Below are 72,089 nucleotides of genomic sequence, written 5' to 3'. Positions count from 1 at the left end.
GAAAATGGAACAATTGTTCCATCAGACTATGATGTATAAATACGCTAAGACTTAACAGTTTTCTGTGATAATTGCACAAGATTTTATGATACATGATATTGCCAAGCTTTATTAACTGTCTACATAATTTCACTCTTTTAATTTCTTTTTGCCACTTGTGGATGCTGATTAGTAAATTATATGATGCAATCAGAGCTAGATTACAATAAGTACTCCACAGTAAGTGAGCTACAATCTGAACCAGGGGGATGGACAGCTCTCAAAGTGAAGAACCAAATCAGCCTATTATCAATCATCAGACAAAAACCTCCAGCCCTGCCCTGCATATTGGCTAAATTGCAGCAATTATAAGAAAGACTGAATGAATAACAAATATTTTCAGGAACATCACAGGCCTTTGTTTTGGTTCCCTCACTGCTGTTTAACCTCTTTATAGCAACGCAACTTTCTTCCATTGGTCTTTGTTTTATTCAGATTAAAATCCTTCTGGCTCAGATTCATTTAGTCCATCTTCTTTCAAGGATATCTAACCAACATGGTCAGACAGCTTAATAACAGTGTAGGATTTTTGTTTGAACAACCCGAAGCGGCTGGGAAATCTCTGATGTGGGGCGATTTCCTCTCATAATGTTCCCTAACAGTCTTGTAAATGAGGTGTCACGGCGGTTCGGCGGGTTCCTGAACCTTGTCAAATTGCTGACCAGTGCCGAAATAAAATATGTTTTTTCTTAATTGGCTTGCTGATATCTCATCAGATTAATTTCATGCTTCTAATGCATCTCCACTGACTATGAAAGTAATCATGGTTCTCCATTAGCTGGCAGATCTGCATATTGTGCACAACACTGGTCGCTCTGAAATGAGGATGACAGTGATGGTTGTAAGTATGTGCCTCTGCAGGAGTGTTAAAAAAAGTATTTGCTCCCTTTGGTTTTTATTTGGTTCCATCCATTGTCCTTGCAGGATCTGATGCATTGATCTCTATGGTCTTAGTGTGACAGTTACTTAAAGAGCAGAAAGCAATTTGTGAAAGTGGGAAATATTGAATCTGATTGTCTGGAGATTGTGTGTGGGGTACCTTGAGGGTCTTTACTGGGGCCAGTTTTGTTTAATTTGTACAAAAACAACATAAGCAAAGTGTCTAATAATGTATTAAAATTTGTCATTTGCAGACGACACAAATATTATATTCTCTGGTAAAAAACTTACAAAAATTTCTTTCCATAGTCACCTCAAAAATCAGTAAATCTAAGAAATGATTTAACAATAATAAATTATCGCAAAATTTGGACTAAAACCATGTTTTTTTGGGAATTGTTACAAAAATACCCAAATTTAAGTTCAGATAGACTGAAGGCTTAAGGACCAAATCGTTAGAACAGCCGGTAGGCAGCGGAATGACGACAGGGTCCAACCCGGTGAGGTGAGGTTAAATATAGACGGGATAATGAGGAAACCAGAGACAGCTGGAGACAATAAAGGAACCTAACATAACACAATGTGACCAAATTAATCAAAATACCAAAATACATGCACAGAACCCTGAGATCCTCACAAGGATCCACACCAGGAATGGTGCCAGTCTGTCACAGACTGATGGTTTTCTGGCGCACATAAATATTTCAAATTATTAAACAAAGTTGGATATTAAGGACAACCTGAGGAAAAAGAAATTTTAGTTTTCTATCATCCATTTCATTTATTATTTAAAGTAAAAAAATAATTTTCCCATACATTTAATGACCTGCTCTGATCAAAGATTTTCAATAACTAACAATTCTTTGACACTGCTGTTTAAGGTCATACCAGCACATGTCATTCACTTCTCTGCCAAAGAGGATCAAGTGCTTTAATGTTGGTATCGGATGAACTTTGACTGTTCCAACAATGTCCTCCAGCTTCCATTCTGTCATTACATCATATAGCAATATTATCTGGGTTTTCATTACAAATGTGCACAAAGCTTTGTCTATATTATAACCCTGTTTCCATGAAATAAGAAATAAAATAAAATCACTTGAGAATAAGCTTGTTCACAAAATAAATCATCAAAAAACATGGTGTGCCATCATCCTCCTACTTTCTGTTGTCAACTTAGCCTTTTTCAGCACTTGTAACATCCGGTTGTTGATCACCGATTACAGAACTTAAAGAATCTGCCAATGAAATCAGATTCATTGTCTGCAAACAGTTTAAGGGCAAACTTTTTGCAGACATCCACTGGTATGTTCTGGACTCTAGTCCATCTGGTATGGTCTGGACCATACCATATTTCATTGGCAGATTCTTTAAATCCTATCATTTTCAAGGTGGGGCAACTGTAGTTCAGATACATTCTTCCAGACGGTTGATAGGATTGAAATCTAAGGAAAATCATCTTTTCCCTCTTGGGGGCCGATATCCCACCCTGCTTGTCACTCCTGGGAACAAGGAGTGATGGCCTTTCTTTCTTGATATTTGTTTTTTGACCAACACCATCATTCACCTTTTCAGCAAAAACATATTGCCTACCAAAGCAAAAGACATTTGCCAGACCTTGGTTTACCTTTGTAAATAATCCAAGTTGGTGAATGTCACTGATTATTGCATAAGTTTCTGCTTTTCTTACCTATTGGAAGTAAAAAGTAGCCGGTATCTAGGGTTAGCAGAACTGTGACTCAGAATACTCTTAAACAATCTAATTGATCCTGACGGTTTCACCATAGTGGTGTTTACTCTCCGTCTCTGATCAGTTACAAAGATTGAATTACAATATTAAAAGGCTATTGTGTAAAAATTTATTTGTTATTTCAATAATTTGCCTCTAGGTAAGATCACACTGAAGCTTTTGCCCTTAAACTGTTTGCAGACTCCCTCCGTTATTTATTTAAATATTCCTTGAGGACTGAAAAATGGAGTTAATATTGACTGACAGAGGAGGCCGGATCATATACTTACCCATCTGGGAGGAAGAAAGACCTCAGCAGCTTGGATGCTGACAGTTGGAAATCGCTGTCCTAACACATGTTTGATGCCAGAGTGGGTTTGTGAGGAGGAATGCGGCGGTTCTGTAGGTGTCAGCCGTCTCCACGAACGTGTTTACATTTTTGCACGGATTTGCGAAGTGCGGAGGTCTGCCTGACAGGGAGTTTGATGGCTGTCAGGCATTTGTGTGATGGGCTGTGGGCAGACTGGTAAGATGTGACAGATTTAAATGTGTGAGCGTCTAATACAGACAAACGAGCCGTTCCATGGGCTAATTTGTGTTTTCTCTCATGGTACACATTGTTTCACTGTTCTGTATATATATATATATATATATATATATATATATATATATATATATATATATATCTGTCTATTAACAGATAGCTCTAGAGATAGACAGACATACAAACAGAAAATATAATTAATTACAAATACTGACATGGAAGTTAGCATGTCTTGCCAATAGTTGAAGGGCCATTGCTTTCCATGACCTTAGACAATAAATAATTAATAAAAGAAAATCATGATTAAACATGCATTGAAATGGTCTGCTGAAATAAGCAGTGAATTTGCTCCTTTTACTGAAAAGACTTGATGTGATGGAGGTCAGAGTGTAGAAGAAAAGAAGAGGAAGAGGAGGATGGAGAAAAAAAAGAAAGTAGGGAAACTGAATGTTTGTTAATTTCCCTTTCCTTACCAGAAATCCAGCAAACTATTTTGAGCAGCTTGTGGAAGACAACCCCAAATTCCTTCCCAACTGCATGACCTAAATCATTGAGTTTAAAACATACTTTGGTCTTGAATAAAGGTGGTGTATATATATATATATATATATATATATATATATATATATATATATATATATATATATATATATATATATATATATATATTTTTTTTTATATTAATTTATGGAAATATCAGTTTCAACAGCATTTATTTTGCTGGACCTGTAAGTTCCTCTGTAACCCTCTACATAAAGAAAGAATGCAGGTTCAGTTTCTGAATGTTTTTTTTTTCTTCAGTCTGTAACTTAACATCATCTGTGTCAAGACCAGTCGGGGGAAAAAAAATAAAAATCAGTTCTTGTCTCACACTCTTATTACGAGTCAACAAAACTCTCCCATTTTTTTTTCCTTTGTGGTTTTTCACATTGTTCCCACCTCTTTAAAACCAGACAGAGTCAGATTGATTGACTCAGCAGGTGAAGAGACAGGCTGCCAATGAGGATCAGTCGACACAAAGCCTGAACTGCACATCTTAAAACAAAACCCACACATGTTAACCCAATTACCTTGAACAGCCCCGGGTAGCAGTGTGTGAACTCGACTCAAAAGAGCCGAGGCTGATCTGTGACAGCTCTGTGATGCGTGACAAAAGATCATTTGAAAAGGCCCCCGACCAACAGACATCGCTTGAACAAATCAGCATTTATGAAGCCAGCCTCTCATCTTCTGTCCAAACTGTTCAACCCACCTGTTGGTGCAAAAATCCCACTTTTTAAAGTTACCACTTAGCTAGACCAATGTACCGCTAGACCAATGTATTGACTTGGCCAGCTATTTAGCTAAGTGGCATTTTTCAAAAATGGGAAAAATGTCTTGTTTGAAGTGAAATAATCAGCCAATGGAACGAGTATCAGTGCTTAGGATTACGGACTTAAAATAAACATCTGTATCCTGCTGAAAAGTTACTCGTAAGTTAGTCTTGACATATTTCAAATGTACCAAAATATTTTGCATTAGAAAGTAGATCAATATACTTTTTGTGTTTTTGCTATTTATCTTGAAACTTATTTTTGTGCCTTTTTGTCCATAAAAATTGTGTCTAGTGCATTCAAATCTTGCGTCTTTGTTCTATAAACATGTCAAAGCATTCTGCTGTTATCAGACATCTGCCAGGTATTTTCTGTCAGTATGGAAGGTCATGTCTGCGCTCCTCTCAGTTGGTGTTTTGCAGGTGGCCACAGTAAACAGTTTCCACAGCAGCTGATGTAATTTTAAGTGTGAAAAGGTGATTCTACAGCTTTTCCATGGTCCTACATAACTTCAAAAAACACTTTAAATAAACATCAACAGATCTGTATGTAATGCATTATCTCACACTCTCACCCACTTGACAACTTAAGTTTGGTAAAGGTTTCAAGTTTTTACTCCGACTGTCTTACTGACTGCACTCCTAATGTGAAATCTTTCCCCACCTTCCAAAAAGGCAGATTTGAGACTCTGATCTATTACACCTCCAGGCACTTGAATTTAAATGCTAATGCTTTTAGTCCAAGCCGGCAGACTGCAATCTTAACTGGCGGGCCGACTGACAGCAACAGCCTGATGCGAGTGTAGGATCAGCAGCTGAAGGTTTTGTTGCAAACAGAGGTATGAAGATATGGAGAGGGTTTTTTTTTTTATGTATGTGTATTCAGCAAAAAAGACTCCGACAACAGAGAACGATTAAACCAGGTAACATCAACACAACAAATTTCAACCAGGAGCTCCTGAGCAAAGCAACTCTCCAGGTTACATCAGAAAAAGCGAACACATAGCCACGCCGCCCTCCATCACCTCCTGCAAACATCAACAGTTGCAATTTTTTCTGTTTTGAGAGATTTAATTAAGCACTGTTGAAATTTAATGAGTAAGTTACTTCCAATACAGGACCATTAATTAAATAAATGTATGGACTTTAAATGTCTTCTTTCCTATTGAACAGTCCGTGAGTCAATTAAATTAAATTTTCTGTCTTTCTGATTGCTTGAATGCGAAGAGCTCAGGCGCAACACTGTCGTCTACTGGAGGTGGTGGAAGGCTTGGACATTTTCTAAGTCCAAACTTCTGACATATAAGGGAAGACTCCCTTTTCCTGAGATGTGTGGTTCCTGGTAGTTTCCAATGTCTACATCTTGTTTATTACTGACAAAATTACACTACAAACAAGTAGACATAAAACACAGCTAAATATTAAAAACATTTTGAATAACATTATTTTCACGCTGTGGTGTCAGAAGGGACAGTTTTAAGGAAAGCATTAGCTTTGGAGCTTTAGTACGGTAAATTACATTATTATTAGAGAAAGAAACTCACCATCGCCTATTAAACCTAAAACAGTTTCTTTACAGAATCAAACTATCCACCTTTGGGAAACTGTATCCTCATTTGAACAACCAAATTTCAAAGCTATGAGAAACAAAGGTGAAACTTTGTATCTTTTAAGGCTACACAATTTTCATTTTTCCACAGTACCTGCATTGACTCAGAGTGAACAAAATCTGACTTTTTGGTAGAATTATCACCTTGTGGAAGATAAGTGCACTATTTGTGACACCATGCTGGATGTTCTCTCAGCACCCTGTTAGACCTGCATGTGTGTTCCTGTGATAAGGAACCTCATTTGAGCTCCCATATTGCTGCTGATGTATAAACAGCAGTGCTATCTGACCACTGCTGCCGTTGATCTGCTAATGCATCAGCTGAAGGTCGGCGCTGCTGTTTGAGGGTTGCAGCTGTGCTGCAGGAGGATTTTGACTTATTTGATGAAAGTGCACCATCATGAAAGCTGACAGTGTGACAGACACCGAGCCAGAAACAGACAAAATTACTGCAACAAAGACATGCCAAGCATCGTTTCCTCACAATTATAAGCAGAAAAGTACAGCAGGTGAGAAACTAGAACATTTCAGAAGAAATTTAAACTTGGTCAAAATGTTGTTAAAGGGTTAATAAAGGAGTGATGTTGGTGATGATTTCCAGAAGGTTGAGTTTCAGACAAAGAATTAATTTCTTAAAGCGACAGAGTCCCAATTTCAAGGCATTATATTACCTTCCTGGAATAGTGGCATTTTTTGTCAAATGTTTTTTATCTATTTTTTTTTCTTTTGCCTGAAATGTCTTTTGGACAAAAATGTGGTGATTTTTTTTTTTTGCCAAATTCACTTTTGGCAAAATATTACTTAGGCCACTGTTTTAGGAAGATGACAATTTGATATATACAATTTTTATAACATCTGAAGGACATGTAACTTTATTGCTCTAAATATAAAATTGCACTGTGTGGCTGTAAAATACATAATACCATCCCTTTAATAGAGGATTGATGTCGTGATGACTTCCTGAATGCAGAGCCTCAGAAAGTGCAGGAGTTTCTTAAAGAGAGAGAAAGATAAATTTCCTTTAAGTCATATTTGATACATTTAAGTCATATTTGATACATTTAGGCTTTTCATAACTGAAAGTAATAAAGTTATTTGACTGTGCTTTAAAAATTTTCTCTGTGACTGGAAAACACATGCTGCCCCTTTAAAGCACAATAAACAGAGCGTGGGAGGCATGGATGTGAAATGGGAGTTGTGGATGAGGTGTGGGTAGAGAGGAAGAGGAAAGCAGATGAGGGCTTGAGTCAGCTCTTGTGATGGTACTGCAAGCCCACACGGCTGTGAAGCCACAACTGGAGGAGGTATTCCAGCTGTTGTGGGGTTCTTCACTTTAGTTTTTACGCTACCTTTAAAGAACAGCAATAACAGCACTCTGGTGCTCATGCTTACCAGCTGACACATCATTGTACACAGAAGATCAAGGTCTGGGTTTACTCGTTCTTATTTTGAGAAGAGTATTGCACTGACAGGTGCTAATACAAGTCTCTGGTTACAGAAATTTAGCAAAAAAAGAAAGTAAAAAAGGTACATTTTCAGCTAAATCTGTTTCAATAACTCAGTTTTCATCAACAGACAGCAAATGAAATGGCCTGAAGTGAGCAAACAGGAGATAAAAGTTTCATTAACAGAAAATATTTTGTTTTACTGATGCATGACCATGACAACATGGCAGTGTTTTTGCAATCAGCTGTTCACAACCTCAGAAGCTTCAAATATATCTGAACTTTGACTCCAAACTCCTGGAAGTGGTAGGAAGGTAATGTGTTTATTACTGTTTGAGATGCGATTTTTATTGCATTTCTTATTCATTGGAAACACCAATGGCAAAATTGTGCTGTTTTTTTTTGTTTTGTTTTTTTTTACATTAACGGAATACATTTTTCAGACATTTACAGTGGAGATGCAACCAGTGACTCCAACAGCATCATCACCCAGTTAGAAGATACATGGATGAAATGAGTTATGAAAACATGTCATTTTCATTTTGGATACTTTTTTAAATTTTTTTTTGACTGAGTATTTTATATCAAAGTAATAAAGATGACCCATTTGACCTGTTGAAAACATGTCATTTCTTTCCATCAAGACTTTAAAAATCATTTAATCATGACTTTAGGTCTGAACCTTTGGTAAAGAAGACGTTATTAGGCCTGTGTTTGTTTGGATTTGTAATTAAAAAGATCCAACATTATGACTTAAACAACTCAAATTATGTTATTTTTAACTGAACAGTTAGTTAGTGGACTTTACCACAAATATTCAGTTGGACAGACCTGGACCATGCTTTTTCTCATCCTCTTTGGGAGTGCAACAAAAAAGCTTTTTATATATATTTATATATATTTATACACAACTTTTGGACCTCTTATTATTCTAATTATATTTGCTAAAATGTAACAATCGGATGTCAACAAATAAGCAATTTCCATTTGGGGGATCAATAAAGTGTATTGATCCCCCTAGATTCTACGAGCAATTTATTTCACTTCAGTAACCTCATGCATATTCCGACTTGTGCAAGAAATTGTTTTAGAAAATGCAAATTTCGGGCTGATTCTATAATTTTTACATGAAATTTAAAAATCAGTAACTACACCACAGCTTACTTCTTGAGGTGTACTTCTTTTACGAATCTATAACATTCGGCTACGGAAGAAATTTTAAATAAAACATTGATGATCGGTGTTGTTTAATTGATAGTAGTATCTCCAGAGGAACTACAGATAAAAAAAGAGATAGATTCCAGACTTTTTTTTGTCAAAGTTTCTCAGGCCACACGAGCAGAAATCTTAGTCCGTCCCCCTGGACACCAGAGAGAAATTCAAGGACAATCAGCCAAGCCAACCATCTGCTTATTTTAAGACGGAGACGTTCCAAGTCAAACATTCAAGGCAGTCTGCATGCAGATAACTGGTGGCTGATGGTTGAATTAGGTGTAGACTCCAGCTCACTCAGCATCTGCAGCCTCAGGGCCTCAGTCCTGTTGTGGTGTTGGAGGCAACCAGGCGCATAATCCTGGCAAAGCTCTCTGTGGAACGGGAGGCACTTTTTTAATTTACAGCAAAAGAAGGACGGAGGCCCGATGAAGGACGGCCATTTATAAGGCTGCTGAGAGCGGCGGGGATTTGAAGGACGATTCCTGAGAGGAGACTGGCCTGCTGGCATCACGGAAAGAAGAGCAAAACAAGTGAATAAAATAATGAGAAAACTTGTAAGAAAGTGCCTAAAGGTGTTTGTGGATTAGAAGAGTCCTTGGAAGCAGCTTCTGCAACACAGATACAATTTTGAAAAAGTAGTCACACCCCTTAAATTTCACATGTTGTCACACTGGCACTGCAGCTGCACACATAAATTCTATGTTTTCAACCTATGCATATCAGTGTCCTTGTGTGATAAAGTATCCAAGTAGAGTATAATTGTGAAGTGAAATGAAAATAAGCATTTTTTAATTTTGATTCGCAATCAAAAAGTTTATATTTAAACATTTAAGGTTGTGTGTGTGCGTGTGTGGGGGTGTGTGTGTGTGGGGGGGCGTGGGGGTCTGTGCGTATGTGTGTGTGTGGCCTACCTCGTTACTTTTCATATATTAAAGTACAGAGTCTATACACCTGTGATGCCAATATCAGCCGATATGTAATATTACAGTTTAATGCGTATTGATTGTACTTTCATCTCCAAAATTATTCATTTACCTTGCTATATTTAGATTTAAAGTTATTTTAATGTCACTAAGAATTTTGTTTTTCATATGAAATGAGACAGACGTCTTTCAAAAAATGATGGAGCAATGCAGAAGGACTACACATTAAAAACAACATCTGTTTACAACATCTGTTTACAACATTACAACATTTCATTTCCCAAAGGGAAATGAAAAGTTGTAACTCATTATTTAGATTCTTCAAAGAGTTATTGAAGATGGTGATGGCTGTTGGCCGGATAAATCTCCTGAAGCAGTCTGTACTGCAGTGAGTTTGAAGAAACCTCTGACTGAAGATGCTCTGCCTTCCCTAGAGCGTCTTGTGAAGAAAATGGTTGTCCATGGATTTTTCTTATCCTATGAAAAATCCTTCTTTCACAATCACCTCCAGATGTTCCGCAGCAGAGCGTAATCCAACTTAACTTGATAAGCAATGTAGAAATCTTCATTCATTACAGCGATGAAAATAATTCTCCTCTACTGAGGATGTATGTGTCATGTTGCGTTCTGAGACTTTGAGGTTGGACAATCTTTTGGCCATCGCTCTAATTTTTAGGTTCCTCCTCCAACTTTCTCTTGGATTTTAGCTTTCTCTGCCTGTCTGTCCGTCTAAACAACATAAATCTTCCAGGAGTGTAAATACTTTTGGGCTTAACTCTACATGGTTTTTGTTTTTTGCTTCATTTTCCATGCCATTTTGTTCCAAGTCTAGTTCATTTAAGCACAAATACATTTTTTGTATTTCACAAATACTTGTGTGGAGGTAAAAACGTGTGCAGAACATCCAGTGTATTACAAACTTGAACCGGGTTTTTCATCACACGATGCTCCATGCTGCTGCTGTCATCCGGTCGGCATATGATGTGATCCCACACGGTTTTTGTGTTCAGGAATTTGTGAAAATTTTTCAACAGTTAACAAATCACCTTGAAACCATGCTTTCTAATTTGACATTATGCATACTGTTGACTACAAAATAAGCCTGATTGTTATCCAGCATTATTTGTCAAAACAAGGGCCTACCCAGTGATTTTGATTGTTTTTGTCTTTTCGGCTGTTCAGACCTCTTGCTGTTTACTGTTGTCCTGCTGTTCAAAGATGTCAGGATTAACTCAACTGTAAATTAAATTCTAGTTCCTGGAAAACTTTTTGTAGTTTTGTCTGAGCTTCCAAAATTGTCTGTCCCCGCCCACACTCACATGCCCTCACACACGCACGCGCCCGCACAAACACAGGCTTGCTAAAAAGAGGAGTGTATGCAGACTCATAATGACTTCAGAAGCACAAGTGCTCTCATGCAGCTCTTTACTCTTGTTAGTACGAGTGTGTGTGGGAGGGAAAACCTTTCGGTAACACTGCTTCTTGTCAAGAGGAGACACTTTGAAAACAGCGTGTGTGTGTGAAGAAGCTGGTTTGCGTGCGCCTCCTGATTCATGTGATTAGATGCACATCCAACGATGAAGGTTTCTATGTTGTGTCTGATGTGTGTTTTTATTTGAAAGTGTGAGTTTCTGGGTTTAAATGGCAGTGTGTGTTTGCAAATGTGTTTGAGTGGTTTGGTGTGACTTCGGTTTAATTGAAGGTTGTGTGAAGAAAGTGCTGGTTGAGTGGTACTATCAGCTAAAGGACTGACTCAAGACATCTGGAATTTATAACCATCACTCTGTTTGGCCCTTATAAATAAATTGATCATGGTGATAAAGTGACACAAAGATAACCCACACTGAGAAGAGAGGAGAGAAACAAGAAGGAAAATATTATTTAATCTGTTCATAGTTACACCACTGTTGGTCCTTGAAGTTATAATCATTTTAGAACTTTCTATTGTCTTGCAGAATCACTCCGGGGGTCATGAGAGTTTGTTTCTCTGCTCATATGTTTCATACATCTGGACATGACCTACGACCTTGTCCCATGAGGTATTTTGTGAGAGGTGCTGCTGGAGTGAGGGGTGTTTGGGTGCCTCTTAAAGACTGACTAATCCCTGACATCCCACAGAAAGATCAGTGTTCAGTCTCTTCCCAGTGCGACATGGACTCTTCACTTGTCATCCACACCGTTTGTGCTGCACATGAGTAAAATCCCACGATTGATTTGGGAACCTGATGATCTCATCTTAGCTTTACGCAAATTGTGCTGCTGGTTTGGTGCACACATTTGACTTCAGTCTTTTTTGGTAACCAACTTGTACTTTCCATTGATCAGAACTCGGTTTGGGCACGGCATGCGGTGCCCAAACCAACATTACGTTTGTCGAGCAACCCACACGCCACCTGGTGGTAGGAAACTGAACCGCACTCTCAGGAATGCCAAAGGAAAAACCCAAAATGTTTTTTTTTTTTTTTTTTTTTTCCATTGTTCATAACTTTGAACTCTTGGAGGCTCCGCCCACTCATATAAAACCTGGATGGGATCCCTTGTGTTGTTTTCACTTTCTGACTGAAGTGTCACTGATATTTTTTTTGTTTGTTTGTTTTATCATATTTTTTGAAACTATTTAATTATTTGTGTTATTGTTGCAATATTATTATTAATTAATTTTAATGTAATTACATCATGTGTATCAAGTATTTCATTTTTACTCACTAGTTTGTCACCACCTTCAGTTCTAACAGTATGTAGTCCTTATTTTCTTGTACAAGCACTTTGATTTGTCTTTGGCTGAAAGGTGCTATATAAATATAAACTGCCTTGCCTTCAGTTCTGTGTCAACTCAGTTAGACGGACTTCATGTTATTTTTCTTTTAAATAATATTTCTTTTGTTTCTTGAGAAGCATTCCTCTGTAAAACTGAGTAAAAATATCACCAATAGGATCATTAAAAATAACTGCATATTTAATTTTGTCAGATGGTGATGTTCTAGGTCAGGTCCATTAAAAATTAAATTTTCGAAAAATGTTACAACTAGGAAACTGCACCTTAGCGTCTTTACAATTCCAAAACATTATTTTGTCATATTTGAATACACAGGCTTGAGGAATATAACCCATTTTGTTCGACTTCTCAAGAATCACTGAAATGCAAAGAAGCAGTTTTGAGTTTGGTTTTGATATGAACGTCATTTCACTGGACTTGAAGTCTGAATTAGACGTTTCCTGATCCAATCCCAGGTAGCAGCTTGGTCAATCTGATAATTAAGGTTCTGTTAGGTGGTTGCTGCATTCATTGGGTCAGAAAATCAACAGCATTACATACCAAAACATGGTAAAAGACAAAGTGACCATTTACCATTCTCTCACCAGAAGTTGAACATAAAAGACGATCGTTTCAGTGTGTCTTACAGAATCTTCACAGGATGCAGGGTGCCTCAGTCAGACACACTTAGAGCTAAACGGTTGGGTTTAATAGAACTGATATGGAAAATAATAGAAAATTGGATTAAATAATATGTTTCATGCAAACATTAGAGAGATGATTACACTAATTTATTTTTAATCACCAGAGAAGAACCTCAGAAATAGCAACACACAAATAACATCGCAGGCATGGATAATAACCCAAATATCCTCTTAACAAAAACACGGGGTTTATCGTAATTTCCTAGATTATCTCTCTTATCCAATCTTAATCTTTAGCTAAGAAGGAGTTTTAGAGGCTTTTTTCCCCCATTTGTTGAAAGATATAATTCCATCAGCCTTTAGGTGTAAAAACACACAGACTGTCAAATGTGTCTTTTTGGGTCCATTTTGTTTCTTGGACACCGTCAGCCTCACCAAAAGCTTCAGCTTCTCTTGTGCAACGGCATTGCTATGGTCACCGAGAGCAACACTTTGGTTTTATTATTTAGTTTACAACCAAAATGACTCCTTTAAACGTGCAGAGCTGAAACAAATATAATGTACAGGGTTGTCTGATTCTTTCATTCCCTGCATGGAAAATGAGGGGAGAAAAACGTCTGAGGTTGATGTCGTTTTTCATGTAGTTTTTCCACACTTCTTCAGTTTGGCTCTATCTTTGTTCGGAAAGTGATGACATGGGAGAATTTTCTGCAGTGGTTTTACACTTAATCAGATTTTAAATCATTAGAGACAAATAGGATTGTTTTGTAATATTGTGCAATATGTAAAACCTTGTGATGAAGCTGTATTTTCTTTTATCCACTAATTGTCCTTATAATTTTTATGTCTTATGTGATTGTCGTTTCCTGTTGACGTCATCACCTCTAAAACTCAAAGTAAAGCCTGAAACAATCTGGTTTCTAACCACGAAATGTCTTGAATACGCATGCAAAGTTTACTTTAACAACCACGTTTTGTTAAGAAAGAACTGAGAAACTATAGAGGAACTATTGTCATTTTAAATGCAGCAATTGCTTAAGGTGCATCAGCATTGCAGTGGCAAGTCTTCGGCCAGAAAGCTCCACATCTTCAGGCGTGAAACTCTCCCAACCCCCAGAGGAGGAGGAGGATTCTTAATCACTCATGTGCAATTCAGGACAGCAACCTGTAAGAGGACAGATCCCAGAGGAGGCCACACTGCAAGTCCAGCTGGTGGAGAAAAGGCAGGAAGAGAGGGATGGGAAGCGGAAGAAGAGGCAAGAAAGTGAGCAGTTCATCTGCAGACTCCCATGAGCATTTCGAGACTAATGCCAGCTAATCCTTTTTTCTTCCCATGAGGTTAATTATTCACCAGGATCACTACATACCTCCTGAATGCGAGAGATACTTGGAATTACGTTTCAACGCAGCTCTTCGTTTGTCTTTGCAGAGAAAGAGGCAGCGGTAAAGTTGAAGTTAACCACTTTCCTCTCCACCACATTGAAATTCAAACATGTTTGTGTGCATATTTTGCAAGTGTGAAAGTGAAGAATGTTTACCGGTGAAGTTAAAAAAAAAAAAAAAATCAGTCCTGACATTTAAAGAGAAATAAAGTTTTAATGGCAGCAAGAGAAAAGCAGACCTTTACGCTTCCATCTCAGGAAATGTCACAGAGGTTGGTGAAAATATGATTTTGTAAACCTTTACAATGCTGTCACGCTTCCATTAGACGTTAATTACAGAGGAGTCTGTTGCAGTTTGTGGCGGGTTGCTGTCAGTAACGTGTGAAACAATCGCTGGAATGCTTCAGGATATTCGATCAGAAGTAGAGTGGCTCTCCAGAGTGTCCACGCCTCTGGTACAATGTGATGTGAAAATCACAAGGAATCTTTTCAAAACTTTTGCTACAAATCATAAAATATGTATCCTTTACCATTTAGGTAAAACACAAAGTAATCTGTTAGGTGGGAAATACAACAACAACAAAAAGAAAGCCATTCTGTAACTCCTAACATTTAGTTCTGAATGCTGAAAAAGTGGAGTGTTTTGAGAACTTTGACTTTAAAAAGTTCAGACTATAAAGACTGAGTCAGTCAGTGTGGATGTAATACTGAGATATAATCAGTTAGATGTGAAGCACTTTTACTTCTAAAATGGTTCACATGATTGGCATCCAGTGCATATAATGAGTATTCAATCCCTTGACAGTTTTACTCTTATTGTTTGTTTGTTTTACAAATCATTTGTGATTAACAATTAACTTTTTTTGACAAAGCAAATTACAACAAAATTTCAATATCAAAGTGAAACTGATTTCTACAAAATAATGACATTTTAGCAAGATGAGTCACAGAATAAATAATTACAAAAATAATCAGCACTTCAAAGCTATTGTATGAAACTTGCAAAAAAAAAAAACAGTTTTTACATGGTTGTTAAAACGTTTACAGTCAAAGGTAAAAGAGATAATCTTCCTTTTCCTGCTGCTAACTAGAGACAACCAATTAGAGACAGGAGGCGGGTCTTAGTGGTGTCAGTCAAGCTTGTGTACTCACTACTCACAGCTCCCACTTCCTCTCTGCTGCAATACAACTGCTTCCCGATAGTAAAGTCTGACACGAATACTAATATATCAAGCTAAACAGTTTTCCCCGAATAGTAAGTTGTTTCTCGCCATTAGCACAGGAAGGCATGTGATTGATTGACAGCACTAAAACCCTCCTCCTGGTTGTTGTTTCATGTCCAGAAAGCTCCATCAGACAAAAAAACGTTCTTCCTTTTAGCCATGGAGCCTCCTTTCTGAAGTTTGGCCAACTCGACTGGAACCTTAATCTGAGTTTTGTTCAGCGGTGGCGTTCTCACTGCCACTCTCCCGTAAAGCTTTGACTGCTGAATCCAGGCAGCAGTTCTTGTTTGCAGAGTAAATGACATCCAGTGGGAAAGTTTCAGTATTACAGGGGATTTTAAATACTGAGATGATTGGATGGTAATTCTTTTACAGAATCATTTACTGCCTTTGGATTTCAAAGCAACATATCTGAGACTGGAAAATGTGTTTATTTACCATTATGCACAGCAACTACTGATATAATTACATCTAAATATCTATCTTTTTGTGTCATTACATTAACAGTGTCTACTTCATGCAAGAAACTTTTCTTTTCCATTTTTTCTCTTAAATAATTGTAAAATATTTCAGGCTGAAAGGATTTCATATCTGCTTCATAATGTTAGACAAGAACATCTCTTGGAAATAGTTTTAAAGTAATTACAAACAGTAAATGCAGAATGTCATTATTACGACTGTAATTAAATCTTGCAAATAGCCAACAGCTCAACTCTTTGAACCGGTCTTTGCCATAGAAACGGCAAATAGAGAAATGTTTATTTAAAGCTTCTTTTTCAAAACTATTGAAACAGTACAGCTTTCTGTGGCAGCTGAGTATAGAGCTGCTTTATGTCACGATGTGGAAACTATCTTCATCTTATCTTCAACGTGAACAAAGGACTAGGTGTAGATTTAAAGAGAAACAAACAAGACTAAGTTAGTAAAGTATTTTTGTACTGAACTGAATTTAAATGAAGGTGCCATTAATGATGTTGGGACTGAACCCATATTTGGGAGAAAATATTAATGAAAGGAGTTAACAAGACAAAGATCCTGTTAATAAATGGAATAGTGCTGGAACTGAAGAGAAGTGAATCTTCAGGGTCCTTTAACATCAAAGAGCCATTGAAATGATCCATTGTACATTTTTTCTAAGAACAAGCAATGTCATCTGTATTAAAGTGTTTTTTTTTTTGTGTGTGTGTTTTTTTTAAATTGTTCTTATTGTTGAAGTTCACATGATTTTTTCAAAATCATGCAGACCATGCAGGTCCTTTACAAGTGTTTGTATTCATAACAATTTAGTCCTATTTGTACAATAAAAACAAGATGAAAGGAAACAGAAACAGTAGAGGCACACTTTAGTTAGAAACATTAACCAAAGAGCAACAGGAAACCAACAAGAAGGCAGAGCATAACAGCTAGGTAGCATAGCAGCTAGGTAGCATAGAAGCTCGGTAGCAAAGCAGTTAGGTAGCATAGCAGCTAGGTAGCATAACAGTTAGGTAGCATAGCAGCTAGGTAGCATAACAGCTAGGTAGCATAGCAGCTAGGTAGCATAGCAGCTAGGTGGCACAGCGATGCCATGACACATGACAAAAAAACACATTCAGGCCTTTCTTCTATTTTTAAGTATTTGCCGATTTAATTCCATTTTTAAATTAAACAGAATAATAAAAACTACTGAAGTTTGTCCAGAGCATTACAAACTGGTAAAATTGTTAAAACTAGCAGAGTTTTTGCTAGGAAGAGCTCTCGCTAACTGATAGCCGTTCAGGGGAAAGAACCGTTCGAAAGAGTTGATTGTTTTGTGAACGTCACATCGCTGCTTCAGAGAAAAGCAGAATAAAACCTAATAGTCAGCTTTTCTTTCTGAAACACACAGTTCAGCACCTTAAAGCATTTGCTTTGTCAATCTCACACTGCAGTCTTGGAGATCCATATAAATTATTTGTAGTTTAAGTCAAAGATACGCAGCACCTACATCCTGTGGCAGAATCTGAACAAAATGTACACTCGACGCAGCATCTTGTAGCTGCGATGATTAAACACAATAGCCACGCGCCCGCACACACACACACATGTCATCTACACACCACTCCACAGAGATTGCACTTCAAGGTACTCCTTGGTGCCAGATGTCAGCTATATGAGCGTGTGTCCTTGTGTCTGAGTGGCTGGGGGTGCTGTCAGGGAGACGCGGTGACGTCTCCAGCATGAGGATATGGAGATCTGTGCAGACATCAATTTGTCACTTTGAAACCAAGAGATAGGAGACGAGCAGGGAGGGGGAGCCCGAAAATGACAGGGAGTCGAAGAAGATGCTCTGTGAAAGATGTATGCCTCTCGCATTCAAATAGGAGTGTGTGAACATAACACACTGATTGTAAGCAAATACCCAGGTGGTCAGCCACACTGCCTCAAACACACACCTCATACTGAGTGTATTATTTATGGTTTAGAGTCTAAAAGATGTCAAGTCACTGCATTTTATGTGTTTGGAAAAGATTCGCTCCAGTTTATCACAGAACAAAAATAATAAATGGAAGTTTAAAATCTCCAAAACTGGAAGAAAAAATCAAAGACAACATACAACTGATTTTTCCCTTCAGTTTCCCCCAAAAAGCAGTGTAGCTGTAAACAACCAAAGGCCTTTTATTGTCTTGATTTGGAGATCAATAACAGTGTGAGATTTGAGTGCCGACATCCCACTTCTGAATTACATCACATGCGGCACAACTTGACAGCGAAAGGAGACGGGGGCCATGTTTGAAGGACTGCAATTTGGAAACACTAACAGCCAAGTTTCACTTTGAAGTGAAGAAAAAAAAAGACATGAGAGAGAGAGAAAAAAGTAAACATCTATATTCAAGTGAATGCCACAAAGGTGGGACCCTCTGTTACTCTCTTCTCACATGTAAGGATGGAAAACTGTTGGAGCCCATCACCACCTGTAGACACAAACACAGAGGACACATTTAAAAAGGTTTAACATTTTCTACTGATGTATTTGCATAATCCTCTCTGAACCAAACCAACAGGATACAGTCAGGCTTGAGTTGTTCAGCTGACGACTGCAAACCCAGTCTTGTTCATGAGCCAGACCAGCCATAAAGTTATGACTGGTAAAGAATACACTTCCATCGCTCTAGATCACAGATGTCTTGCACTTTCTGCCAAGAGTCCAGAAAAAAAAATGCACCTCTATCTCAGCTTCAACAAACTAAATCAAAGCTAATGAAATATAAAGTCCAATTAAGACATATGGAAGGCAGAGTATACAATAAGTTTGTAGAAAAAAGGACAAAGCTGTCCTCTTTACACATTAAGCCAAAAGACCAGGCACCTCTACAGATACAAGCATCTGGACCCTGGAAAAAGCATCCAGACAGCAGAAGACTCTTCAGACATTTGGTGTTACTGCAGGTCAGGTTCACAAAAGCTAAATCACAAAATGAGGCAGCTTTTAAATCCAGTTCTATTCTGGCTGCAGAGGCTGCAAAATCAGCTCAATCCTTCACTGAGGGAGAATTTTTCAAAAATTGCTTGCCAAATGTCCAGAAAAAAAAGGCAAGCATTTTTACATATGAGCCTGAGCCGAAAGCCCATTGCTGACCTTGTGCATCATCTTGTTGCCTATCTCCGACCACAGCTTGTTGGAAAGGGGAACATATTTTATTGCATACTCCCTTGCTGTGGATTAGAGCACTGACAGTCCTGATAGAGCCCAGCTGTTAGTTTTTATCTGTGGGGTAAACACAAGCCTTTAACAGAAGGGTTTTGGTCTTTACAATCAACGTGAAAGATTTCTTAAAGGTCCTGATGCGTAAATGAAATGGGTCGACCTGGAGGGAAACCTGTGAGACAGACAGCAGGCGGCGCGTCGCCCATGTGTGATCACAAGAGGAGATGGGTGGGAAGATCCAGAAGAACCAAGATGAAAAGATTACAGGTGAGTTCATCACACACCAAGAATCAGGTAGAGAAGGGAACACTTTTTGTGCTGCCAAACTTTGAAGATGAGGCCTTTTCTAACGAGTTTCTTTCCAAATATATATAGTAGTTTACTGAAAAAAATGATATACTTGGAGCTTACTTCACACAGTGATTTGCCCATTTTGAAGGCCAGAAAAGCAGCTTTCAACGACTTCCATTTGCAGTTGACATCAAAGACATCACCAGAGTTGATTCAGCTCCAAAGTGGTGACACCATGAGAGGAAAGTATGAGTCGGGTTAGACGATACAGAGTTTCCATGGCTCATCTCCGACACAACGCTCCATCTGCACACCCAACCTCTTCAAACACACTCTATGTTTGGCAGCACACACCTGAGTTAACAACTGTTCTCCTAGAAGAGGATTAACAGTAACATCACACTGGAGTCGTCTCACTGATGAACACCTTCACTCAGTCCTGAGGATTTCCTCAGCTCAGACGCTAACCCCAAGTGTTGATGAACTTGTATCCAGGATGACACTAAGTTTCCGTCTGAGTCTAGGAAACATCACAGAGCAGCAAACTGAGCTGTAACGCATCTTCAGTTTTTAATGGTTTCATTTTTTTTGCATTTTCCCGTCTTTCTGATTTTGATTTTATTTGAAGGAGAATATTCAGCTCGTTTTCCAGAAGAATATTGCACCAGAGATGTTGCATGTGAATGTAAGCGATTACATTTACTTTAAACATGGGACTATTTGAAAGCAGTAACTGATGGTATAATACAGATTCTTTGTAAGTGTACATCACAAGCTGCGTTCTGCTATAAATGTGCGCAAAACTTAGCTGATTTTCCAGTTAGGTAAAAATAAACACAATTTTGCATTTGGGATGCTTCCATATTGCATATTCTTCATTGTTTTTGCTTGTTGATCACATGACTCGTGTGATGCAAAAAAAGTGATTCCATTGCAGCTGTGTTACATACATCATTTTTAATACAATTGAAAAACCACCTCCTAGTGCAAAAAACCTTTTGTCCAAATATTTTATTTTTTGTTTTTTGCACTTTTCATTAAGCCAATGTGTGTTTGCAATTCCAATCAGCTCAATTTTATGGTGAACAGAAACACAGCTATGATGAGGAAAGCAGCAAAATGGGCTTCAGTGCCGTTTCACTGTAGAGTTCGTTTCACTTTATGTCTCCCCAACACAAACGGTTAAGTTTAAATATTATATTTGCAGAGTTTGATACAAATACATTCACCGGATGAAAGGGACATTCGACAGAAGAGCCAGAGGCCGTTGCACACATCATCTTAAAAAAAACACCAAACAAAATCTCTTCATATCTTAAAAGGTGGCATCAAAAGGAAGGAAGGCACAGAGACAAAGAGAGGCAAGAATGAGAGACAGGGACACTAAGTGTACAGAAGCTTGGATTTTATTACATGGAGTTGAAAGCATCCCTCTTGGCAGCAAAAACATGATGAAATCACTCTGGCTGATATGATGAAATGAGCAGAGTTGTTTAGAAGACTCACACAATAAAACTGAATGTTTAAAAAAGGCAATTAGGGGGAAGCAGAATTCTGTCAGCTTGTTCCCGATGACAAATAAATGGGAATTTCCATATTCTGCTGTGAAAATGATCAGCATACTCTTCGCATGACCTTTTCAAAACTAATTATAACGACACTACTGTTGTTGCAAAGCAAAGATAATTGGAGCTGCGGCTGTCTCTAAACAATGTTATTGACAAAAAAGAACAGAACAATATTTTGTTTGGTAGATGGCAGATTTTTTATTTTTCCAGCTGTCTTGCCATTTACAAAAATTGCTCTGCTGTAGTGAGTACACCATCAGCCTCCTGTCATCACAGCATATGCCTGAAGGGATTTCTTCATTTTATGATTACAAAATTTTAAATCCTCATTTAACCAAAAAAAGTTGGTGTGTTTTCTCAACAAAGTCATTAATCTGTAATCTGTTAGGACCAAGTTAGAGATCAGAGATCAGACATATCAGAGATAAAGTAATAACAGAGTACTGTTCAGTTTATCATCCAGAGTGTGATAAACAAGAGATGTCAGTCTGTCTTTCCTGACAGGCTGGTTGAGGAGAGTCCTGGGGATCTTCAGACAACCTATCGACAACTGGGGCAAAGCTTAAAATGTAAGAATTTTTGATGTGAACTGTGCAGTCATTGTCAAGAAAAGTTTCTGTACTTGTTGTAGAAAGATGCTATGTTTCTGTCACGGTGTTGAAAACGTTTCAGATGCTAGCAGCTAGCCAGACGTTGACATATTGTACCACATCACCATTACATTTGGCTCGTGTGTGTTTGTCTTTGGTGATACGGCGGCTGAGCTCTCCGGCTCAAATAATGGGATATCCCAGTTGTGGGCTCATTTCCTTAAGGCTAATGGTAGAGCTAATCTTTTCTTTAGCGCTTTCTTTGATAACATTTAGCACACTTAGTTTTCTCTAAATTAATGTTTGTGGACAGAAATTCTAAAGTGCTAATTTAATTGGCTGGTTAAGTAAAATTTTACATCTTTAGTTGTAGCTATCGACTCTCAGAAATTCTTCAATTTGTTGGAGGTTTATAGTTACGCTCTTAATTTGAAGCGGGTGAAGACTGTTTACCCAGCAGTTCTGTTTCCTGTACTGACGTTCTCCACTCTTATTATTTACCCAGAATGCATAGCGGTAGAACTGCAGGGCCAGAACACTAAATGTTTAACATATACTTAATTCCTGTGTGCTTTTTGATTGAAGTCAGTTAGGCAAAATTAGCAACAGTTAGCAAAAACTTTGTTGCTGTTCCAAAGATTGACAAATATAATCTTCTTGAGAGGGCCATATTAGTCAGTTGTGTTTGCTGCTTTCCTGCTAACATTAACTGTATAACTTCATAATGCCAGCTTTGCTTTAAAACAGCTGATCAAACCTCAGCATGTGGATCCACCTGTGATTCCTTTGATAATTACACAAGCTAAACATCAGCAGCAAAACTGAAAAAATATGTTTGTCTATAGGTTTCTTAACCAAAAGAAAACAAAAAAAGTTGGTGTGTTTTCTCAACAAAGTCATTAATCTGAAATATAATATCTTTCACATTCTGTTCTCAGTTTGTATATATCTGAGAATGTTGGATATATGGTGTATCAGCTTTTTGGTTTCAACAGGTTAATAATATAAAATACAATGCAGATACCCCATATTTATATGTGAAAAATTTAATTGCAAGCCAAATTATGTCACACACTAGTTATGACTGCTTTATGGATATTCTGCCGCTGGAAAACCTCAAGGATCACTTAGCATGCTACTTGACATCCTCAGCGATAGCTATAGTGATTATAAATAATAATAATTTGTAGCATATTTTTCATCATTTATTAGCTAAGACCAGCAGTTTTCCTCTTGACATTTCCAAAGCACAGCCAGGCTGGTCAAAACTGATGCTTTTATGAGTTTTAATTAGGTAAGTTAATGAGCTGTAATGCAACATTTGCATAAAAGGCTGATTCTACAACTCAACCTTTACCACACTCCTAGTTGAAACACGGTTAGCTTTGAGTTTCTGTTCCTGCATGGTAATATATTTTACGTCTACATTGTTTACTCTCAATGCAGACAACTTGTGTAACGAGAGTCCAAATCCTGCGGGTTTTATCTTCTGCTTGTTAAAGCCCAAGAGCTTATGCATCATAGTTTCAGCCAACCATATGTACAGTGGACACATGGCTCAGGTTAGTATTAACACTGTGATCATATGCATTACCCAAGATCCAGCCTAAAAGCGGTTTCACTGACCTGCGTAGAAAAAAACATTGTTAAATTATTAATTCCACATTTGCCTTTTTCTGCAGCTTTTTTCTGCTCTACACACGTCCATGACTCGGCCAAGGTCACGAAGGTGACTGCACAGGTTTAAACAGCCCAAGGTGATGATGTGATGAAGGCTGAGAAAGTCTTGGCTGGAAAGAAAGTAAAGTCTACATTTGTTATTAAGACAATACGACTGCAGCCATTTCTGCCAATTTATACATAACTAATGTCACTTTATGAAGACACACGTTAAAAATACATCAAAAGAAGAGCAGCAAAAACTGAAGCATCACATCAAAAAAAGAAATGATAAAATGCAAAAGTAAACTAAATGAACATAAATAATATAATAATAATAATAATAATAATAAACTCAGAATGTAATCTTTGATACTTAGATCCAGTAAGACTGTTACATTTTAAAACAATCACAACATCATGACACATGCTCTGTGAAAACATTGAGCTCCTCCGTTTTCTCCCAGTGCTAACTGCAGACATATGCCGCTCAGTCAGAAACAACCAATCAGAGCCAGGAGGAGGGTCTTATCGCTGTCAATCAAAGCACTCGCAGCTGAACTTCTTAGCTGTGTAACTAGCCTGAGCTAATTACACAGCTAAGGCTAGTTAGCTGTGTAACTAACACAGCTGTGTAACTAGCTGTGTAACCTTAGCTAGTTACACAGCTAAGGCTAGTTGTTAGCAGAAAGCAAGGGGTTAAAGGGAAAGACAAATGAGCAGTACCACACAAAATTGTGATTGACAGCATAAGAGCTGCCTCCTGGCTCTGATTGGTTGTTTCTAGATAGCACTGAGAGAAGACAGATGAGGTTGATTTTTTTATTTGTTTTTTTCACAGCTTATCTGTTTCATACTGTACTGTCACAACATGGTGACAGTTTTAACAAATATTTAAAAAAAATATTTTTTATTCAAGTTACACACTGCAGCTTCAAGGAACACTCAGTGGTATAAAAATATGGCAGCAGACTAAAACCATTAGTCTTCTCTTCCATTCTGTTTGTTTTGGGAAAAAAAAGTTCTGAAAGAAGACAAAGCCTAAATTGAGAACAATTTTTACTCACCATAGCAGTGATAAACTGTCGAAAGAACGTTAAGTATATATTACATTTTTAAATATCTTATATTTTTACAGCAGACTCAGTGAGAAGCCATTTATGTTTCATCAGATCAGATTTGTTTGGGCTGAACAAAAGAGAGAAACATCGAAACTACCTGACTTTTTGCATGGCAAAGCAATTCAGCCTGAGGTCACTGATTCATAAGCATTTCAGCCTCTCGCTGTTTAAAAGGTGCAACAGTCGGTGATACAATCTCTTCTCCCCACCTCTGGTTTCCTATTATAAAGCCCCAATAGATGTGCTGAGTGGGATGTTGACTACAAGTCATTAACTTATTGACTGTTGCTGTCAGTAACTAAGGGACAATCAGCTAAGGGCATCCGCTACTGAAAGGAACAGACACTATGCTGCTACAAAATAGTCACACAAGCAAATCAAAACTGGAACCGCTCTCTCTTCCTCTTTCTCTCTCTCTCTCTCCACTACCACAGCTTGAATATTTGAATCAACTTTCAGGGACTTCTTCAGAATTAACTTGATTGTTTTATGCTCAACTGGTTTTTCATAAGAAAATAAAAGAGGAAAAAAAACAGTTGGAAATGTTATCTACCCTCCAGTGTGTGGATATTTTAATACTTTGTTTGGATGATCATAAACGAAAGGACAGCGTAACGCTTTTCTTCCACCGTTCAAAGTATTTTCAATGAGGAGGGGACATTCTAGGAGACACATAACGCCACTCAGAGGTCTTCAGGTAAACTAAAAACAGTAGGTCAGTGCACTGCTGCTGACTGGTGCCGTTTTGTAAGAAGAATTCAAAATGGGGAAGGAATTTTGGGAACAATAGCATTCCGGTCCATAGGTGCAAGTTTCCACAATGGGATGAAGCAGTTTTTACTATGCGTAAATTTAAAGACTACAATTTATATGTAATCCACAAACACTTACACACACTTGTACTTCTACACAACCTGAGGAATTTGTATTGACTTCTACTCATTTTAGACACGGCATTGATGCCTAACTCTAAACCTAAGCCAAACCATTACCAATAAATGGTAATGGTTTCCTGACCTAAACCCTAACCAAAGTCTAATTCATACCATATGTCTAAACCTGACTAGTACATCACAGTACAACTGCAAAAAGGTTATGTCTGGGAAACTTTTCACAAATGACGTCCTTTTGTTGGTATAGTTGAAAATGTTTCTCTGTGTGTAGCCTATACAAGTACATATATACACATGCACACCAATGCAGACATGCACACATACATGTATGTCTTTCTACTTCACAAGAATTCCATGGCCTAACTCTCAATCTTACCCTAAACCTAATCATTACCAGTACATACCCAACATACTCCTGACATAAACTCCATTAACACCTTGATCCTGTATTTAACCCATAACCCCAAAACAACCCTCCATCTTACAGGACCCCATTGGAAACAGTTGGTCCCCACACATTGAAGTTGTTGGAAAAAATGTTCTTTTAACACAACCCCCCCCCCCCCCCCCACCCACACCCACACACACACACACACCCACACCCACACACTTAGGCGTTCCTTAGCATTTATCCAGTTTCCGCAGTTTAAATTGCTCATGCATAATAGATGAAAAAATATACATGGAAGCGCTCTCTCTATAGCTACTGAAGGGCAGGTGGGATCTGTCGTTGCTAACCTGCACCTGTGAACACCTCCTTCTACCCGGATCCCCCTGTCAGATTTGCAGATTTTCCCTCCATCTGCGTATTTCTGAAACATCTCATTTAGGTCTGTGATGGGCAGTCACCTTGGCAACCCCGGCTGTCCTTCCTGAGTCATCAGAGAAGATATAAAAACTGAGCACAGTGCTTTCAAATCATTTCATATTTATGTTCTCTTTCCAGTTTGGTACGGTCTTAAGATATCCTACCACTGCAACAAGAAAAACAAAACTTGAGGATACAACTTTGAATTTGTTTTGTGTCCTGATTGACTCCACCTGGTAATTTCTCTGCAGGTGGAAAAACACAATTTTAAAAATCATTTATTGATTTTGCTCATTTTAAAAATTATGGGAAAGCAGGGAGATTCTAGATTATTACTATTTGGAAACTTATTTTTGGGCCACTTTTAGGTAACTCTACACTCCAACATCATTAACTCAAACAACACGTTTTTTTAATTTTTTTATTTTCTTTATTTAATCATGTAAACCTCGTTGAGATTTATATATCATTTTCAAGAGGGACCTTTGCAGAAGTCTGCAAAGGAAAAAAAAATTTTTTAATAAAAAGGTATTTATGGCCTAAACCCAATATCTTATGTCAGAGCATCTCTAAACCATTTTTTTTTTACCTGTTGTTTTAAATTGCTTGTTACACCTGCTCAAGGTCAGGTCACTGAAAATACGCCTGAACCATTTGAGTTGTCCATTAGGGAGGAGCTGTTATACATTGTGTTGGGTGCTGGTTCACTTTGTCACAATCCAGACCTAACCCATCCATTTATCCACATCAAAACCTTTGATGTGGTTTTGATCAGATCTCCTAGAAACCAGAACCACAGTCCTAGAAACGGTTCTGGTTTCTAGGTTTCTTGCAGGAAAACTAAAGTCCACTTTATCAAGTTCATGCATGAATGGCTTAAAAAAATCAAAATCAAATGCTTACACATTTTCACATTGTCATGATATGGTATTTGTGTAGAATGTTAAGTAAATAAATTGATAGAAGTTGATAGGTAAGGCTGAAATTGTGAAAAAAATGTAAAAAAGAATATTGCCGTGAATATGCCCTTGCTAATTAACTTCCAGCAATCCAACAATCCATTTTCTTTTCTAACAAGCTCTCAGAAGCTGCATTTCCATTCATCATGTGACTGCAATTTGAAATTTCAAATAAATTTGCTTAATGAAAACATGGCAATTTAGAAAAAAAATAAAATACAAATTGATAAAAACATTTTGGTGGTGGATTTATCTTTTTTTTTTGCCCATATCAAAGATGGTCTATTTCACAAAACTGCAATAAAAAAACACTTTTTGCTGCATCACGAGTCGCATGTTGAACAACCGGACACTGCCACCATCAAAAACCGTGAAGGAGAAGATGACAGGAAGTGGCAGGAGAATGTTTTTTAATGACTTATTACATGAACAAACTAATTCACATGATTATAATTGTATTTATTAGTTATTTGAAGCACTGTAGTTGCAAAATTGTGATTTGTAGACAGTGGAGGAATATTGACAAAGTTGAGCTATCATTTGTAATGTAAACACAGCTAGAGATTTGACACCTGCAACAATAAAATTGTGCAAATTAAAATAATGAAAATGTGTTTTTTTTGTGTTTTTTTGGGTAGATTTATTTTGCAAAACAGCAATGGAAACACTTTTTTTTTGCATCACATGATCATCAGCTGGATGTTACTACTGACGGAGACAACAAAGAAGATGGCAGGAAGTGGTAGGAGGTTGATGGTTTGCTTTGTTTTTATTTTAGACAATGTGCAGGTGGCTCCAACAGAGCTCTCACATCATCACAGTTCATAAAAGGTTGTGTGGCTTTTGAACATGTTGAATCTATAGCTCTCCAGTAAAATCACAAACTGCAATTGTGAAACAATCCATATGTAGCCGCTCCCAAGTATAAGAGGCTATAAGATGCTCCTGAATAAGATGGTGACGTCTCCTCTGAAGGCTGAATGCTATAGAAATATGAACACATTTTATATAACTGTTTACATAGCTATCATGACTTATCACATGGAGAAGTTTATTCACATTTGATCTGAATGCTTTTCATCATTTATTGAAAACACCACGATTGCGAAATCATGTTTTTTCGACATTAGCAGAATATGGACAAAGATTTGCACAGCACTGTGATTCTGAACTTTTCTTCAGGAAGAAGTTTGGTCAATTCACCTTCCTGAAAACCAGAAGAAAAAAAAAAGGCTTGAAGGCTGTTTGTCAAGGTGACTGGCACCTTCTGAGTGATATGTAGCGGTCCACATTACCATTCAGAAAAGAGGGACATTGTGTCATGTAGCACTGCCGGCGGATCGGATGCGGCGCCCGTTGCCAAGTCGTACAGTGCGAGACTGATGCCTGGCAACGAGACAAAAGAGAATAAGATTGGGATGTCAGAGAGACTTCAGAGTGCTACCTTGTGCGTATGTGTGTGTTTGTGTGGGTGAAACTGAATATGTGTCAGGATGTGAGCACATGTGAGTGTGTGGGTTTGGTGTCATTTGCATGCAGATCATGATGACCCTTTCCTCCCATCCTGAGATTCTCATTAATTCAAAGACCAGCAAATGTGAACACACACACGCACACACACACCAAGCATTATACAGACCATCACATTCTAATCATCGCACCAGGCCCCTTCAATCTCTCCTTTACCTCATCTTTCATTTCTTTTTCTTTGCTCTCCCTCTCAGGTATTTTTTCCACGTCACTCTCGCCTTTCCATCTCTTCGTTATCTAACTGGGGTAAACACTTGGATACCCTTCCACATTTACGTCTCTTTGTGACACCCTGCCATTATGTCCCCATTATCATGAAGTCTTTTCATGGCCCTCTGTGCAAAAAAAATAAAATAAAATCTTGTTGACCTTGTTAAGGCAGTGTAATGTCACGCCATAATGACGTCGACTCATTAATGCATTGTTTAAACTCCGGTCATAATGACATGGGTCTCACCTGAATTATTCAGAAATTAACCCTGATTTTGCCTGAGGCCTCAGATTTGATGGTGATGTTAGAGGACAGAGTGATGCTGATGGACAGCAGCATATAGTTTAACTGTAGAAAGGTTGTATACCTGTAAGATCCAATTAAAGGGCAGTATTACGGGAAATTGACTTTTTTGAGATTACATAATGTTATTTCCTGTTCTTTTTTTTGTTTGTTTTAAGTGGAGTGTTGTCATTATGCAAATGTATTATTTGTATTTACAATTTGCAAAATTTAAGGTCAATAGAAATGGAGCTACAGACATGTTGCAGACTGACTGCAAGATCAGATCAGTGTCATTAATGTCAAGTATAGCATAGCATATCTCAGTAGCAAAGCAGTTCAAAGTGCTTTACAACATAAAAACACAATGTAGTAACTAATACTGAAACAATCAGTAAATAATCCTTTTTGTGAAATGACACTTTCAATCATCAGGCAAATGCACATTAAATATATTGATCAATGTTCCTGTTATAAATCAAAAGTAACTAAACAGGTATGTTTTTAGCCTTGATTTAGGAATTCAGTGTTTCGTCTGTTTTGCAGTTTTCTGGAAGTTTGTTCCAGATTTGTGGTGCATAGAAGCTGAATACTGCTTCTCCGTGTTTGGTTTTGGTTCTGGAGATGCATAATAGAACCAGAACCAGAAGACCAGAGCGGTCTGGAAGGTTGATACAACAGCAGCAGATCTTTTTATGTATTGTGGTGCTAAACTAACAGTGATTAATAGACTAACAGAAGTTTTTAAAGTGTATTCTCTGAGCTACAGGGGGCAGTAGGAGGACTGTAGAACTGGGTGATGTGCTCTACCTAGTGTACTCAAACTTTTCATGTGTCCAATGCTTCAACTGTTCTAAAAGCACACTAACCAGAATTGACCTGTATGTATTCACAGGCTGATAATGAACTTATGTGAAATAATGCAGCAGTTTAGACTGCTAACTCACCCAAACTCACCCAATGGAGATCAGTTGTCAGAACGTCTGTTCCCTCTCTCTCTTCCTCTCTCTCTCTCTCTTTCTCTCTCTTTGTCCTCCTTAACTTTCATTCCACCCTAATGCTCCATGTCCTCATGCACTGATGGCAAACTCATAAGCTGTTATCTGTTTCTCTCCACCTCATCTTCTGTCCGCTTAATGCCACCACTCCCTAAACCCGCCCATTCATCTTTGATTAGAAATGTCAGATTAATTAATGCGATTACGTGACAGTCTAACTGATAACAGACCTTTAAATTTTAGCTAAAGTGCATGAGTTATAATTATGGAATGGATGATTGGCTGATTGGCACTAGAGATGAAGGGAAGTGTGACTGGGTCTCTTTCAGTGTAGTTCCTTCATGAAACTGCTCCGATTGAAGAGGAGCCAGGGATACAGAATCAAGTGTTGCGTTTAATAAATGTGCGTTATGAGTTGAGTTAGTCGCTCAGTGTTTCAGGGCAATTCCAAGCACTCTTCTGCACAAAGATTTCCACCATTGTTCTAGATTAAAGGAAACATTATCACATGTGGTCTAACAGCCATTTGTCAGTTACTTGCCTGTATGTGACAGGTAAGTAACAATTTAGCTTTATTAGCTACTTTGTTAGCATACTGAGCCAGTATGCTAATGAATTATCATTTGGACATGAGACCGCCAAGTCTGAAAGTCTAAATTTTTTATCCATATTTTTTAAACACTTGTAAAGTGCTAAAAAACTTTTAATTCATTGTAATGAATTAAAATGAATTAATTTAATCCATTATGTCTCTACAAAATTGTTTTGCTTTTGAAATGAACTTAGACATAAGACATTGCGTCTGTGGCCAAATATTAGTATTTTATCAGCAAGAGAAAAAACTGTTTTGGGTAGCTGCTTCATAGAAATATTTGTTTTGTCGTTAGGATTTGTAAAGTGGAAAAATAAAAAGTGGCTCCTTACTGGGTTCTGCTTTAACTCTTTCTGTATGCTGGCTGCAGGGTGGTGCCTGGAGGCTTTTCCTTTTCACCTTGCATTTGTGATGCATTCACTATATTATCCCCCCAAGTGTTGTAATTGGAAAATAGAAACTGACATCATTTACATAACTGTGCCTAATAAATCAAGGAGTGAACTGGGGTAAGCTGCTAGTTAAATTTTGCACACTCCTGTAATTAATGTGCGTCTTAAACACAGTCTGGAGTAGTTCTTAAGCCAAGGTTTTTACCCATTCTGTTCAGAGTAGCAAACAAAATGATGTGTTTTTATGTGAGCCTGTGATGGAAGGGGGGAGGGGGGGCACGACAAACAACATTTTATTTTAGAGCAGCACAACTATGATGGATGAAATTGTGCCTGGATGACGGCTAAAAGCGTAGTTTCAGAAGGATGTAGGCACGCACACAATGTGTGTGTGCACGTGTGTGTGACAGTCTGCAGAGATGTGCTGAATCCTAAAACACAGCTCCGCCTCTTTAGAAGCGTTCAAGTCAGCAGGAGAAATTGCAACTGCATGTATTAGCATAAGTTAAAGGCCTTTCAAAAGTCTTCTCCTCTGAGGAACTTTTAGACATTTTTGTCATGTTGCAACTACAAACATCAGTGTACTTTTTAAAGGAGGGGTGTTGTGTTTTATATTTTGTTTGTTTGTTTGTTTTTGTTTTTTTTTTCCCAGGCAGAAAGTAGGGGCTTTCCAAAGACCTTCTCTTCTTCCCTGATCATACTTGCATGGCCCTCTTGTCTGCTATTGGAACACTATGCTAAAATGTAGTATTGACACTTTTCATGTTGTTTACATTTGGAAATTTGGCAAATATGAACAAAACTGCAGGGCCTACAATTGCCTTTCACAGCCCTGTTGCCATGGTAGAACAATGCTGTTAACAAAATGAAACCAGGAGATGTAGGTAAAGGAAAAAAAAAAACGTTAAAGAACAATTAAAAACCACTCAAATTCTGTTTCTTTCGCTGCCTGGTTCGGCTATGCTACACACAGACTAGGATCTGACACAATGCCACAACAGCATCAGGATTCAACCCCAAAATACACAAGAATTTCCTACACAAAGAACAGAACATTGAGCCCGTTACAGTTTCATGTTTTCAGATCTTTTGTTTTGCGATTATTAATCAGTGATTGTCAGAACATAGCGATGGTTGATTGTTTTTTAACTGAATGGAAAGACACTGAATTCTGCAGCACATTTACATGTTAAGGTTGTCAGAGTCAAGCTAGCTACTGACATATATGTGCATGAGATATTTTGCACATGCAGACCTGTGATCCATCAGAAGAAAGTTGAAATAAAATGACCAACCTTTGTTGTTGTGAGTTGTGGTTCGTCGCTTCCCGTGTGTCAAACTCATAACGCGCTACAAGGAAACGTGTTAAACCTTTCAGATTAATCACAATGTTAACATTGGCAGCTCTAATATAGTGGATTATACATACAGCACTGATTCCTAAGTTCACTATGAGTATTTAGAACCGTGCTTCAAATAAAAAAAAGAAACTGTGTTTGTTTCCTTATAGAGGGCATTTTATTAGAAAGTGTCTGAGAGTGTTTGGGTGTTTTGAGTAAATATTCTGGTAAATAAATTAATCAATATTACTGCATGCCTCAATGATCAGCCTTCTGGCTGATCATCCTGTTATACTGAACAATGTTTTTTTTTTTTTTTTTTTTTTATCACAAATGAAATAAAGCAAGAAGATTCAGTTTACTTTGAGTTTAGGATTTATTAAGCAGTATTGGAAATACTTTCAATTTGATTAATGAATGTAAGAAAAACCCTGGGAATGTGTAATTAATGTAATCAAGACCATGTTTGTGTTATTAATTACTCTAAAGTCCATTCAATTAAGTAAAAGAAATAAAAAAAAAATAAACAAGTATTAAGAACATGGTTTACATGCTAATGCTAAACTACTTTGTGAAAAAAAATGAAAAAAAAAAGCTAACAAGGAAAGTTCTGGAACTTTTGTTTCTTTAATGAGACAATATTTTCAGCAATTAAATATTATTGTTGGGCTGTTTTTTTTGTTTGTTTGTTTTGTTCAGAAATTTGTACGCAGAGAAACCAGGAGCTGCACAGATTTTTGTAGTTGATTTTGCATTTAAGTTTGTTTGATGTAGATTATGTGTCTTACCAGATAATATTTTGTCTGTATTATGTTATATTCTTTTTGGACATGGTATAGATCCCTGTCAAGTTTTGAACTTGAGAATATGGGAAATAGTTATTCGTCCACTGCTGCTCCGTGTCTCAAAAAAAAATAATAAAGTTTTAAGTCATTCAGAAGTGATTTTCTGCATCAGATCGGTTTCGGCCAATACTGAGCCTCATATATTGGTATTGGAAGTGACAGACGTGGATCGGTGCATCCATGATCTAAAGCAACACACATATTTCAAAGCCATGGCCTCACCTCATTTTCCACAAACTCCATTGATTTCCTCACGTCTGAACCCAGGAAACGTATCTATTATACGTCAGCATTAATGCCAAGACACAAGACGGTAACTGTGAGAAAAATCTAGATATTTTTCTAATATTGAAAAAAACAATTTCTGAATTGCAGTGTTTCCATTAAATAAAAAACACAATTAAAATCGTGTGAATACGACTATACAGGTGACAATATGTTATAGAACATGCCTTGCCATCATCCTACAACTACTTCCTGCTGTCTTCTTCTTTCTTTATGGTGCAGGTGTTGATGATGTGAGGGGTTTTCAATGCAGTTTTTCAAAACATACTAATTTTGATATAGCAAAAAAAAACACCTAATCTTAGGACCAAAATGTTTTAGCGAAAAACTTTTTTTTTTAATTCATTTTCTAAATTTGTGCAATTATATGATCAACAGAAATGCAGCTGGTGTGCAAGAACATGGGTGTGGTTCTGTTATAAGATAATGATTTTGCAATAAAAATTTATGTTTGTTGTGTAGAAAGAAACATGTTTTCACATTGTGCCAGACCAAACAAGCAAAGGGAACTTTTCTTTCAACAATTAGCTGTGGCGGTGGAGGTGAGTCACATAGAAGAGAGAACAGAACGTCAAAGTCTGAAACACAAACCAGCACAGTTCACACGGTTCACCACTGACAAGAATCCATTTCAATAAAGCAGCAGAACCTCCGACACCAGAATTCCTGTTTTTTCTCCGCTGGGAAGCCGCGCACACCTCTGCTCTGCCGTCGCCTTTTTACCAAAGTCTACAAAGACCCTGAAAGCCTTTTAACAAGTGAAAAAAATAGTCTAAAGTCGACGTGTTTTTTTTTTTTTTTTTTTTTTTTTTTAAGTTTAATGTGGGAGCAAACTCAGTCGGTCGGTGCCATGCGTCTTGTTCAGATGGAGCAAAGGAGCGTGGGTGACACCACTCTCTGTCACACTGTTTCACTCTTACTCACTCTGTGTCAATAACCCCCCCAAATCCCCCACCACCCACTTTCCTCCATCTATTTCTCAGTCTCTGACTAAACCAGAGTGATGACTCGGTTGACAGCCCCACAAAAAAAGGCCCGTTTTGAAGTTGAAATGCAGAGTGCTTGTCAGGGGTGGCAGAGAAGGGGGCGAAGGGGGTGAGAGGGGGTCTTTGTGAGCATTTGTTCATGTACGCGCTTGTAAAAGCATGATGCATGCTAAAAATGACATGTGGTGGGCCGATGGGAGGGGAAGTGGAAGAGATTTTAAAACGCTGTGACTGACGGCTTGATTGTCATTCTGCTTTAAACCACAGGCGCTATGAAAAGCTTCTATAATCGAAACTTTCTGTTCTGGGGAACTGAATTCCTCGTTTTTAACGTTTTTTTTTTTTTGTTTGTTTGTTTTTACATTAAGAAAATATCAAATATTAAATCTGTAACCAAGTGCAGCCATAAGCAGATATGGTGAAACTAAGAATAGGAATAATTTCCTTCGCCGATTTTTTAGGAATGTAATTTAGTGTTCAAAACCAGCGTGGAAAACTAAAAACTGTGCTTCCATTGACTGTACAATTGGACAATTTGACATATCAAAAATAAATTAGCTCAATGGAAACACACCAATTAAAAAAAAAAAAAAAAAGATCTCTTTTGATCAAATATTTTGGAGCTGGGATGAGGTGGTTTCTGGGCCTTTCAAAATAGATGTTTCAAAAGTCAAACATTTTTTTATTTTCAGATCATTCCTTGTTTTTCTAGAGATTTTTTTCATAAATTGGCTCCCCCCTTTTTTCTATCTGCCATTATTATGCCATCATGAGTAAGACATTGTTACAGATCTAATCAATACTATTTATTTCTCATATAACATGTAAAAGCAGTCAGCAAAGTGAATAATGTGCTGGTGCAGCCCAAGTCACAAAGTGGGAAAGAACAGTGCTGAGGGGGATGAAAAGCCTTGAAAAGGGCACTCATCCATCCAACCAGCAATCCATCCTTCCATGCAGCATGCCAGCCAAAGAGTCCTTGAAGCCGCTCGCCAACTCGTCATCCCTCCATCCGTTCTGGCCCAAGCTCCGCAAAGTAATTGGACTGTTCATGTAAGTGTCCCGATCACAGAAGCAGACAAACACGGTCCGTCCCTCTGCCTTTTGCTCTTCGTCTTTGTCATTTTTGTCTTTTATCACGGCTTTGCATGTCCCTTTCTGTCTCTGCCACTCCGGCAGAGCCAGCAGTCGGGATCTGTGGTTCTGTCTTGGACGGAAACATCACCCCTTGTTCCAATGGAAAAATGTGTTTGTGCCCTTCCTTACAGTATTTGTGTGTGTGTGTCTTTTTGAGATTTGAATGCGTTGAAGAAACAGATGTAATATCACAGAAAACATCTGCCTCGACGGATAAAGGCAGAGCTGTACACTTGGATGGATTTAATGTCCACTTGAGCCTGACTTTGAGTGTGGCCTGATGTGTGTGTGAAAGACTGTTTCATCAGCTTTTATTGCTCCATAAACACGCCTCTGGATGGTGGATGAAGGACTGTGGTAATATTGTTCATTTGTGGTGATATGATCCATGAAAGTGTAGGACTACTGTAATGCACATAAAAATTTATGGTGGACACTGTTCGTACATCAGTATTCAATTATTCTCTGAGTCCAATGTACTCAATGTAAATGTAGAAGAGCATAAAGCTTCCAGTTAGTTTGTTGTTCTTGAAAAGCACAAAAGAGAGAAATGGAACATTTTTAACCAGAAGCAGTTACACTATATTATTGATCTGACTAAAACATCCCTGCTAAAAATGCAGCTTATGAGACAAAACTGTTGTATGATATAAACACGTTGCATGTTTATTGTCTGCATCCAGACATTTCATGCATTCGCCCAGACCTGAAGGAGAAAAAGATGTTGCCATGGTGCAATTCTGTTACCTCACCTGTAGAAGTGTACAACAGGTGTGCGTACCTGTCGCCATAGCAACTCACTGACAACAGTTCCAATGGTGTATCCAGATACACTATTGGAAAACATGCAAACATTTACGGCACAAAGAACGGAACATTCAGTTTGATGTCTTCAGGATCGATGCTTATTTTCCGATTATTAATCAGTGACCGTCTGAGCACACCGGGGTTAGATAAGCTCATTTAAACACCTGCTCCACTGCTGAACTGCCACAGAGGTGGTGTGTGAGTCGTCTTTTTTTTTTTTAACTGAACCAAAAGTCTGAATTTCACAGCACTTCTACAAAGTCAAGTTAGCAAAACTGACCCAGTGTCCGGTCCGTCGCTGTTTCTTTTACGATGAAACTTTTTCCTGATGTGTGAAATGTGATCGTACAACAGTTGTCATAGTGTCGACAATTAGTAGCAAAGCACTGGGTCTCGTTTTCTGTTTTTATATTGAGCATGGACTTAAGATTTAGATCATCATGTTGATAAATTAACAAGTTTAACCATTGGTCAAGCTAATCTTTTTTGTACTGTCCTACATATTAAGTCATTTTCAAGAGTAAAGTAAACATACAGTATTTGTGTCTCTTGATTTCTTGCTGAAAAGTTACTTGTGCAGTAGATTTATCTGATTTTGTTAAGGTAAGAAAATGACAGCATTCATTAGACTACACTGTCATTGACTTAAACAAGCACCCAGGTCTAGATGAAAACTTGCTTTTAAGTTAGTTTTGTTTTTTTATTTATATACAGTGAAGTATGGCCAAAATTACTTGGCAAGATTTTGTATTTTTGCAGTTTACTGACTTAGTTATTCATCTTTTGTCTGCTTGTTGCAGTTTCACTAAAGTGAATGACGGAAATTAAAATGAAACATATTTTTGAGGTTAACCAAATATGGACTGAGAAATCAGGAAATTTAAACCCTCAAAAGCTTTGAAAAACAAAATATATCAGAACCCTGTATAGAATATGGGTCAGTGATGAGCAGATGATATGAATAATCATGTACTTTTCAAGCTGAATGAAACAATCACATCACACATCCTGCAAGACTAAAGAAAAATGTGCAAGCTACTTTTTAAATGTATCCAGCTCTCTTTGTATAACATACAATGAAACCTGTTTCCTATCATTTTGTTTCTCCTTTTACAAGAATTCATTAAAAGCCACGTGTGAAATATATATGAAATATATGGCATCAACTGCCAAGGTGGATCAGGGGTGAAGGAAGTTAAATAATAGGACACCACAGTTCTAACTATACAGGATCTTGCTTTAATGCCCTTGGATGTGTGTAAGTCCAAGCCTGCTGGTAGGCGATCCATCAGAGTACATCATGTGAAAACACAGAGAACATTTTGCACTGTTACCGCTGTGAGCTGCAATCTCTCAGCATAAAGCATGATCTCCTCACACGGCTGCTTCTGACGCCAAGCTTACTGTACCGGCCACAGTACAGTAAGCTAGGCTTTGTTGAGGTCTTGTTGTTTTCTTTTCACAAAGAGGACACAAATAACCAGCTGACCTCTTGCTGATGTGTGCCAGTCTGCCCACGAGACACTTGAGTGGTGACGTTCATTTTTCAGCATGTACGGTTGAAGTCCTATCTGTGTGACGTTTTTGACCCGAGTGAAGTTCAAATTACACGGAATCGGTGTGAATCGTTTGTTTTAGCCGCTATCATTCTAAAAATGCTGATAAAGATGTTTCCAGAGGACGTCACAAAGCAAAGAACTTTCAGTAATATCTTCAAAATAAGAGCAGCACAACTGGAATTTTCTTTTTTACTGTGCAAACCAGAATAAACGTAGCAAGGTTGATTGACCCCAATTTTGTTTCATTTTGTAAATTAAACAATTTACCAAATAAAATTGTTCAATTTACAAATTAAACAATTCGGAATTTAAACATCATAGTTGATTTAAATTGTCATCAGAGTTTGACCTTGGATGACCTGTGGAGCAAAATGGCACAAACGTCACAGAGTTGATGGGGGGGCGAGGAGAGGCCTGGCCTGGTTGACCTTTGATGACCTCATCCCTAATATTTTTAAAGTAATAGGGACACAAACAGACATTTTTGTTGTAGCAAAGCTGTTTGGGAAAACTTTCACTCAGATAAAGTTTTGTCCATCGTAGAGTAAAACCTTGCTGTTGGTTGTTTAAGCAAACGTTTTACTGGATTTTGCATTCTTGTCAACTGCTAAATAAAAGTTGAAGTGACGTGCAGGCAAACATCTGCACTATGCAATATGGTCTAGCACTGTACATGAACCAGTTATTTGAAACATCTGGCAGCACAGCAGGCTAATATAACAGCAATTTCACTCAATACATAGTTTGCTCAAAAATATACCTCCAAAGAAAATGTGTTTGAAGTTGAAAAAAATCTGTTATTTCTACTAACGCTGCTAGGAAAGAGAGTAAAGATAAAAACATAAAATAGCTGAGACTAATGGCTCTACCATACTTCTTATCATTGATGAAGTCGAGTGACGGAAAATGTGTCTTCTCGTTGGCAGGGAGGCCTTCTCCTCCCATCCTGACACCAGGCCTGGGTCCAACTATTTGTCACAGTGCTGTGCTATGTGTTGTGTGATTGGTCAGAAGTTTGTGGGCATATTTTATGCAGACACTCACTCAGACAGCAATGCTGAAATATTAATTCAACTAGTCTGTTTCCATTTTACCAACACTTCCATTTGTTTCAGTAACCGTAAACAACATGAATGACCTTACTAATATTTTCTGTATCATAAATTGGTTCATAAGTGTTTATTAGTCTTCCGCAGCAGTAGCACAGCTAAAGCTTTTATTTTAAAAAGAATTAGAAAAGCAAATTGTCATAAATCGACTGTCACAAATTGACTGTCACAAGCTGTACAGTAGTGGCGTTAACACCGGTGTGCAGGCAGCAGATGTGCCCCACTGTTACAAACAGGAAACGGATAGCTAAGGTATAATTCATTGCTACAAATGGTTCCTTAGCAACTGGTTGATGAGGGAATGTGGTTGGTATTTGTATTTTGAAGTGTAAATATTTAGCCATATTTCACAGGTACGGGTTGCTATTAATTATAGCAGTAAAAAAAAATTTCCAGTAGAAGATCTTCGTGTTCTTTGGTAAGTTAATCGTGCTTAGTCAGCAATATAAAGGTTTACTAGCTTCAATACCTCATGCTATGTAAAGTTAATGACATAGTATGACTAGGACCATTGGAAAAAACAAACAAAATAATTCTAACTTTATTCTGTCAACTCTGCCAAATGGCTAAAAATGGAAGTTGAAAAGTCATTGCCTGTTGTGTTCTGTTCGTTTGATGGATGCAGGCACAGAGGGGGCAGGGGTGGGGGGACCTGGAGGTGGTGTGAGCTGAAGGTGGAGGGGCGACCCCGTGTGTTTAAGGCGTGTGAAAATACGAACTTCCCGCAACCACATCGCCTGTTGCCATAAATCTAAATCTCCACTTTCAGAAACAGAAAAATATCAATAGCAATTGTACTTCAAATCAATAAGGTTGGTGATTAAACCTTGAAACTGAGTTTAGGGAATCAATGACATCAATTCAAGGGTTTATTGCAGCATATTTCAGTTGTGAGGTACATAAAAACAGGCATGTCTCCTTTGTGTTTATGCATGTATTGGAACCTGTGGAGGAAGCCATGATTTAGAGCAAATATGATGGCAGCTACTGTTCAAGGAAAGTAGATCTAGCTTTAGAATAGAATAGAATAGAATAGAATAGAATAGAATAGAATAGAATAGAATAGAATAGAATAGAATAGAATAGAATAGAATAGAATGAAACATTGTACAATCACATTTGGGCACAATTCTCCAGAAAAAATACAAAGTCTCGCATAATGAAAGACTAAATAATTACTTATATTTCATCTCATCATTGTTAAAAAAAAAAAAAAATATATATATATATATATATATATATAATATATATATATATATATATATATATATTATATAACTGAAAAAAAATAGACTTTCTAGGCAAATGAACTGGAGTTCAATTAAAGCGAACAGGTCAGATGTGAATGTACCCAGAGTTTATTCTTTCATTTTGTTTCTTTTGTTGCATTTCCTTAGGTTACTGTTAGTCTTCTCTTAAGATTCGCTCATGTTAGTCGTCTGCTTCCCACTTCTATTGTATTTATGCTCAACAGTGATCTTCAATCATGGCTTTCACATCATCATCCTCATCATGATGATGGATCATGTGTTTCACCGGCCCCGCCCCTCATATTGAGTGCTCAGATATATTGAGTGCAATATAAGAGCAGGATTATTTAATTGTTTAGCATCAGATTCTCTGTTTTCATGAATCTGTTTTTCTCTCCCAGATTTTTGTTTTGCTATAAAATCTTCAGTTGTAGCTCAGCTGAGCGGCTGTCTATGCATTGGTTCTTCACCACAAAACATGACCAATATTTAATTAAACACTGAATAGCATGAACACCTATCCCACTATATTGTTGTAGTTTTTCTCTTTTTTTCACATTTGTTTTTCAGTTAAACTGCATTCTACATATATCTCATTAAAAGGTGAAAAGGGATTTCAAACAATTAATTAAATACATTTTCTTTAATGCCATAAAAACTTGTGAAGTCTACAGCACTGTTCATTGTTTGCATCATTTGTGAATGATGTTTGCTCTTTCTATGGTTTCCAAAACCTCAGAAATTTCCTCATAACTGATTTTTTTAAGAGTTGATTTGTCTGCTTCAAATAGGCATTTCATGATGTATCAGGTCCCGTAGTAAAACATAAGGAATCATAAATTAGGTCTTTCTCATAGCAGAACAGAAACAAAGCTTAAGGAGGCATTTATACAAAGACATACTCTAAGGCAATATTTAAAGGCAGGAAGCTTAAAATGTAGAAAGACATTCAGAAACACAAGTTGTTCTTACTGCATATCTTCCTGCTCTCTAGAGTGGATGATCAAGTAGACTTGAACACTGGCGTGTACATGTGTGAGAACATTTTTGTAAAACTGGAAAGGCCATAGTGAGATAAGCAGGTCTATGATTGCAAGTTAGACTCGAGAGAAATGCGTAAATTTCGAGAAGCCAGGAGAGAGGAAGAGATAAGAAAAGCAAAGTATAAGGTGATGGTGGAGGAGAGGACACAGGAAGGGTACTCAAAGGAAGAAAGCAACAAAGAATTGAGAAGACGAGTGAATGTGCCAGGATGGGATGAAACCGAGAAAATGGGGAGGCATATCAGACAGGGGAAGAGCGGAGAACCTTGTTTTTCCCTGATAAGCACGTATCAAAGCTGTCTTGGCTGTCAGATCAAAGACTTGGCGTCACCGCAGAGTCAACCTCTCTGAGCATCATATGTCCAGTGGAGCCTTTGGGATTGGCAATCAATGATGGGGACAAGCTAAACTGGCTTGGCTGGAAGGAAATGAAGTGTAACGGAGAGTTCATCTAGACGCTCTGGGATTCCCATTATGCAGGAGGATGACTCAAGAATTTAAAAGCAATGTTGATTTAGTGTAACATGGTTTTAAGTAAATGTAACGTTACTGTTCTGTCCAATGTGAAAACCCCCACTTTATCCTCTCACATAGTTAGCTTAAACCATTGAATTTTTATTTTTCTTTAATGGAAACTTGTATGTCTCGTATAATTTCTATTCATTTTCTTCTATATGAAGGATATATAAGGATTTGTTTTTTTGTGTGTTTTTCTAATTAATTTAGTTCTTGTGTCGTCTCGTCTGTCCCTGATTGCTTCTACACGTCTCGTGTTTCCTGATTCCCTTTAATGCCGCCTCTGTCTGTGCTCCATGTCGGATCCTACTCATTTGTCGAAAGTCGTGGTTTGTCGTATTCCAGTCGTGTTCTAGTTTCTGAGCACCTTGCCTCATTGCTTCCTGCTTGGACTTCTGTTCTTTTCATGATTCATCATCAAAACCATCATTTCACTACAAATTGGGTCCACCACATCCATCCTCACCAGAACCAACCTCAATTCATGACAGAAGGATCTGACAAGAAAGTAACGGTGAGGTTTGCGGATGAAGGAAAAAAGAAAAGAAAATATCTTCAAAATGGACTCACCAGACTCTGAAGGTCTTCAAAAGACAATGTGACTCAACCTTGCTCTGCCCAGAGACACTTTGAGATGGCCACAAATTGTCTCATTGCCCTGTTATATTAGTCTCCTCATCTCCCCTTGATGGACTTAATGGAGCTGATGGAGGAGGCACAGCTGGGCAGCTCTGACAGTGACTGACTGTCGGGGACCCACTGCTACCAAAGCAAGATATCCTAGTCTTCTGCTGGTCTTCCACAGCTCCAGTCACCCCTCCATCCTCAGCACCAGCTACAGCTTAATCCCAGTAAGTGAGCCAAGAAATTCCCCGGCATCGCTCAGTCCTCCATCTGAGCTTCTCAGTGGTCTGCTGGCAGCTAGCCTCTCCGAACCACCAGCTAGTCTCCCCGAGCCATCAGCTAGCCTCCCCGAGCCACCAGCTAGCCTCCCTGAGCCATCAGCTAGTCTCCCAAAGCCACCAGCTAGCCTCCCCGAGCCATCAGCTAGCCTCCCTGAGCCATCAGCTAGTCTCCCCGAGCCATCAGCTAGCCTCCCCGAGCCACCAGCTAGCCTCCAAGAGCCATCAGCTAGCCTCCCCGAGCCATCAGCTAGCCTCCCCGAGCCACCAGCTAGCCTCCAAGAGCCCGAGCATATACCTGTCCTCATGTTGGTGCTCCGGAGCTTCCTCGTGTTCCAGCTGCCCTCTGCTGCCTCTTTGTGGTTTCGTGTGGCTTCGTATTTTTTTTGGTCTACGACAGTAAAATGAGTTTGGGTGTCTAATCTCATTTCCCTTCAGTCATTATATACTGCTGCTGCTCAGAGCAGCATACAGTTTGAATCATGTTTGAATCTGGGTTACATTGTGAATCAATGCCTCACATTTTAGTAGAGTTTAAAGCCACGACCTTAAAAAAGATTATACTACTTCAATACTGCTGAGTACCAGCTGTTCATTTGAAAATGTTCAATTTCATGTACAGGGTGAAATCTGACTAAATTTCATACTTTGATTTCTCTTACAATTAGTACCAGCATATGTAAATAACATAGCCTCTCTGTAATCCCCTGAAGTAATGAAAAAAGGGCTAAATGTCAGAATCTGGAGAAAGAACTTTAATTGTCTTTTTTTCTCTTAAAGTAACTTTTATGGATGAATTTGAACATTGTTGCCAACATTCACATTCCCCTGTGTGATATTTCCTCAACACACAGATGTTCAGTTGATACTGACAGATGATTTAGTTTTAAACATTGACAATGTACTTAAGAAACTAGCATTTATTTTCTTCTTCTGCAAGTTTTTTAAATTTATTTATTTAATTATTATTTTTTTTATTTTATATGATGTTTTTCAATAGTGGTCTCATGTTTTACTGGTATTCCTTTTTGTTCTGTCCATCAATCAGTTAGAGAACTACTCAGCCTCCACATGTCTGCCTGCAACATTCAAATTTTCCCAATAACTGCATGAAGCCTATTTTAGTAATAAAAGTGGCATTACCATCTGACTCCCCAGGGCTGGTGTTGATGTTTAGCAGAAAAGAGAAATGATGTAAGAAGAATCAAAATAAAATCACAATGGAGATTACCGTGTTGTCTTAAAATTGTTGTGTGACCTTTAGCAAATTATTAAGAAAAAGAAATACAAATGACCAACAAGGTTTCTCAAGGAGATTAGAACTCCTTGAGAAACAGTAAAAAATGATAATATTTTAAATAATTTATGACATTTCTATATTATACCACTACAGATTACTGTGTGGAAGACTCCAATAACCTTATGTAGGCACTTTTCCCCTGTTGGTTTTGATTTTTCTCCCTTACAGGAAGATGAATAGTTACTAATACTGTAGTGGAGGTAATTTTTGCATGTTACTGAATCCAACACATGTCAGATCCCCCCTTCACAACATGACTAAGTACTTGGTGATGACTCCTTCATTGGAACACACAGCTATGAGATGTTTGTTGTTTTTGGTCACCAGGGTTTGGATTCAACTCAGGAGGGTTTCCAGACTGCAGTCTGGCTGTTACTCAAAGACTTCAGTGTGATTCTTCAACAGCCACTCCTTCGTTGGCTGTCAAGTACGTTTTGGGTCATTGTAATTCTGGAATGTATGTGACCCATTTTCAGTGTTCTGCTTGAGAGAAATAGTTTCCTGTCTCAGATGTTGGTCTGTGGCCTCGTCCATTGACCCCTTCATGTTCATGTTCAACCTAATCAGAAAAACAGACCCAGAACAAAATATTTATGTTCCAAAAGCTTTTTTGCAACGTAGTTTGACCGCAATACTTTTATAAGGTAAAACTTAAATTTGGTCTTTTTTTCATTAGGATTTCTGCAATTGAGCATGCAACATATAACTTATCACCACAAGGACCACAACACCTACTGCTGAGACATATTTCATCCAAAGCCCTCTTCACTCAAATATCACCTGGAAAATCCTAGTGATGCTGAAACATATTCCTAAATTGACAGTGTTTTTAGCAGTAGTTTTCTAACATGAAAGCCCCTTTATGTTTAGTGTTATGACCACACTTTTTCTTTGGACATAATGCTGGATTTGCTACCAAGTTTGCAAAATATGAGTATTACAGCCATACAGAAGATTGGGCCGTTATGTTTCCACATTGGCTCCCTAACATTCACGAGAGTTCAGAGAAACTGCTACTCACAAATAGCTAAAATCTGCTATTACTTAAGATTCCCTCTAAACATGGGGTTTACTGGATATTTTAATAATTTAAACACCAAAATAAGTTAATGTGCATTAATTCTCACATTGAAAATCCTTCTTAGAACTACAGCTGAAGTTTCCACTTTTCTAATATCCAGAGTTTCTGCAGATTTTGTCGTGGCTGGACTATTTAATCTCAGGTAAATTGCGAAGTTAGTTTTTGTTTTATTTTTCTCACAGTAGTTTTGTGTCAGGCAAAAGTTTGACTCGTCTTCATTTTCTACTGTGTTGGGATGCAGTTGAGGCCAGTACGAACTAGCTGCTAACATATCCTTGCTAGCTTTTGTCAATGGTACAAGCAAACTTATCACCACAAGATGATGTTCGTCTTTCCCATTGGCTCACTTCTGTTGCCAACCGATACAATGGCACATGCTTTCTGTAGAAAAAGACTCAACACTTAAGGTGAGACGCTCTGTGAGAAGCATACAGCTGGTGCCAGGAGACACAAGCAAACCTTAGAATGTTTTTTAAGTTCTAGTCTAGCCTCAAACTTAATTTTAGCAGGTATCCATAATGTTTTGTCCGTCAGTATTGATAAGACCTCACATTAGAGCCAAGAGAAACAAACAAAAAAAAGGTCTTTCCTACTAACAAAAGTACAATGCAGTATTATGGAGGGCCAAACAAAAAAAGATTAAAAAATGAAATTACAAGAATCAGGTCATAATATAGAATTAGGAGAATGAACTCGCACGAGAATAGTCGTAAAACTGTAAGAATGACCCCAATACGTCATCATACAAAATGAACAAACTAGAAGCTTTGAAAAGGTGACAAAAATGAAATTATTTGAATCTTGAAGTCTTTTTTTTCTTGTTAAGCTAGCCAATTGGATGACCTATTATTCTGTATTCCTCATGGTGTAAAAAAAACTGTTTCACACTCCAGATTGTGTGTACCATAATAAAGTGCATGATGTTATGATTCTGCAAAAATCTTGTGCTTCAGGGTGTGAATACATTTGTTTAGGTTAACATTTGTTTACCCTCCCGAGGGTTACGTAGAGACAGAAATAAAATAGGGGCGACAGAATGTGGGGGGAAAAACAGCGAACTGTCAGTCACATGTGACTGTGGCCTAGAAAACAAATAGGATGACAAGTTAACAATGAAAAGAGCGACAGAAAAAAGGGAAGCTGTAGAAAAGGCAGTACCTTGGAAAACAGAACATGACAGTGTGAGACTGAATGATAAAGTATAACGGCATCAGAAATGAAATGCTGATCGGCTCTGGACCTCTTCGAATATTAATCCAAATGCACAATGAAAAGATCTCATCACAATTACACTTTGGCCGGTGAATCATTATGAAACAGAATGGATTTTTGCATTTAGATTGAGGTTTGGGGTTTATTTCTCTACTGAGGTTTATTCTGGTATTGGTTCTGGTGCCTGCAGAGCTGGTGAGGGTGATTTCAGCTGTACAGAACATTTACATCAGTCCGTTGTTCCTTAGTAGCACAAAAGTCTTGACTCCCTGTGGTATATAGTTTGCCTTGCAAAAGTATCTACACCCCACAAAGTGCTTCCCATTCTGTATTTGAGCATCTGACAAAATATATGACACTGTTTATATAAACAGTGTCCTTGTAAACATTTGATCTGATCCTGCCAAGACTTTTTTGTACATGATACCCTCGGTGTCTTCATGTTTTTACACTTTTTACAAGGTGAGACGATTAGCATCCATATACTTTTTAAGAATGATTTGAAAAATGCAATAAAATATTTCATTATGGTGAAGGTACATGTCTAACCATTAGTAATCATGGAAGAAATGTCCCGCGTTTATATAGCCTAGCATGTATGGAAAAAACTGGCTAGCATCTAGGTTTTTTTTCTGTTTTTTTTAACGTTTTTTTAAGTTTGTTCAAGTATGAGGGGAAATGCTCTGAACTGGCAAAAACAACTTAGGAAAACAATCAGAATCAATTCCTTTTAATGCCATTGGGAACGAATGAAGCACCACAAAACCTTGTATGACTTTCTTCCAACAATGGCTTTCCTCCTGTCACTCTTTTAGGAAGGTCAACATTTTGTCAAGTGCACAACGAAATGGCTGCCCTGTCCACAGATTCTCCTTCTTGAGTTTTGAACCTCCGAACCTCCTAAAGAGTTACCATAAGCTTTTATGTCCCTGTGACCCTCTATGACCCTATCTATCTGTCAGAGGGTGTGTGTGCATGAGTCGTCACTTGGTAATTTCACATGGTGAACTAAACAGTGCTTTGTGGGACGTTCAAATCTCAGAATAATGTTTTGTGACGGAGACGTGCTTTGACATTCTCCTTAACGTTCTTCTTGCTGTGTTCCTCAGTCTTCGTATTGCTGTTCTCTGATGTTCTTTGGCAAACCTCTTCACAAAAACAGCTGAATTTATACAGAAATTAAATTCTACACTCGTGGATTCTTCTGATAGCCACCGATTGCTGTGGGTTTAGTTTCTATAAAACACATTCAGGTTTGTGGTTGTAATGTGACGGCATATTTAAAGTTCAAAGTCTCTGCATGCCTTTGCAAGGGTCTCCAACCTAAAAGCTACATTGTTGTGCATCTTTCAGTCTTGCTGAAAGAGATCTGAATCTTTATAAAATAACACTGACGCTTCTTACGTAGCCATGCCAAGAAAATGGAAACATGAGCCAGAGGGCAGCAGTAAGTGTGTGTGTGTGTGTGTTTTTGTGTATGTGCGCAGGAATGATGGTCTGTCTAAAAAAAGGGGCAAATGGCCAGATTTTATGTGTATGAGTAAGCCAAGTGGTTTAAAGAGAGGGCACGTTGGGGCCACGTCCATAAATGAGTGAAATGGAAAGGCATAAGAAATGAACACAAGACAATGCGGCTCTGTCTAAATGCGTGAGTCTGTTTAAGAGCGATATGTGAAAACCTGTGTGTAAACGGTGAAAATGGGCGAACATAAACAACGCAGCGCAGCGCCGTGTGTGTCTCCGTGTGTAAATCATCAGTCTGCGGCTAGTGAAAGTCTCTTTATTCATTCTGTGACCCACATATGCTCCCCAGAAAGGCCTCATCAAAAGCCTTATTGTCCTCCTCCTCTCCTTCTCCTCACCTCCGTTTTCCTGTCCCTCTGTCCTCCCGCCCTCTTTCCCTTTTCCTCCTTCACTCATTCACTCTCGCCGTCTCTCTTGGGGTCTTTTTATAAGCCAGTTTTGACAGTCTCAGACAAACCTCCCCTCCCACCAGCCCTCTCACCCCCTGTTACTCCCTTTTGCTTTCTCGGCTTCCTGAACTCTGCGGTAAAGTGAAACCCTCACTCGAAGGCTTGCACAAGTAGCGCACACACACACACACACACACACACACACACACACACACACACACACACACACACACACACACACACACACACCCACACACACACACACACACACACACACACACACAAGTACAGCGACAGAATAGTGAGAGGTTGACGGCTGCGGTCACTCAGCGTAGAGACCCTACTCCATCTTCCCAACAGCCAGCAGCCAAGAGGTTCCCGTAAGCAGTCTGGATGTGAAGGAGTCCAATTTCAGCAGTTCAGAAACCCAAATTAGGATTTCCTTTCTGCTTTTGCAACAGTAAAATGATAACTGGTGACATTTTAAAAGAAATTGTGGTAGTTTTTTTTTTTCTTTTACTTAAGACATCAACATGCCAAAAATCAAAGCTCCATTTTTATCCCAATAGGGTAGAACATATTAAATTTGCTGTAACATTTGCTTTTGTGTAAAATGCAAGTGATAGTGTGAATAACAGAGAACAGCTAAACTGTAAGCACTGTCAATTTAGGATTATTGACAAAGTGATCATTTCCTTCTCTGTGCTGAATCCAGATTGTTCTTTGCCAGGTACGTTTCTGAGATCATCCCTCTTTACTCTTGACTGTCCTGCGGGACGCTTTCCTCCCTTCGTCTGTTCCTAGATAATCATGATCTGAGTCTCCAAAAAGACTTCCTGGGAAACCACCTGCCGAGTTTACTTCTCTTCAGGTTGCGATGCCAGTTGCTTACAATTTTTATCTTGTTGTTTTTGAAGAATCTGACCAGAAAGTCACTCCCACAGAAGTAATTAACTTTTACTGCCATGTGGTGTCGTCTTGGATACACTGATTCTTCTGTTTGTCACGCAGTAAACATGGTCAACTCTTTTGATGAGCTCCAGTGGAAAGTTCTGAAAAAACAAGCTTGGAGTTCACCTGAAAACTTGACCAAAATCACCTTTCAGGTTTCTGCCCTTTGTTCTGCTGCACTGCTGCCGTCCCTCCACGTTCCTTCCTTCATCACATGTTTCCTGTTATATCATCAGGAACAAGTCTTTAATGCTAATTTTACTATAAACAAGTTGTTTAAAAAAACGTTTGAATATCCCAGATGAATATCAGCCCTTCAAAATATATCTTTTTAAAACAATAAACACGTTTGCTTGAAGATTTTGAAATTCAATATGAAAGCCATTTGGGCTTCTGGGTTGAGTAATGTATGAAATGCCATCTGACGGTATGGGATTGTCTTGGTTTCCAGTTTTCTCTAATGGAAGTCAGCTGTGGTGTTTTTCCTGCAAGCAGTGCCGTAGGAATGCCCCCCCTCCACTCCGCCGCCCCCGGGAGGCTGGCCAGTGCAAACAAAATGACAGAATGAGTTGAGCAGAGGTGGAAAAAGAGAGGAAGGGGAAGAAATTACACCAAGGATCAATTCCAAGGAAAACATTGGATGGAGGGGGAAAAGGGTCACTCTGAGGACTTTTTTCACCTTTCTTCATATAAATGGCATTTCCAGCTTTATCCCAGCACTTTTGTTATAATGCTGCCAACTGATACAAAACAAATACAATAACAAAGTTGACACATTTATATTTCTGAATATAAAATATTTTCGTGTGGTATTTTAGATTTAATGCAGAAACACTAGAAATTGAAACAAAAAACAGCCTCTGAAAGAGGTGATTTGGATTAAAAATCAAATTTATTGTTGTCAAATGATCTTGAAGCACAAGATAAGGTGAGAATAAAATGCTACAATACATTTCATCTCAGTGAATCTTTCTCACAAAGTATTGTTCACTTCTCAGTGTTTGACGCTTCCTTTTAAAGTGAGATATTTTCTAAAAGTCTTTAATTCAACTTTTGTTTCCACACAAAAGTCTCTAAAATTCAATTTAAGGTTTTTAAAAAGTGGTGTCAGGCAGACGAGACATCCTATTTATTTAAATGTGACTAATAAATATATAAAACGTGTTTCTGCTTTACTCAAGGAGCAGCAGTGTGTGGCGGCTCATCCAGAGAGACATGTCAATGTAAAACCAGTCTCTGTCTGGCAGCGTTGAGTTTAAAAGGCACCAGAATATATTACTGGGAAAATATCTTTTTGACTTTCTCTAATACTCCAGTCACATTTGGATGACAATGTTTTTCTGCCTGTTTGTTAGACTTTCGCTCAGTTGAAATGCTGGATTCCTTGACGTCAGTCCAGTTGGGGTATCTACAGGACCAACGTTGTGTTCCTGAGGCGTTTGTGTTCCTTGACCTTCACTTCCATCCTTGTGGGACCTTTGGGCTCGATGCTGCGGGGTTCTGATGACTGACAGCTTAAGTTCCAGTGCATGGAGAGACTCAAATAGTGGGTACTGGTCTGTGTGTGATTGTTTTCTGTGGATTTAGGTCGTGAGGCTTCCACCTCTCTCAAGGCACACTAGACTGTCTAAAATAGGAAGCTTCTTCTCTTTAGATAACTCCTTCCTGAACCTGACTATTGATCATTTTCTTCAGTTTCTATGTCCTCCACATGTCTAACCAGCATAGAGGTGTTGCTTCCAAGATGTTCCATGAATGATCAGGAGTTACTGAGACATTTGAAAACAGAATAGCTTTGCACTAATCTGATAGTTGAAAAAAAACAACAACAACAAAGTGGTTAAAATCAATAAATGTCTTTATTTTTCATAATCAGGATCAGAATTTTCTTGTATTATAATGGTGCATGAAAGAAAGTACAGCAAAATTTAAAATGCTCAACATTTTGAGCTTATATGTAGGCTAGGCATTGCCTTCTGACATATTTTTGCTTGATTCCAATTGGTAGAACTTCAACTGGGCCAATTGGCGAACAGAATCAATCAATCAAATTTATTTTATAGGATATTTCAGCAACAAAGAAGAGGACATTTTAAACAAATACGTTCATTTCCTGAGTTTACGTGGTGCGTTTATGTCACAGGAAAACGTTCGCGATTGGGTAAAACTTAGCTATTGAGAAATGATGGATTCCTGCCACAGATTCTCTTGAAGTTCTAAGAGCCCAGAACGTCTGAATGAAACAAATAGAAGGACAAGGTTATTACCGGGCTGGATTATGTGTATTTTTGCAATAATTCAGCAGCAAAAGATGTTTTTTGAATTGAAAATATTCTTGATTAAAATGTGATTAATTAATTACAAATCCTGTGATTGACTCAATTTATTAGTAATGTAAATTATTCTTTTTTTTAAGTGCCAAAACTCATGAAAACACCAAAGGAAAGTTGGCTGCAGTTGCTTTGAATACAAAAGAGAAGTAATTCCAACAACTAAAGACTTAAAATGTAATTCCACCAAATTTAACAAGCAATCTTGCATCTTCTAAGAGTTAAGTTGACTGAAAGACGATTCTGTTTCGCAGGTTCTTCAAAGGAACGTAAACCCTGTAGAAGATTGTTTTCTGAGTGCTGTGCAGTTTGTTTACTGTCTTCCTTGCAGCCAACCTACGTCTCCAATCCTTCCAGATGACTTTTCTTTTTTCAGTCTGCACCCACCTGATGAATCCTCGACTCTCCAGGAACAGATGGCTCGCTGGCCGGGACGTTTGCCAGCTCAGGCGTTGCGTGTTGTAAAACAGGCAGCTTCAGAGCCGCGCTCGTCTTCAGCAGAGCCTCGGAGAGCCAGCGCGCTACACCCATGTGGCGCATCATGGCACTGACTCAATGGCTGATTTCTAACTACTCCCTGCTTCACTGCCAAGAGAAGCCGAAACATGACTGGCACAAAAATAGATCTATTTACCTGAAAGCTCATCCTTCTATTTGTTATGAAGTACATTGATAGCTGAGTTATCTGCATGGTTCTTCTGGCAGGTCCCAATATCAATTTTGTACAAAGATGAAATGGGGCCAAATATTTGAATACCATTTTTGCGTGATGTGACTGGAACCACTTAAAAACATTAGAAGGGTTACATTTCACTTCATATTTCAACTAACATAATTAAATGCAACTCATTGAAAAAATCTCATCAAGAGAAGTTTTCAGTTGGTTGCTAAATTTGACATAATAATCTTTGTTGTTGTGTTGGAACATGAAGAATGAAGCACAGATATTCACTGGTTTCCTGTTAGCAAGCAGATGGAGGTACAGGAATAGGAACAAAATACATTTTAGTGCAGAGTTAAAAAAAATCTAATAAAAGTTAAACATCATAAAAATTGATAACAGTTGAGAGCCTGTTGAAAACTTTATAATTTTTTTTTTTTTTTTGGTCTTATTTTATGACGGAATATTAGGGTCATGCTAACAACAATAAGGAATGCAGATTAAAAATCATAAAATTACAAGAACAAAGTTTACAAGAATAAACTATTACACAAAACAAAGTTATAGATAATAAAGTCATAATATTGCAAGAATAAAGTCATAATATGCCTTTATTCTAATAAAAAAAACTACAACTTTGTTCTCACATTATTAGGCCCGAGCATCTAAGCGCTGCGAAGGCCTATTGTTTTTTTCACTTTATTCTCATAGGACTTCATTTTTGTAATTTTATTTTATTTTTTTCTTAGCATGGCCTAAGAAAATAAAAGTAAGAAAAAAATGCCATTGTATTTTTTTCTTACGTGTGTATCAGGTTTTCTGAGGATATTAACTTAGTATAACGATTAATATGGTTATATTTCTTTATGTTTATCTTGTATTTACCTTTAACTAGTTTAGCAACACAGCTAAAGGAGAATTAATACTTGCTAATAACTACAGCAAAACAAGAACTGAGTGATAAGAACATACACATTTCAGAAGGAAGTTAAGGGAAGCTTGTTCCAGTTGAAAAACACAAAAACAAAATGTGTTGCATCAGTGAGTTTTTATTTCTTATAAAAAGTGAAAGTAAAGAAACTTATATTAGTGAAAGAGTAGAGGGAGACGACAAAAACAAATCACAGCAAAAAAAGGAAACTTTTTTTATTTGTAAAAGTAGATGAGAAAGGAAGACCAAAATATGACGGGTCATATGCAGAGATAAATCTGAGAACTGCTCATGGAAAAGGAGAAAAGGGAGAGAAAATAAGAGAATGGTTTTCCAATGTGGATCCTGTCCAAGACAAATGGTTCATGTTGATGAAGAAGGGGAACAGAGACAGAAGATGGACCACAGAAAGTCCAAAGAAAACAGATGCAGGAATCAGTGAGAACTGGGAAACTATGAGCAAACATTTAAAAAAAAATATGAAACTCTGGAAGAGCTGAACAAGATAAAGATAGAAATGACTGGTAAAGATAAAAAAAAAACCTTGCATGAACTCATAATAAAAATATGTTCTTTGCAATACAGTTTCTAGAAATAGTGATACTTAAACGTCTTTATCTTAAATAGATAGAAGTATTTTATTAATCCTCTGGGGAAATATCTCAACATTACAAAGCCAGCACAAGTCAATAAGAATCAAAATGTTTAAAACAATATTCAGATCACTTTCCCAGATATACAAAGAGTTCAATTACAATGAGGACATATTTCAGGTAAAACGTTTGAGAACACCTGGGCTTTAGTTCAGATATGGCGGTTTTATGCTTATCCAATTCTAAACATTCTATACAAAATAAAAGTCATCTTCAAGGACTAACGCTCATTAATTATTGTTTTCATTCAATTTTCTGCTCTCACTCTGTATCCTGCCTGCTGCTTTTGGGTCCAGCACCTCATCCCTCATGACAGCAGTATGTTAGGAAATCATCTGAGGAGATGTTCACTGCAATGTTTGAGCCCAGAACCGGGCTGTTTGGTTATTTATTATTAGATTGTATAGCTTAGATTATTAGCATCATTTAGTCTGCCTCTACAACACCTGTGTTTTTGGGTGCAGGGTTTTTTTGAGCTAATTACTTTTGATTACACACTGCATCCTCAGTGAAAACAGAGAAAAGTTTGACTCTGGACAAAAATCAATTATGACAGTTTCACAATTTGTTGTGACACTGTGTGGGTACATTAAATAGGTGCTGACTGTCATGGAAGTGATGGAGGCTTAGCAGTAATGGTGCAGAGGAAGAAGCCAAACAAACAGGGATACTCACTGCAGAGCTCTGTCCTAAATAATGTAGCAGAGAGTAGGTGGAAGCAACTAAGCACTGAGGTGCTATTAAAGCCCAGAGACAAAGTATTTTAGTCTTAGTGCAAAAAGCAATAACAGTAGCATTCTAACTAGAACCACCAGGGGGGAGAATTTTACCCATAAGTCATCAGAGCCCAAAGCGGTCTAACGTTTAACAGGTTTAGAAACTTAAGACCACAATAACACTTGGTAGGAAATAGCAAGAAGAACAAAAATATCTGTTGACATTTGTTTTCAGGTTATAACAAAAATACTCTAACACTCACAACATGCACACATACATGACACTCAAAAAAGCAGAACATTTGAATGTTGTGATCAGATTCAGGGAGATGTAATTCAGTGATGATGGATGCTTCATGACATCTGTATTGATTTCTAACTAAAATTTTTATGACAGTTTTCATACCGAATGAAACAAACAACACTCAGTGGTCTGGTTCTACAAACAGAAACCACTGTACTCATGCAGGGTGACACACCTCACTCATTGAGAACAGTCAAGTAATCTATCAATTATTCTGATAATTAATCAAGTAAATGAATAAAAGAACTTGACAAAATATTGCTAAATCGTGTCACATTGTGACACATCAACATCGGCACAAATTTTCATTTCTTTCCTGTAGCTCAGAAAACATACCTGTAATAATAACACCTCACTTATTAAATCAACCTGGATAAAAATGAGACAAAAAATGTTAAATATATTCAATTTAATTTTAAAAGTAATACAGCAACAGGCTGACAGAGACACTTTTTTGTTTGTTTGTTTTACATTATATAAAATGTGTAAAAACAATGAAAACTTCGACATGTTCAAGAAAAAGAGGACATTTGCTCACCTTGTCTTCTGCTAACATCTGTTGATGATTTGGTGTCTGGAAAATTTACTTTTTCATAAACTTCCAGAAGACAAATCACCAGGTACTGCTCGTTACCTGGCAACCTCAGGTGAGCTCCAGAATGTTTGGTCAGCTGGTTTTACCTCTGTATGTGCTGCACAATGTTTTGTTGCTGATTTACCATCCAGAAACCACTTGCTGCATTCTTGTCGTTGTGCAGGAGGCGCTCGTAATGCTTTTCAACATGTACGGTTGTATAATTGCGCATCTGTTTGCAGCCATTTTCAAGTGAGTGTAAAAACATTGAGTTTGGGGGCGTGGCCAGCAGCTTGTGTAGATTTGACCCATTTTGTAAGACAGCTTTTGCTTGAAGAAGTGAGACACTGAATGATTCTGTGCAAAAAAAAGCATAATGAACATGTTTAATATAACCCACAGACCTATCCTAACCTGTTCAACGAGGCATAAGAGCTCAGCTTTAAACCAGTCCTGTTACAGATGAATCATTGCTGTTATTCTCTTCAGATTTTTTCGAGTCTCACTGTTTACCACAGTCTGGCTGATACGTAGAAAGTTAATAAATTACCACCTGTTTTCCAAGTTGAACAGCTCGTTATGTTTGTGACTGCATTTTACTGTTTGCAAGGAAATACAAATGAATCCTCAATGTTAGGTCATCGGTGTTGATCAGAGTCATTTCAGAACATTTCAGGAAGTTTGAGACCCTAAGAAGTTAAATTTAAGACAGCCAAAAAAGCAGGAGGAAAAAAAAAAAAAAGACGCCTCGGGGATTCAAGGTTTCTTGCACAGCAATGAGTGAAGTTTTGCCACAGAAAAAGAGTGCATGGACTTTATTAATTCAAATATTCATGTAAAATGAATGCATTTATTGTTTATTACTTCCTCTGCAACCGCGGACTGAGGCCCAAACATCCACACAGAGTTAACGACAACGATTTGAACATAAAGTCAGGAGCAGAAAGCGACATCCAGACAGGGGTGTAGTTCATGTTTTGTGAGAACTGTCATTATAACTGCAGTAGGGGCTGTAAAAAAGCAATTTATAGGGAGATTAAGTTTCACCCATAAAACTGGTTATTCCTTCACAGTAGTAGCTGACGTGTAAAACTTCATCTTCAGTACTGCTTTATTAAAGCATTAAGGTCTGTTAACTGTCAAACAGTAAACTGATTGTCTTCTGTTCAGAATGCTTTTACCTTGATGTGCACCAGAGGAAAACATGTGAATTCGTTTTGCAGTCTTATCATTTATTTAATAACTTTTCTACATCCAGCTTCTTCAGTGCCTGTTGTTTTCTTTTTCATTTTTATGTAATTAGAGGTCCCCTAATTTCTATATAGAGTACTCTTGTGAGCAATTCAATATCAGGAGAGTCAAGTTCATTTGTAAAGCACTTTTCAGCAACAAGGCAGCTCAAAGTGCTTCACATCATGAAAACATCATGCAGTCACCAACAAGCAACAAACATCCCATTTTGTAAAATGCCATCATGAAAATCATGAAGCCAATACAAAAACAATATGTTGATCAATGTCCCACTTATAACTGACCAGGCAACTAAACAAGTGGCATTTTTGTCTTAATTTAAAAAAAAAAAACTATTTTTTGTTTGTCTTGCAGCTTTCTGTTCCACATATTTAAATTCTTTAGTTATTTGCTCATTTGAGAGAATCTGTTGACAGGAAAACTAGTACACCACAAATCCATGTATCTATGGAAGCGTGTCGAAAAAGTTGATGCTAAATGCGCTGTACTCACTCAAAGTTTTATAGTTTTCACCATCAAGATGAGGCTCCAATAAACAGTTATTTTTCACTCTGAATATAAATTCATTAAAGAATGGCCTCTGAACATTACTTACATTCTTTTAACTAGGATATGTTGCCTCTGCTGTGATGTCAAACCCCCTCCAGGTGACTGGAGCGCTGCATTAGAGTTACCGATAAGTTTCAAGGCAACCACTAGAGCACATGTGTTAAACTCGTGGCCCGGGGGCCACATCCGGCCCGCCGTGTAATCATATCTGGCCCGCAAGACCATTTTACATTATTGTTATTAATGGCCCGTCGATATGAACAGCGCCGTCGAGGGTATACCTTTTTTGCCATGCTGATAACACAATACAGCACTGAACTACACATCCCAAAATGCAATGCTTTGGCTGCCTTGCAGTGCATCTCCCGCGTCCATTCAGTCTTGTATTACATGATATCGTGCAGATAGCCGGTAGCCGAAGATGCCCCTCACAATGGCGAAGAGAAAAGTTGATTCTGAAAACAGAACCGTCAATAACCGATGGGAGGCTGAGTATATGTTTACTGACATTGCCAGTAAACCCGTGTGTCTCATTTGTGGTGCTAATGTGGAGAAAGGTCATCTGACACACATTCAGTGAAACTACTTGAGTGGAAAAGCTGACGCTGCACATCAGCCTTACCAAATTATCCCCAACAAAACATCATACTGTGGGAAAGAGTTGCAGCAGAAAAATTACCTGAAAGATCCAGCCAGAGCCACAATGGAATAGTTTAGATCACAGCATAGTAATGGGTTTAAATGGCCCACTCAAATCCCGACCTAAGTCAAATTGATTATGTGTGGTAAAACTAAAAACTGATTCCTAAAGACACTCCATATACTTGCACCTGTGCATCCTCTTATATATATATATGTGTGTGTGTGTATATATGTATGTATATATAAAGCATGAATAAATCCCCTTTCTCAAAAGAAATATACATCACTTTGTGTTGATTTAATTCATACAAGTCCATTAAATATACTGCAGTTTTTGTTTGTAATGTGACAATCGGTAATATTTTTAGATGCTATTGTTTTACATGAAATGCGTTAAACTAAAGCAGCTACAGAATGCTCTGATGGTTGTGCTTAATGACAGATATTTGCCTAATCATCCAGTGTAACCGATGGTGCGGTGGATGTTTTAACTCCGGAAGAGGGTGACGCAAATTAACCAAATGAACATTAATAACACAAATGTAGGAGAAGTCATTTCACCACGTCGTATGTGTGTGACAGATGTAACAAAGGAAAAGACCATGGAGACAAACGTCCCAGTCTTTTACAACCACAATTAATCTCTGATTAGCCAGGCCGAAAAATACCAGATGTTTCATTAGGTGAGTGTGTGTTTTAGTATTTCTTACATTGCATCGCACATAATTCCAATAAATATTGCAATATGAGGTCCAAAGCTCGAGCCATAAAAAGAAGCTCTGCTTTTGGACTTGAGGTTAGGTTTAGGACTAAGTTTAGGTTAAGTTGAGGATTAGCCGTGTAGCCGTTACGGTTAATAATGTGTGGTGAACGCTTCTGCCATCATAACGGATATATTATGATATATTATGTGTGAAAGGTAAGACAACAATTCCAGTTGTCTTTGCTAAGGAAGAGGATTCGGACCACTGGAAAAAAAAATACAACAGTTCTGACATTAATCTCAGAATTCTGACTTTAGTCTGAGAATTCTGATATTAATCTCAGAATGCTGACTTTAATCTCAGAATTATTTTTCTTTCCTATTCCGTACTTTGCTGAAGATTTTGTGTTCAGTTTTTATTGAACAAGCAAGCGACAGCTGACAATGGCAACAGATGTCTGGGTCCCAGCAACAGAAAACAACAGAAGGGAGGATGGCAACAAAAGATGTGTGTTAATGTTAGTTTGTGTATTTTATTGTCTATAAATTTTGATGCCTGAAAGAATATTTGTTTGAGTATTTCAACCAGATTGTCTTCTTGACATGACCCTCTCCATTTATCTGGGCTTGGGACCAGCACCAGGAGCACTTGTGATGGTGCTCCTCTCGTGGCTGGATTATCATGTCTGTCTGTGTGTGTGCGTGTGCATGCAGGTGTGTGTGTGTGAAAGGTAAGAGTTATAGGCTAACATGAGGGAAAGAGGATGAAGGTGGGGGTTAAAAGTTAAGGCTCGGTAGTTGGGGTCAATCAGTGTTATAGTTTAGAGATGGTTTTTCAGGAGACATCAGTTTTCTGATGTTTGCTTTGACTTTTCTTTGCTTTGACAGGACAAACAATCATGCACACACACACACTCACACAAAAGGACAATTTAGAGAGACCACATTTGAAACATAAACAGATATTTAGCATATAACTAAGTCACTAATAATGCAAATTATATTTAACATATGATTATAAGTCACTAATCATGTGAATGATACTTAACCGAGCAACTCAGAGACAGACAGAACAATCATGCACACAGTCACACCTCAGGATAATTTAGAGACTAGTCAGCCTGATTCTCATGTTTTTGGGTTGTGGGAGGAATCCAGAGTACCTGGGGAGAATCCACAGAAGCACAGGGAGATTGCAATGCAGAAAGACCCTGGGTGGGGATTCAAGCCCAGGATCTTTTTTTTCTGGAAGGCAACAGTGCTACCATCTGCAATATTGTGCAGCGTTGACTTTCTTTTTGACTTCTTAAAATTACTTGGGTAAACAGATGTCAGCCTCTTGTGTTCTGGGATTCTCTGCAATCAGTTCAAGTGTATTTCTTGTGGTGTCTTCATGGTATTGAATCTTTGTCAGAAGCTCCGCCTAATCTTTTGTTGGTTGGTCATGGGACCAGCGCTCATCCTTCTCCCAGTGGCGCCGCTGCTCCTCCAAGGCTCTCTCCATTAGGACCAAAGCAGCCTGTAGGTCGGATTTCTCTGCCTTTTGCCGGATTAAGTTGTCTTCAGTCTCTTTTACTTTGTTTTTCTCTTCCTTTAGCTTTTCCTTCAGCTGCTCGGCCATTCTGACGGCATCCTGGTGGTCATTGTTCCTCTTCACCAACTCGTTGTACAGAGCAGCAATCTCATCTTCATGAGCAATTATCTGTGACTGCAACTGATACTTCAACTGTTCCACCTCGGATGCTTCTTGGTTGCTGGTCAGAAGACGTACTTTTTCCAGCTCCCACTGCTGTCTTCCTTCATCCAAATCTCTCTCCATTTGGTCCAGAGCAGATTGTAGTCTAGATGTTTCTTCCATCTGCTTGGCTAAGAAAATCTCTGTCTCTTTAGTTTTATTCTTCTCAGCCATCAGATTTGCTTTCAGAAGGTCAGCCCTTCTGATGGCATCTCGACGGTCTTTTTCAGACTTAATCCGCTGATCATACATAGCAGCAATGACGTCTTCATGCTCAGATTGCTGATTTTCCAATAAATCAGTCAACTTCATCACTTCGTCTTGCAAGGCCTTTTTCTCCAGGTCTTCCTGATGCTGGTGGACTGATGCAGCTTGAACTTCTTTAGTTATTTGGTTTAAGTTCTCAACTTCCTGAACCTTTTTCCTTTCGTTAGCTAGGTCAGACTCTAGCTGCCTAGCTCTCTCGTTGACTTGTTGCTGCAGAGCCTCCATTTTCCGAAGCTCACAGTTGAGACGCTCCACGTTTTCCAATAAAGCTGCGTTTTCTTGTCGCAGTGCGGAGATCGTGTCTTCTTTGGCGCTCAGGGCGTCATGAAACTCCAACTCTGACATCATGATGATTGCTCCGGTGTTTTTATCACCATGATTTTCTTCAAAAACTGTCTCTTTTTGAAGAAGTTTTAAAATCGGGTGTTTATTGGCGTCCTCAGGCTTTGGAGGAGCCGCTGGCCTCTGATCAGAGGCCGGGTCCGGCTGCGATGGCACCACCATCGTCTGTGAAGCAGGGACTTCACTCCAAGATGGTATGACTGGTTTTGTCGGAGCGTTTTCCCCCTGGTCATAACTTTTGACCAGCTGACCAGAAGTAAATTGAACTTTCCTGGTTTTCTTTGCTTTAGTCTTGGTTGATTTGTTGCCATTTCGGTTCGACTGCCTTTGTCTTGGAGACTCCTCTCTCTTCAGTTCAGGAAATTCCTCTAAGGTGAATAAGGGGACATGGCTCCCCTCACCTGACTGGGAAATGCTGAAGTTCAGTATATCTTGAGCATAGAGCTCCACAGGTAAACATCCTCTGAAAGACGTCATAGTGGTACTTACTTGTCAACACAAGTGTCTTTGAGAAATTACTAGATTGATTTGCTCAAAAAAAGATTGTGTTGAACTACACAGAAATGATTCACGAGATGCGTTTATGCCAAGTGGTTTTCGAGAAAGAAATTAGAAATCTAAGGAATCTTAATAAGCCAGTTATGATGTCATAGAGATCACACAACAGCAGAGACGACATCATGGAATGGAAACAAAATCAACTTAAGTCCCGCCCACAAGGAAATGGATTCTAGAAAACTAATCGAGCATAAATCATTAGTTTCCATAGTTACCTCTTATACTTCTGTCTGTTAGCATAAACTGTGATAATAGCTCAGCACTTTTCCAATTATTCTGACTCAAAGCATTTTACACTGGAGTCAAATTCACCCATTCGCACTCAAACAAACACATTTATACACATATACACAAATTGTTAGGGGACTTGGGGTACAGTGCCTTGCCCAGGGGCACATCAACATGTGACAGGAGGAAGCTGAAATCAAACCTACAACCTTTCAAACAACATGACTACCCACAGAGCCACAAACGGTTGGTTCCATGTTGCTAAAAATTTAAACCACACCTGGAAATACAACTATACTAGACACAAAATAATTTCTTTCTCAATAAAATCTAAAAATATGAATTTCTTGTGCATTTTTTTATTTATATTTGCTCATGCAAACATTTCTCAAAACAGACAAAAAGGTGGATTTTTGTGAGGAGCAATTTGTAATCAATCCAAAATAAAAACAACTTGTTAATGTTTCTGGACTAATGTTTTTTCTTTGTTTTGTAAGAGAGACAGCCAATAGATTTTTTTTTTTTTTTTTGTCTAGGTTCTCGATGGGTTAACTTTCCTCCTGGAGCACTTTGAAATTAAGTTGAATGTAAAAACCTAGTTAACAAATCAGGTTTTCCATGGTTTAGTCAAAATGCCATCCTGACAGATAGAATAGGGCCAAATTAGCTTTGTTTTAGAGGTTTGGTCAGGAGCTGGAGAAAATCACTCAGAGGGCCCCTCAAATGGCCCCCAGGATGCACTTTGGACATCCTTGCAGTTGATCATTGGATTGTTGAGCTTAATGCTTCTTCAATCTTGACTAAGGTTTTTAATCTTGCCTAAATCAGATGGCTGAATATTAGCCACAACTATATCTGCAATATTCAACTCTTTCTTAGTAACCCCTGAATATCTGGTCAGTTATGAATTGGTTAACTCTATACTGTTGTTCAGTTTGTCACTGTTTTCGCAGTCTCACAAATTCTGTCACCACCTTTAAGTGCGATGTTTGAGGCTGCTGACTGCTGTAATTTGCATAATCTGCTTCAACCCCTCAGTAGCCTCTGAGTTTGCTAAGTGTGGAGAACACTTCTGGATTTTGCATCAGGTTATCATTTGTGTTGCAGCATCAGAGATTGAGTGTTTCTGTGCTTTTCTATGTCTGCTACGTGTTTGGAAATTACCCTTGCAGACCTGGTACCAGCAGAGAAAGCAGAGTGAAAGCAGTGACAGCCTCAGCTAATAACACTTAGAACTGCACAGATGAGCTTCTGCTGAGAAAAATGGGAAAATTGTGGAAGTGTAGACATAAACTATCCACTATGCAGCATGTCTTTTATGTTTTCAGTTTCAGTTACTGTAAATTATAAAATAAGCTATGACATCTCATGAACTGCATGTCTCCAAGGCAACAGCTGAACCTTACCACTGGTGAAAACCACAAAGAAGAAGACAACAGGAAGTTGCAGCTGAGTGTTTTTTTAATGACTTACTGCATAAGCAAACTTATTCACGTTTGATCTTAATTGTGTTTCTTATTTCATGGAAACACCCCATTTGCGAAGTTTTGTTTTTTCGACATTAGCGTCATATTGACAAAGTTTTGCGGACATTTGTAATGGAAACAAAGCTACTGATAACCAATAATCATGTGTGGCTTTAAGATTTATAAAGTTTATGTGTTTTTTAATAAGCTTTGGAGTCACAGTTTAATACACAATGACAATGTAATTCCAAAGACTTAACATCACCAGATGTAAACAAATCAAGTTGAAAAAAATGTTAAATGCGGGATTTAACATTTTAAATCCTGCATAGCTGTCTTTGTGATTTTAACAGTCTCTGATTCGCATATCCTCACAGTAAATTCAATACCAGGAGTATCCAGGTGCAGAGTTGCCAAACATAATATGCCTCTAATGTTTTGAAAGAGTTTAGATTTCCAGTGAACTTCCTTAACCCAGAGTTTAAAAACGTCTCAGCCACACACCAACACACGCCCACACAGTTTCCACTAATTTGTCGTGATAGATGTCATGTGGTTCTCATTGAATCTTGTTTAATGAAGTTACTTTGGGCGGCAGCAGAGTCATGTTGCATGTCTCCTGTGAAAGTGTGTTGTGGGAAGAGTTGGGTGAATGGCCAATAATACGCAGCGACCCGACAGAGGATATCAGAATGGTATCTGCTCCTAAAATAATACGTTGCAGTTCCTCTACATTTGGTTTTTATTTCGTGAAAATGTTGGGTTCCGTCCAATAATAAAGACAGAACAAAAACAGTCTGTTGGTTTTTGGTCAATACACTTTCATACCGGGTGTCTGAATACATGCAGAATAGTACAAGGTTATGCTTCTCTGTTGCAAAAGTCTGCTCCTCTTAAACCTCTTCATATTTTCGTACATTGCAGCCACATTGGTGGGATTTAATTTGACTTTATGTTTTTAACAAAAAAAATCTAAAAGAAATAGAGCACAAGTGTATTCAGTCTCTTTTAAAAAGTGCTAAGACCCAAAACCTGTAGACTGAAGAGGTTCAGCTTCCAACACTCTCAACTTCTAATGTTATTTTCTTGGGCCCTTGTGCAGAGGGTGTGGTCTTTCTGCTACTGAGAAACATTTGCTTTCTGGAGGCATAAAACCTGCTGCAGTTTTACATTTTGAATAAATACTTGTGTTGGGCCAGACGTACAAGTTCAACACTATGAAGCTTACCAGATACAAACAACCATCCTCCACTGCAAAGAAACAAGTGCCTGTTAATGTTGATTTGATATTTGGAAGCGTAACTGTGAGGGGTTTGCCCCCTCCCTAACAGGTGCTTTTTTTTTGGTGCATCCTATATTCTAATTTATCTGGTAAATGTCTTGCTTTTGTTTAGAGGAAGTAACTTGTGTTTTCAATCAATCCATTGTTTGAGAGGGAGGGGAGATGATTCTGGATTTTGTTTGGGCTCAGATTGTTTTTGTTGTGAGTTGTATTTGTGTAAATATTTTTCTAGGAATATATTCTAGTACAAATGTGTTTTCCCATCTAGAAATGTAAATGTTATCTCCGCCCCTTAATTAGTCCTGGTAGGAGCCAATGCTTTAAAAGCCAACCGGTTTGGATCAGAGAAAGATTCTCCCTCCTGTTTGAATGCGTGTCACGCTGTGAACTGGAATGAAATGTTTGAAGAACTGCATAAAGGAAACAAATTTAGAGCTCTACAATTTCTGGATTCTCTGATTTTTCATTGCAAACCAACATGGACTAAATGATTTTCTTCACTTCTTATGTTGCCATTGGTAAAACCTGAGATTCAGCACAGTCAGCATTTGACAGGGTTTTAAAAAGAGTTTGGATGAAATTATTTTAGAAATCATTGTCATTTTGAAAAGCACAAGGCTTGTAAGTTTTAATAAAGTGCTGTGTTCTTGAAAAACTAGCTTTCAAAAATAGTTTCTGGGCAATAGAAATATTTGTAGATAAACCTAAAACTGCCTCAGTGTGAACAAGATCAAAGTCCAGCTGAAAAATTGAACTGATCACAGATTCTCTTTATTTGATCGGATTTGGCTGGAGATGTTTAGCAGTGAAGAACAGGCAAACATTCCACTGCATAAAACCACACGATCCAAAGAAACTGCAGTGGAAAAGAGTTGCTGCTGTAATTACAGCAGAAGATGCATACAAATGTAGTCAACTGTTTTATTTTTTTTCTGAAAGCAAAAAAAAACTAATTGAAACTGAGTTCCAGTTTTTTTTTTTTATCAGATAAAATCTCACTAAAATAGAAGTGACAGGGTCAGAAAAAGTTCAAGAAGTCAAGGTACCATTGTGAGGTTCTGTACATCTGCGCTGCTGTCAACAACAGAAATTGATGCAACACTTTTCCTTTTGATTTCCAGAGGACTTCAAAAGGTACCAACCACTTACATGACCAGTTTGGAATTTCCTGCCTTCAGTCCTCTATTCACTTTATAAAATCTCTAGAGATCCTGACCTAGCATCTGGGAGGCTTTCAATCTGGGGCAACAATGGGACAGGGAGGAGAAATTGGGCTATTTAATGTCCCAGCTGCAAAGTGTACATGGTGAAAGACCAACAACCTGGTCAGTGCAGTGACGTGTGGTGAGGCAAAGCTCTGACAGCAGAATGTTGTGCATCAATTTTAACCTGGATTGATTCATGTAGGTGCTTTAGAAAAACATTTATGCTTAAATTAAAGCAACAAAAAAACTTAAATACTTAATATTTTATATAATTACATTTTTTTCTAGCCTATCTCTCGTTTTGGAGTAAAACTGAAAATTGTGTATAATCTTACCTTTTAATTGTTTATGAAGTCCACGCACAAGTCCTTGTCCACTAACATGTTACTGTTTTGTTTGACTTTATTTTAAAAACCTTGGAAAGGATGAAAATCGTCCTGAATGATGACGTGTTTCTCGAAATAACGAGATGCATGATGATCTTATTATTTCGAGATACGCGATGATCTCGTTGTTTTGAGATATAGAAAAATAGTCATGGCTGGGAATGGTTAGGTTTTCTTTCCAGTGCTATCACATCAATCTACAGGATCTTCATTCTAAATGGCTGCAACACAATGATGGCTCACTTTTTGCATTTTTAAAGAGTCGTGTCAAATCACTGTTCAAACGCATATCAAGCCATCTGGAACTGCACACATTCATTGTGGAGAGCTAATTCACTTGCTCAAAAAAGCCACCTACCTTCAACTCCTGCATGAAAAGCAAACGCTTCTGATTTCACTCCATCAGGGGATGCAAGGGCAGCTATAATAGCACAGATGTCCTATCATATTCATCCATCTGCCCCAAACGTCCAGGTTTTTACTGTAATCAGCCGCCCCACAAGTTCTTGGACAATTCCCTGTGCTGGAGCAAACCTGCCTTCCAACAGCTTCTTAACTATCTCTGAAGCCCAGCAGCACTGTCTGCTCCCCTCACATCGCGTTTTACTGCTGAAAGCTCTGACCTACTGTCAGCTCCCATTATGCAGGTCATGTGGAAGAAAAGAGGAAGAAGACTCTGTTGGACCACGTTTCTCTCTCTTCCAGAAAAATAAAAATACAGTGAAAGGATAGAGAAACCTGCTCTAAAATGTGTTCGAAATCATGTCTTAACTCTCAACGCATCCTGACAAATAAGATGCTGATGTTCTTGTTCTGTTTCAGAGACTAAAGTGTAACATTTTTCTCAACTTGTGCAGGGAAATAATTTGATGCGGTGACTTTCTGTCATTACATTTTTAATGCAAATTTAATTTATCAAAAAAACTGAAGGATGTAACTAGGAGTTTTCACAATGATATTCTGGTTGAGTGAGTTTGACTGAGGACCAAAATTACTACATTTCTTATTTTCAAATGCTGCATTTGAAAACCATTTGAAAAGTGTGGTCACAGAAGGAAACGACAGGGAAACCTCTGAAGACGACACTGAGCGCAACTTCCTTCTTAACAAAATATGAACAAAAACAGATTTTACCAGTCGCAGGATTTCTTTTTTCCCTTTGGCGTATTTGTCACAAAAAAAACTATTCAACAATGAGGTCAGCATGAGCCAATTCCCCAGCTAGCGTCCAGATATGGTTGTTTGTCTTGGTTTTATTAACCCAAAATGCCCTGCACTTTATTCCACTTCCTGTTTCTGGAGTGGTCTCTGGTCTGCTTGACATTCACATATGCCTCCGCACCACACAAGAGTTCACATCGACCAAGCCAAACTCTAGTTTTTTTGACAACAGTTTGCTTTTTTGGTTCGTATCAGAGTTCAAGTGTGCATTGACATGTTCCCAAATTAATTGAGGGGAAGAGTCTGGGCAAACTCTAGTTAGTTTGCCTAGATTCTCTAGGTAAGCTAGAAGGAAACAAGCTAGAGTTTGAATAAAGCAGACAAAACAAAATTGGTTTGAATGTATTATTAGAGAAAGTCTTTAATGTAACCCAAAGGAGAAGTTGCTTTTTCCTTTCACTATAGAAACAATTGTCTTGTGTTCTTTTCACTTTTCTGCTTTCTTCAATGGCAAAAATAGGGATAACTACTTTAAAAATGTCCAATCTTTTACATTTACTTAAGATGCTGAACACAGAAACTTGGAAGTCGGCAAAAAAAAAAGGGTAAGAGAAATGAGACATACGCAGCATAAATGTTTTATTATTTGATTTAAAATGAACTGGGGAAAAAAATGACACCATTCATGAATGGCGATGATTGAACACATCATTCAGGATTCTGGGATTTCACATGCAGGCAAATTACAACATGTCCAATTATTTTTGAGCCCCAATAAATTGTATCAGCAGGCCAAAAGAATTGCTTTGTGTCTCAGTTGCTTATTATAACAGCTAAGAGATCATTGCTGAATTACTGCCTCATTAGCCTTCGCTTCTGAACCGCACAACCGAACAGATGCAATTTTTAAATGTACACACCCCCTCAGATAATTCATTAGGCAAAGTTTCAGGGTCACAGAAACACACAGTCAGACACGAGGAAAAGGAGGGTTTGATGAGAAGATTGCTGATGAGAATAAAGAGACAGAAACGTCTGAAAGAAAAGAGAAAACAGACAGCAAGGACTCTTCTCTCCAACAGAAACCACTAAGCCTAATGAAAGTTTTAGAGAAGAGACTTGGGAGGATCACAAGCTGCTTTAAGTAGACTTCTGGGGACTGTTAGAGATTTTAAAAGTGTGTTGTTTGACGGTTCAGTGGCGTTTCGGAGTGTGAAAGCCACTTTAGAGAATTACAAGCAACGCACACTTGCAAAATCCAAGGACAGTAGCTTAATAGAGGACAGGTTCTTCAATATAATTGTTTTCAGCACTTTGTGCTTCAGTGATGAACTCACAACTCCAGGAAATATTTGTCCATACACTTTAAGTGTGTGTCAGCATTGAAATGGTTTTTATTTTTTGATTTATTCATGATACTATACCAGAGAAAAATAAATAAGGGGATCTTGTGTTTCAGGTTTGTGTCAGACCAAAATGTTTCATCAAACAGTATCAGACTGTGTGAACCTGAACAATAACTAAAGCAGTGTTCCATGTAAGATGGATTATAAAGCATCCATTTCACATGGATGTAAGATGGTAAATTATATAGAATCGTAAATCTTCACATTTTCAAATTATACGTAAATATTTTTTTGGGGAGTAAAATAAAAACACCTCAAAATAAGACAGTGAAATAGTTTACAGTGAAATAGTTTACAATAACCTCCTCACCGAGTCTCCCCAAGTCAAACATCAAATCCAACACTAATCTCAAAGCCTCTAACACCCAAATTCATATTTGTGAAGGACACACTGTGGCAACAGATATAATGGAAAGAATAAAATAGATTTTTCAGAACTTTCCAGCCTAAGAGCAACAAACTTCAACGAGGACACATCTCTTTTCAAATTTGAAGTATTCTTGACTTTGTCCGAATTGTTCAATCGTTTTGTTTTTTTTTTTCTTTTTTTGAAAAGTCAAAGACCAGTAGATAATACTGCTCAAATTACAAATGAATTTATTCGTGGAATTGTAGTAGCTGGTAAAGAAAGGTGCAAGCAGGGAACTGTGTGAGCGACAGATAATTAAGACTATTTCTTCTGGATCACAGGAAGCTATTAGAGTGGTTATCATAAGTGCTTGTGACTAAATCCCATTCTACTCTTCTCTAATTGGGGCAGATAGAGTCACTAAATGAACTGTGGCTGCATTACAAGTTCCCTGGGAGCTGGACAATTAGGCTTCTGTGGTAACACACACACACAAAACACACATGGCAGCAGCTTTTCCCAATTGGTAGAGTGACAGGTTGTATAGCACATATACTTCATGGAGCTGAAAGGCACAAATTGGTGTTTAGCTACAGGTGAAGGAAAATTGAAGGTGCTAATGAGCGCAGGCTCAGGTATTGTCATATGCTCATGGGTAAAATGGCTCTATGAACAAACCTAAACTGAGCTGTGAGCTGGTTGGACACTGAGTTGTTCTTTCCAATATTTCATGAGGAGATCTGATAAAGTCAGTTAAAGGGCATATATAATTTTTTATTATATTTTTTTCTGTTCTATTTTTGTTTTTTCATATATTTAAAAAGTGCAGAGCCTGTTCAATCAAGTTTATTTATTAGCATGTTTCAGCAAAAACCCTGTCCAAAGTGTGCAACATCATAAAAACATTAAGAAAGAGAAAAACATAAAAACAAATGTAAACATCATATTTTGTCAATGTCAATGTTGAAAATATAAATGTAATTTTGATAAAATTAGCAGAAATGCAATTTTACGCTTCTAGTTGAGTGCAAGCAAGAAATATGACAAGTGAAATATCAACAAAGATTGCACAACATAAACATAACATTGAACAATATTAAAGCTGGAGTGTGTCATTTTTATAAGAAAACATATCATTTACTACAAATTTGCTAAAACTGTCATTATGTCGTCGCAGTGTTTTAAAATTTGAGCTTTTCTGTGTTCTCCCTGTGCTAATGTACAGTTTGGTCAGAAATGAATGACAGGACACCTAAATTGACCAGAATCAAACTCGGACCTTGTCATTTCTGCTGCTGCTGTTCTTCGCAGCGTTGTTAATCTCATGCACACAATCAGGAAATAGGACTTTTCCTTTCTCCCAACAACTCAACACCAGAACCTGCTGCTTCAGATTGCTCATAACGCAGCAGCTGTGAATGGAAGCAGCTGGAAGTCTCATTTTCTAGTCATAATTAGTCTGCTTCTCACCAGCATGGGTGTGACTGAACTGCAGTAATGCAGATGTCATTTCAAGGGACCTGAATGTCACCGATCTGAAACTATAACTTGATGTACATTTTTGTTTTGGGCTTTAGAAACTCATCTGAGTGTAGTGACTGGACCAAGAAAGACATCAACTGGCAGACATAAAAAGTAAAATTAACAACAAAACAACACATCTTGTCACTGAAGAAGGTTGATCCTCACAAACGACATCCACAGTCCTCTAGATGGACCGGCTGGTGACTCGGCTGGAGCTGTAGCACAAAGCGCATTGTGTCCTTGTCCTTAAGCATTCGGTTGTTTTGTCTCTCAAGGGCCAGTATTGGAATTTTATATAATCCTAAGGCAGAATGTGTTTCTAACAGGGACATTATTTTTAGCAGGTGAAGAAAAATTGTCCTCATTACCTACTTCCTGTCAAAAAGCTTACCTACTTTTCGTGCATCAAGGATCTTTGGGGAAAGAAAAAGTGCTAAAAAAATCTGTAATGCCAACAGGAGTTTGACAGGAAATAAGCATCTTTTTAGCTCCATCCATTTACAAAAGACAGCCACAATCTCTAGGGTTTCAGATAATGTCATCTTGTTATTATGGTAATTCTGGTTTAAAGGCTGTTTTTCGGTCAGAAAAGTATCCATTAGCTTTTTAAAATAAAATCTTACAGATAAATTCTGAAGGTTTTTTTGAGAGTGTTGTGAAAAATACCAATCCAGAAACTCTGTAAGGATTAGTTTAGATTTTGTTTCTGCAATCAAAATCTCTGATTTTGTGGTGTACATGTAGAAGAAAATGTGAACTTTCGTAATGTTTTGGTGGAAATTTACCCTTACGTTTTTCTACCTACAATAGCCAGATAAGTACTAAGTTGATGCTCTCAAACTCCAGATCTCAGGGATAATCCAATTTTTTTGGGGAGCACACAGCTAGAGATTGTATCAAAATGAACTCAGTTTTTTCTCAATCTGTTTTTGCAGACACATCAAAAAGTTGCATCACAGCAAAACCGCAGGTGTAACTTATTTTTTGATTCCGCAGACCTGCTATGAGCAAACTTAAATGAGATTGAATATGTTTCTCTAAAAAATATCTGCATTTCCACTGAAAAAATGTATACAAAACATTTTCAATTTTCCGCTAATGTCTAAAAGACTATTTGCTATTTGCTGTGTTTCCATTAAATAAGAAACACAACTAAAATCACTTGTGAATAATTTTGTTCACACAATAAGTCAGTAAAAAATGTATTACTTAAGCCTCTGTCACCTTCTTCATGATTCTTAAGCTGAGTGGAAACACTGTTACTAAACTTCATTCATGAATTCAACCAGTCGACTCAGAAAAGGTTTCAAATGAAATAATTTAGCTGTCTTTTTGATGCCAACATCTGGTTGATGTGAAACATTTAGGTG

Source organism: Poeciliopsis prolifica, unplaced genomic scaffold, assembly GCF_027474105.1.
Source record: "Poeciliopsis prolifica strain line A6 unplaced genomic scaffold, Auburn_PproV2 SCAFFOLD113, whole genome shotgun sequence".
Classification (NCBI taxonomy): Eukaryota; Metazoa; Chordata; class Actinopteri; order Cyprinodontiformes; family Poeciliidae; genus Poeciliopsis; species Poeciliopsis prolifica.
The sequence above is the reverse complement of the archived record's forward strand: the minus strand, read 5'-3'. Positions refer to the sequence as shown.